At 41.4% G+C, this 72,089-nt stretch overlaps 1 protein-coding gene and 1 long non-coding RNA gene across 7 annotated transcripts; both read right to left on the reverse strand.

The window, feature by feature from the left end:
* Positions 1–7,797: 7,797 nt before the first annotated feature.
* On the reverse strand, positions 7,798–18,693 carry LOC310883861. 2 transcript variants are annotated; one of them, XR_014573899.1, is made up of 3 exons: positions 18,069–18,693; positions 8,431–8,571; positions 7,798–8,034 (listed from the first exon to the last, which is right to left on the reverse strand). It is a non-coding gene; the product is annotated as an uncharacterized lncRNA (long non-coding RNA). The 2 variants fall into 2 exon arrangements; XR_014573900.1 differs by having other exon boundaries at positions 17,880–18,693.
* Positions 18,694–20,327: 1,634 nt separating this feature from the next.
* Positions 20,328–38,953, reverse strand: LOC310883903 (uncharacterized protein). 5 transcript variants are annotated; one of them, XM_083804945.1, is made up of 6 exons: positions 38,522–38,953; positions 36,608–36,653; positions 32,794–33,003; positions 31,695–31,943; positions 28,193–28,233; positions 20,328–25,546 (listed from the first exon to the last, which is right to left on the reverse strand). In XM_083804945.1, exons 1-6 carry the CDS (start codon positions 38,606–38,608, stop codon positions 25,433–25,435), a joined length of 747 nt encoding a protein of 248 aa, XP_083661071.1. In that variant the 5' UTR covers positions 38,609–38,953; the 3' UTR covers positions 20,328–25,432. The 5 variants fall into 5 exon arrangements, 4 of the variants coding, with proteins under 4 accessions (XP_083661071.1, XP_083661070.1, XP_083661069.1 ...); XM_083804944.1 differs by having other exon boundaries at positions 31,708–31,943; positions 38,522–38,952; XR_014573924.1 differs by having other exon boundaries at positions 25,421–25,546; positions 27,362–28,233; positions 38,522–38,952.
* Positions 38,954–72,089: the final 33,136 nt, after the last annotated feature.

Raw genomic sequence — 72,089 nt, forward strand, 5'->3', positions numbered from 1 at the left:
TCTGCATCCCTGGGACCATGGCCATCGCTTTTCCCCAGAAGGGTTCAGGCTTTTTGCTTGCTAACTTTAAACCTCTTCCGTAAACTAATCACATAAACACACTTGAATCACATAATGCTCCTGTCAAGCATCAGTGTCCCATGTTGCTGTCAATTCTCTAAGGCGTATTTATGTTTAAGTGTGTGGTAGAGGAATAAGTCTTCCTTCTGATTATTGACAGACAACCCAAAGAAGAAACCTCCTTTGTACTCAGATTGCACTCAGCTCCTTAGAGTCACTACCTCTTAATTCAAAGCAAAGGCTTAAAACCAAAGCAATATCTGCTTTGACCTCATCACATTGTCCTACAGCTAAAGGGGCCCAGGTGTTTCCAAATCCCTCTCTTTGCCTCGCTTATCCTTAGAATGCTTAAACGAAAATTAAGCAAATTTTGGTTTCCAAAGAAATCCGGAGATTTTACTCCCTTCTAGTCCTGCTGAGGATTGTGTGGATTGCCTATCCCAAAAAGAGATCTCTGACTGATTTAGCAAAGCCCATGCAATCACTCTGGATCATATCTATGTGCCTAAAACGAGAATCTTGTCCACGTTCTTTAATTCTCTGTGTAGGATCATTACTATAGCCAAATTTCTGGTGGCCTATTAGCATTATATAAAACTATAAAAATTTCCTGTTCCAGCAAACAGCGGGTCTCACAGAAAATCTGACCCGGGTTGGTTCAGGGAAAGTCAGGGAAAAATCCCAGCGAGAGACATCTCTGAAACACCGACATGCCACCAAAGGTTTCTGCTGCCCACACAAAAAAAGCACCTCCTGGATGAAGAGTTATTTCGGGTACAGTACAGCACAAGTCAGCTGAGATCCTGAGGGATATATAACAGCAGCCTCATGGCTTCAGTGGAGCTGGGTTGATCGGCGTTGATAAGAACAGGGGCTGCAATTTTGCATTTCTTTCTCACCACTGATCGTGTATCTCCTTTTGGCTTCGCAGCATGCTGTTATTAATGCTGGCCTTATTGCCTGTGCCTGGCGGCAGTGATTAATCCAGGTCCAATTAGTGTTTGTTTCCACGCCATCTAAATCGTGTGCTACGGCTTCCTGAGTGGGAGACGAGCCCCAAGCGGCCGGCCACAAACTGCGTCTTCATCCTCCTCCTCCTCCTCCTCCTCCTCCTCCTCCTCCTCCTCCTCCTCGGCCGCTGGGGCTGCCAGGGAGGAACGAGGGGAGCTCCCTCCGAGCCAGGCAGGTGACTGGTTCTAACATGGGTTTTCGACACCGCACATTTCACTGTGGATTTGCTGTGTTTTTATTCTGCTTTCTGAAAGCTCTGAGTGAACATTATTAAAAAAAAAAAAAAAAAAAAAGGCAAAAAGAAAACAGTGAAAAGCAACAAGGAAGGTTTCTGTCCAAAAAAAAGTCCGAAACTGGCTCCAATTGGACCTCAGTACGGAAATGCTGGAACTTGTACCCTCCAGTGGCAAAATAAAACAGGCTACCATTATTAGAAATTTTCTACAGCTAAAGATGTAACATCATAGCTAAATTCAGTCAGAGACAGGTCGAGCAACAAAAACCAGGAGCCAAGGCAGTCTAGTCTGGTCTGAAACCTGATTCAGGCACCAGATTATGAATAGATTTAACTAGTTTGCCAAATGAAAATGTAGATTTTGGCAGTGTAGGGACTTTTTTATTTTTTTATTTTTTTGGTGTGCTATATGTGGAGTCCTATTGCACGCTGTGGGGATATGAGAAAAGAGCCTTTTTATATTATATAACTACTTGACGCGCATGTGTGTGTGTATATAATACAAAAAACACAATTAACCCCATAAATGCTAAAAACCTCAAGCACCTCTGCCTGGCGTCCCTTAGCGAGGAGCACGCTCGGTGCCGCAGATCGCGGGCAAACAGGTTGCACTTTTCCCTGTTATTCCTAACTCATCCAGGGCTGCTGCAGCTTTAGTTACATGACATGCAGTTTTTTCTTTGCCATGAGCTCCCCAAAGAAGCTCTATCTTCTTGCTTGACTTTTCAGGCTGACTTATGGAGATGGGGAGCAGTTCTTTGGGTATTTCAGAGCAGCCTGTAAAATATTTCTCCCAGTCCCTGCGCATGTCAGAAAAGAGGGTTTGACCAGGATAGAAACATCCCAGTTCAATCCCAACAGGCCACCAAGGAGCTTTCTGAACCTCCCAGGTCCTGTCCGAGCTTCCCAGAGGAACTCACTGGCCTGCAAGGAAGCTGGGGAGATGCAGCACCGCCTGCAAAGCTCGATCAGGTGTGGGTGCTCAGCCTGCGCTCTGTAGGGTGCCAGGGCACAGCAGGGCCTCCTCCTTCAAGAACCCTTGGACATTTAAAATCTTGAGTAATTAGGGTGAAAATAAATAAATAAATAATCTATTCTTCATGGAAATCCTATACAGTATCATCTAAAACACCCCTGCAAGAGATGGGTATTTCACAGTAAAAAAGGTTAAAAATACCCACAATGCTGCAGCGCACATGTGTACAGCAAGAAAAACAAACAGGCGATCTCTGGAGGTATATTTTGATGACAGATGCCAGTTCTCTGTGGTCAAATTTCGCTCTGATTCCGTTCAGGTATGTGATCTAGGAAGCAGTAAAAAAGGTAGAAGTTTAAAAAAGAAAATACAATCAAGGTGGGAGGAGGGGATTGTCAAAGGAGCAGATGCCTGCTTTCTGTGGCTGCTCCTTGACTGTGGGCTTTTTCGGAGTATTTCACTAACAAGGAAAGTACACATCAGTCTGTGCATGTGTGTACTTGCCAGATGTCACAGCTGAATCTTACCATCAATATCTCTATTACCCCATGAGCTCCAGAACTACTGTCACTAAGACAAAGGACACAAATCCTCATTTGTGCAGCTCAAGGTATCAGAGTCTCCTTGAATCACTGAGCACTTCAGTCAACATCTTGAACTGAAGTGTCTCTGCATTAATAAATTGCAGCGGAGATACGGTGAAACACAGAACAGGGCTCTGAGAGTTGTATAAACACATATACACAGGAGATAGCATAACTGTCAAGCTGAGCCTCTTAGAAGAACCCAAATGTTGTCGCTGCTTATATCTAGTGTATTGCACAGCTGGTTATTTCGTAAGATGTAATGCTAAGGATTTATTATGAAACTGCATTATACATTTGGAATAACTTGAATTAATCTCTCCAACCACTGCATGCATCCATAAATTCAATTACTAATTGTAATCTTTTATTTTATTAAATCATTCTGCACACACTAAATCACTGGAAATAGCACCGGCACGACAGTACACCAGATGTTTTACCCTTCTTTACTGCGGAAGTGTTGATTGACTAGGTCCTACAAGAATTACAATGTCTGCTGGTGTCTGCGCCAGCTCTGGGCCCAGATGAAATGCAGCTTTATCACCATGGTGCTGTGTCCTTATCGGAGCAGGTTTTGCCACCCAGGCAACTATTGCTGCATAACACTGCTTTTCACCTGGGGAAGTGCCAGATCGGGTCAGCACGAGGTTAGGTGTCATCATACCTGTGGTGCCATAGGCATACCCAAACCATTCCTGCTATTTTAAATTGTTTCGTTTGCAGTGAACCCAAATTACCCCCCTTGCTCCCCCACCCGAGGTCCACCCAGGACATAAAGTGTTACTACACGCTTGAAAGTACCGTGGTGATCCTCAGTGCTTATCAGCAGCTCTCGTAATTCAAGTGCTTGCCTGGCTGCTTGTTGGGAGGTTTGCCGTAGGGCCCCTCTCCATAAAGCTGTCCTCAGGGATGCAGATCTGGTAGAGGTCAGACTACATTTGAGGGAGATATTTCTCACCTCAACACCTATTTCTGGACTCTCGGTGTTTTCTCTGATATATTGTTTATTAAAAAAAAAAAGGCTGAAAGGACACTGTGGTTAGAAACCACCTTCCTCAGTGATGCCCACATCTGCCGAGGAGACACTCTGCAATGCAAACAGCAGAGACAGCTCTGCGGCAGCAGATTTCACACTGGGCTGAAGCATCACAGAGGAGAATCCACATGCTGTTTTTGATATTCATTAATCATCCAGCTAATTTGTTTTTACACAGGAGCGCTGACAGCAAACGAATGTTATTATAGCAACAGCGCACTGCATAATCCAGACTATTATGGTATTAGCATTGATGAAAACGGCTGCTCTGTGTTCGCTTATGCTCAACTCTGTATCCAACTGCAATTGTAAATATATCTATTTTTATTCACATCTGCTGAAAGAAATAGACCTACCATATGTGGCCAGGAGGATAAAAGGATTGCTGCTGTCTTTTTCTTCGTCCTCCCTCTGGTCCTTATCTCAGGAACATGAGTTGAAATCTGGCCCAGAATTTACTGGCTGTTCTGAGACTTTTTATGAGGCAATGCTTTCTCAGGCTGATATTGAGAATATATATATTTATATATATGTACACACATGCACACACGTATTATTGTGCCTCAGGTTATTTCTCCAGTAAATCTCTTGCATATTTGTATACAGTATGCATAGGCAGTATTCACACAAGAGAGAAAAAATAATCCAGTGGTTAAGGTTAACTTGGGATTTGAGAGACCTGTTTTTAATTCTTTCCCCTGCCACAGGCTTCCTTTTTAAAATATATATATACATATATATTTTTATATATATACACCATGGAAAAGGCACACAGGGCATTGTCTATGCTGTCCTTCAAATGGAGACCTGAAGCCACACTGGAGCCTAAATATAATGCAGTTTTTGGATGGGATTTTGCATTCAGCAAAGAGTTTCGGTGGGCTTTGACCAGACAGGGACAGACTGGGGACACATCCCTCAGGATAAGCCAAAACCCTTACAGCGCAGTCACACATAAGCTATATTTCATTTGTCTCCTACCCTTCGCCCACATACCACAGGGGCATCACAGGGTTAGACAATGCAAAGAAAAAAGGTGAACCCACGCAGTGTTCAACCCTGCCAGAGGACCCATAAGAAAAGCTAATTAATTTTGCTCCTCTCCCTCTGCTTACTCCTGGCTCCTCTCTAGACCCAACAGTCAGCTCACCTTTTGTGCCCAGCTGCTTTGCCATCACAGCAGATTTGGGGCAGAGAGCACAGAGTGTGTATACCTACAAAAAGCCTCGTTATGGAGACTTTCGTGTTCCTGTGGGCATCATCCCTGGGTTGGACAGCGGAGGAGGAACCCTTCCTGCAGGAGCTGTGCGGGTTGTCCAGGAGGGCCGTGTTAGCGCCCTGTCAGTGCAGTTGCTCATATGTTGCCACACTGAATAATGCATTTCCTTATATTTGACACCCCGCGATCTTAAAGCATTTAAAGCTTAACTATAGCTATAAGAGTTATTTTGAAACAGATGGGCACCTGGCCTTTCATGACATAGCAACTCCCTGCACTCCCTTATTTTGTGCAATACCCTCATAAAAATGAAGCGTGCCAATAAAGGGAGGAGAAGAGGGCTTTCAGGTGTTTAGTGGCTGCAAAAGTATTAATCCCGGTTTCAAATACGTGATTGTATTGTGTTATTACTGACAGTGCAGTATAAAAACAATCACAGTGATAACATACACATAAAAAAGGAAAGACGTTTGTTGCAATAGTTTCAGAAGTTGTGCACATGGCCTTTATTATACCAGGATTTTAACCATTTGGGTAGCTGCAGATTCGTAATGGAGTCCTGCTTTACATAGCTGCAGAAAGATTTACAAGAGTTCGTTTTAGCCCGTTATCAAACACAGGCTGAATATGCTACAAAATGGAGCAAAACCCCAAATCCATCTTCAGTCTGCTTTAAGGAAGACCTGAAGAGACGTAAGAGACCAAATCATAAATACATTGACACCCATTTCTACCTGGAAAACTTAATGGGCATGGAAAATGAATTGCTCCTTCTCGTATCTGTTTATCTTCCATTATTTGTGGTCTCTCACACAGTAGGAAAGTTGTGGTTCCCCTGATTTGCTCACTCATTCTGTTATTAGAGGAGATCTTGCCCTGCACCACAGGGACCCATTTTTCTGTCCTCACTCTTTAGCCAGTGCGGGGATCCCCGTTCATCAAAACAGTTTGTCAGAAAGTTAAAACATGTCTATACTTCTTCCTTCCCATTTTCTGTTGTTCAAATACTGACAGCCAAAAATGTGTTCATATGCTTTATGCATGAGGAAAGGTGACTATTGATGTTAGCAAATGTGTGGTCATTTTTTTTCTTGTCAAAAATCAGTCTCTGGAATCACTGATGCCTTGTGAAATTACAGTCTAATGTAACCAACTAGGGTATAATATAACCAATTTTTTTACTTTTTAAGAAAATTGTTCTCCTGGAGGTTGAAACACAAAACCAAGAAATATATGAAGTTATTTTTGTCCCTAGTCAGGGGAAATTAATGAAATGGCACCTCCCATTCTGTTGATATTGGACAAGACTGGCCAAGTCCTTCGTAATATTGGGGTTCCCGTTATGGGGAATACGGTAATCACAGGAGGGGTTAGGAATATTATACTGGTGGGAATGTCCATTTAAGCGCCAACGCAGCCGAGTACTTAAGCTCATGCTTAACTTTAAGCAAATAATCAGTTAGGGTCCATAGCTACAGAACTATGATGAAATATATGCTTACATGCTGGATTGAATGCTGTAATGAAAAATATGTACAGTGAAAGTCTGATTTGAAACATTAGAAACCATCAGTAAATATTGTCTGAAAAAACGTTTTATTCATAATGTGTATTCAGGAATACGTATCCATACTTAAAAAGCAATATTTTAGTGACTTTTCTATAATTGCCAGGATTATTTTTGAGAATCATGATATTTTCAACACAGTTTTTCAGTTTGCAGTATTTTCCCAGTTAAACAGAACTGGCTAAACCAAATAAATAGACTTCATTTTTCCCTTCCAGCTCCAGTCTGAAAATTTTGCTCAGTATTTTTGAACAATTTGTCTGTGCTTTCAGCTTGTGGAAACTAGAGGCATCGCTATATCAAACACTGTATTGCTGCCTCTCTGTGATGAATTCGTGACGGAAATGACACAGGGAGGCCAAACATACACAGTAAAATAAGGAACCCTGTAAGAAGCAAACATATTGTTCTTGGCTAAACAAGCCATTAGTCAGCATCCATTTGATAACAATCTTTGAAAATACAGAGTTTTCTTTGCACAGATAGGTTTGCTTAGTGCAGTTCTCCCTGGAGTTTGGCATTCTTCAATACTTTTAAACTGCTGGTTTTGCACTGCATCAAAAACTCTATGCCAAGCAATTTGTACATCAAATTATAATCGCTGGACATATTAATAAAATTATCTTGAAAAGTTAAACATATATGAAGTGGATTTTTTTTAACTACATATGTTTTTGGAAGCCGTAATTGATATTCAACCTGATTTGTGCTAAAAAAAAAAAAAAAAAGGATTTAATTTACTGCATAAGTGTGTAATTACATGCCTTGATATAACTGAAGACATTCTCTTCTCATATAAAGAAGAGCTATTATGTGAAGTTTAATTTGGCCCACAAAGATACAGTTTCCTCGGAGTAATTCCAGTATCTTTATTTTTTGTTGTTTGTTTTCTTTTAATCTGTGTTTATAGAAAGCATACCTAATGAAGAGCTAGTTAAACAGACGAGGACTAACTCCGGTTTCCACTGGCTTTCCCAGGGGATGGGTCCCACCCAGGACAGCCGCGTGGCTCCGGACAGACGCTGCTGGAGGATGCCGGAGGACGGGGATGGGACGAGATAGCTGGCACCAGCCCAGTGCTTGCAGAGCTGGCAGGGATCCCATGCAGGTGAAGGATGGGGTGTCACAGCCGTCCCCCTCTCTGTTTGCATCTCGCTCCATTTTCCCTCTCTCTTTGGATCCTTTCTGCAAAGAGAGCAGCGGTACCCACACAGCAATGCCGGAGCTGAGCCTCAGCTTGCTCCACAAGTCCCAAATCCGATTCTTGGGGTATAACGGGGTATGGAGAACCCTGAAAGCGTGGCAGGAGCAGGCCCAGTGACAGGGGGAAGCTGTACTCAAAACTAAAAGGGAAAGAAAAATAGTTATTACAGCGTCACGTAGCTCCTTCTCCTCTTCAGAGAAAGCCCTCCGTAAACATTTCCCTTCTAATCTCCCTGATAGCAAGTGTAGCGAATTGTCAGCAGAGGTATGAAACCCGAGACCGGGTCCACGAGCTCTGGGTTAGGAGCAGACCTTGGCGAAGGCCCTTTCCCTTTCACACCCGTCCCAGCGTGCGCTCCCCCTCTCCCCCGTGCCTTCCCTCCCACCCATTGTACGGCTTCCAAGATTTCTCATGGAAATACCCCATGGCTTGTTTTCCATTGCAGGTTAATACCGGATTTCAGGCTGTTATTTTCTTTTTCCTGACATGTCGCCCATCACATTATGATTATTAGAGTTTTCTTTTGAAGAGTTACCTGAGGTGAAGCCTAATTGGACTCGAGGCTGCTGAGGAAGGATGCCAGGGCTCGGGAGCGCTGCCAGCCGCTGATGTGGCTCACGCACAGACAGCAAGCACAGTGAAGGGCTCGATTTCATGCCGTGATTTAAGATACAGCCTGTAAGAGGACACCGATGATAAAGCCTCGGTGCCTGCTCGAGAGCTGGAAGCAGGAACGGTGCCACTTCAATGCACAGAGACTGAGCAGCGTTTAATATAATATTTAAGGGCAAAACAGCTATATATCAAATGACAGAATGCAACAAAGGAGAGGCTTAATGGCTGCGAACTTTAATCCCGTTAGAGTTTCCAGGCTCTCTTGCTGGTTCTGGGAAGCCAGCAGCGGCTAACAGATAGTGCAAAGCCTACCTGTTAGTGGTTTAAATAAAATTATCTTGAATACAGTGAAGGTCTTATTCTGCAAAATATTGCACACTGGATTCTGCCACCCAAACTTGCATAAAATCTGTCTCGGGGATTACGGTACTAATCTCACCTTTGTACCACTGCTCGCATAGACTTTAATGGGATGGCTACTGCAGGTGAATGCTGCTCAGTGAATACATCGGTGAGGAGAGCTTGGAAGCCGGGGTTGTCATTTTCTGTCAATGTATTTAACAATAACCGAGCTAGAAGTAGCGGCAGGACACTGAGCATCCCTGGTGAAACTCCGCTGGTTTAAGCCCGTAAATTTACGTATGTTTTCCCTTCATTTATATCAACTTTCATCTGATTCTAGCTAAGGCCTGGATGTGTTGATAGCAAATAAAATGTATGGTCCAGAGGTGTGTTTTTTTCCTGGTAGATTAGATTGACTTCAAATGCTGCTGGAGAAGCGACCTTAGTTTCTTGCTTTTTACCAATGTACCTATTACCTTTTCGAACTACTAAGATAGAAACACAAGGGAGGGAAGAGGACCCAAATGCTGTCACAGCTCCCCTTCTGGACCTCGAGCACGCTGCTACACAGGCACTGCCCGTGGTGTTAGCAGCGTGCGTTTTTTCTGTCTCAGCATTTTGGAGCACAAATGTCAGCTACACATCCAAGTCAGTCTGTTTTCATCATGTGCTTCAAATTGAATTGTTTTATCAGCAGCTGACTAAGATGATAGCTAGGCAAAGAGATATTGGGGAAAAAAAAAAAAAAAAAGAAAAAGAAAAAAAAAGCAGAAAAGAAACAGAAATAAAAGGTTGAAATGTTTGATTTTTTCTGTCTTGACTTCTTTTATTTTCCCTTTAAGCAAGCTCTATAGAACATTTTGATGTGGTCTGTGGGATTGTTCCCTCAGAGATGATTAAAAGCAAATCCCATCAGCCATTAGGCCCTTTCAATATGATCATGTTTTTCCATCTAATTTTATCAGCCCAAATGATGACTTAACTGGGAGCGAACGCCAGTTGACCAACTCTCCCAAAGCATTTTCCTAACCAAAGGTGGTAAAGGCTCCCTTAATGAATTCTGATTTTCCATTTATAAAAATGTCCAGCACGCACGTGCAAACACACACACACACAAGTGCATACATAGGAGGGAGAAACTAAAGCCTTTGTTTACTGTTTCTCTACAATCAGATGTTTTACAGATTAAGAGAAAAGGAGAAGGGGGGAAAGGAGCAGAGGAAAATCACGTGGGACAAAAGAAAAAAAAAAAGCCACATTTTCTATCTCTTCCTACTGTTTTTTGTTGTTGTTTTTTTGGTCTGGGGTTGTGTGTGTGTTGGTTTTTTTTTGTTTGTTTTTGTTTTTGTTTTTTTCAGTTTCCAGCCCCATGTTGTGACTTTGACAAATGATGATGCGCAGAGAAATTTATGCCAAGTCTTGGAGCGTTAGCACATTATCACGAGCAAAACAGAGCCCTTGGTTGACATCACTGGGGACCCATTGAAAAATTCTTTGAAAGTGATATATGGGCCAAGGCCCATCTCCGAGAGAGCTGCGGTGCTGTCCTGCTGCATGAAGTCTGGGGAAATGCCCAGAGAGAGCCAGGTGAAGACACTGAGCATTAGATGAGAAATGGTTAGTAAAAACCCATTCTGGAAAGGAAAGAGGAATCTCTGTGCTCTCAGGGGGCCAGTGTGTTGAATGATTTAATGGCTACCTTTAGGAAATGCCTTTTGCTTTATTGCTCTCTTTCTGCTTTTTTCTTTTTTCATTTTTTTTTTTTTAAGGAAAAGAAATACACTGTAGGTTCTTCCCCTCATTTTCACCTCACTATCCCAACTCAGTGCTCCTGCAAAGCCACTTCTTGAGACTTGTCATCTTTACAAAAAAAACTCCCAAAGTGTCTACAGATGGCCTTACAGATCACGACATTCTGAACCGACTACTTGTTGAAACAAACTGGGAAGGAAAAAAAAATGTATATGAATTTGCTACAAATGCAAAAGGATTTCTAAAGTTCACTGCAGACAGTTCCCACTCCTGTTAACTTCGTTCTCAAGTCATTCCAAACACAGCTCAAGAGCAGGGCTGCAGCTCCCAGGATTAAGCTGTGCAGACTTTCCAGAGAGGTGTCAGAAATTGCATGGAAAACTGGTGGGATTTTCAGAGCTCCTTGAGGCATTGGCCCAATTCTCTTTATCCTGCTTTGGTGCCAAAACTTCTTTAAAATGCTTCCCATTCCCCCACACAAGAAACTGTGTGAAACTTAATTTGCTGACAACACTCATTGTGCTTCTGGAACCAAAGGTTGGATTTCCAGTATTTCATTAGAATTATTTTATTTTATTTTATTTTATTTGGGGAATGAACATTAACATTTCAGTTCAAAGATCTTACTCCCTAATTTGGTTTGTGATTCACAAAATTTGGAAGTCGGTATTTTAGTTCTGGTTCATCTGTGACTGAGATCTCGAGACATTATTTCATTTTCCATATTTTTGTTATTTTGGGCCTGAGTTTTCTAGGAAGGATTAAGATTTCAGAACTTTTTTGCTTCAAACAACCAATGTAGCTACAGTTTATAATTTCAGAGGAATTTTAGACTGTTCTTTTAGGAACTTGTATATCTTTGCTAGAGCTACATAAAGCTTTAGAAGCCAAAATAGTCTCACAGATGATATTGAGAGACTTTGGGGGACAGTATGCCTGAGATTAACACACATAAAAATTTTTGATAGGGACTAGAAACTTTAGAAATTGTATATGCGGCCCCTAAAAATTGGATTGATTAAATTTGTCTCATTGAAAATTCCATTTTTTCCAGAGCTGTCTAAATATTGGTAATATATGTGCCATAGTTGAGGAATTCAGTCATTTATTTTGCATCCAAAGCGCTCTGAATGATCTGTGACTCTCAGAATACCACAATTCAGCTGGAAATCTTAAAACCAAAACAAAGCACTGGAATTAGCAGAAAAGTTTCAAAGTTTAAAGGGGTAAAGTTAATACAAGTAGGTCTTTTATCACTTGTAAATGTGCTGCACGTCCATGTTTTGAATAAAAGTGCTACTGAATGAAGACTCAGTCATTCTAGTTTCATATACAAACTACAAAAGTTAAACCCATACTGTAAACAATGAATAGTGAATGCAAAGATTTCAGTGCTATTATGGAAGTTTTTAAGGGCGCACACAGATAAAGAAAACATTTTTGAGTAAATGACTTGTATCTTTTCAGCACTGTTTCAAGTACAGTGTGTCAAGATGATTGATGATATAAGCCTGTAGCGGCTTCATGACAAATTAGTGATTTTGACATATGTTTGATGCTCTAAGCATTTTTCACTTGAAAGTAAGAAGACTTGCTTTTCAGGTGCTGCTTTTGCTCATAAGCTTGCAATTGAGTCTGGGAATTCAGTTATCTGGAGGACAGCAGCATTTCTGGAAATATCATCAGAGCACCCAACTATCAGTGTGCTCCCAGAACTACTGCCTTACTTTATCTAAAGCGATACAGTCAAAATGTAGGAGGAATGTCAATACAAAGATAAGGGATTTGGATGGTAAGTTCAGAAGGGATGAAGGGTGACACTGGCATGGTCCCACTTCTCCAGGAAAATCTCTTTCTTTCTGGAAACAGGGTCTTTTACTTATTTTCTTAATTTGTTTTTGTAATTTGTTTGGTCCTGCCAATTTACACCTTACTGTGTTTGGACATCAGAAACATTCTACGAGTGATCAGAATTGGATTATCATGTCAGGTCACTTGTCTTCCAAACAAAAAGAAACAGAAAATATGGATCCTTGGTTAAAAATCAAAATCATGTTGCAAACCTAATCTACAGGAAACACTGAGAGTCCTAATTTCACCAGCTGCCTTGCTCTGGGTGCAACCTCGGTATCACAGGAGCAGGCCAGAGCTCTGAGCAAGCCTTGCAAAGCCATGATCCCTTCTTTTCCTTTGCTTGGTATGGAGACCCCCTGTGCTGATGAGTTAGTGGCTCTGCGTAAATGCATGTGGCAGAATCAGATCCAGTATTTTATCACGGATCGGAAAAAAAAAAAGAGAGGAAAAAAGGGCATTTTCCACAAATAATGCTGCTCAGTGTTGCTGCCAGCTCTACACTGAGATATCAGACCGTGCTTGCGCTCTTTCCTCCTTGGACAAAAACAAACCAGTGTTTTGAGAGAGTACCGTTGTAATTGTGGGCAGTTATATGGAGGGGAAAAATAATGTGGTTTGTCATCAATCTCTCGGTGTGGCACACAAGAGCTGACTTGTTGAAATTTTGTAGGCTGTATTTACAGAGAAAACATAGACCTGGTGCTGTGCAGGGCCCTATCAGTCCCTAGGTCTGGAAGAATCATATCGGAGAAAAGGGGAAGGCTTGAATCATAACCTTTCAGGATAATCTAATCCATAAGGAAATGAAAATTACTCTGCTCCTTTGAGGAAGATCAAAACCCTAAGAATTTAATTATTAGGGACTTATTTGTGCATATATGCATAGTGATTCAATAGCAATCATTATTGGCCCTAACTGATGGTTGTGTTTAATGCAGCCACAGACAATGGGGAAAATTAAAGGTGGATGCTTCCACCCTTGAAAAATGCTACATTGGAGTAAATTGATGTGCTGTGTTGCTGTACATAGGCGATGTTAGCAAAAGGTCCAACAGAGCTCCAACCCAACGGACACCATTCAGACTATGTGCTGTCATTCAGACCAGGGCACATTTTGCTTCGGGGCTATCTTGCATATAGCTTTCATCGGCACAGTGTCCTTTATTTTCACGTGCCTGTCAAAAGTACCTGATAGGCCCAGTGGATTTTGTAATTCAATTATGGATTATTTAATTCAAGGATGAACTGAAAAAGTGGGGGGCCACACTGATAGAATTTGGAAGGGTATTTTTCTAGAAACTGATTTTACATTGCTTACATTTGTGAATGTTATAGGTGTCCTTTTTCCCTTCCCTCTGTTACCATTCTTTTTAGTATTATGTTTTAGAATAGTGTTTTTACATGGAAGAAAGCTAACCTGGCTCCAAAAGGTGAAAGACCTTATAGTGTAAAAGCTCTGAAAAAATCCTATAGCAAGACAGAATCCCTGCTATTTAGCTGTTCAAGATGGAACTATCACGTGTACCACAATGCTGACAAAGACCAAAAGCAGAAACACATGAGAAATGGGCTTCTTCTGAGTTCATTTTTGCCCTGTAAAAGCTAGGCAACTCCTCCATATCTGCAAGATCCATCTACAGTCAATGGGGAACAGAGCTGGACAGCTAAAGAGGAAGAGTCATGCTTTACAGCATTCTGTGCTATTGTCACCCTGAAACAAACCATGTCTTAGACTGAAAAGTTCATAGTCCTTCCCAGGCATGAGCTGTACCTACAACTCTGCAACAAAAATATCCCCAGCCTGGCCTTCCTTTGGACAAGTTCTATTTGCAACTCATACCGTTTTTTTTTTTTTTTCTTTTTTGTTTTGTTTTGTTTTGAACTTGCTATTCTGCAAAATTAGGAACACCATATGAAAGGTAAAACCCTCCCAATGTAGTAAAGGAGCTCTTTCTGCAATTTGACTATTTTCTGTCTTTCACTTACATAATTTTTTTTAGGAGATTTCAAAAGAAAACTGAGTCCACTTCTTATTAATATTGCCAAATGAGTCACCCACATACATAACTCTAACATATAAAAGAAGCATTTTCTTTTACTTCCATAAAAATATCCAGAGGGCAATGGCAGTGGGAGTAAATTGAGAAGACCAAAGTTAAACAAAACCAGTCTCATACATTTTCTGCAACTTCATTGTCTACTTTCTGTCTTACAGGGGAAAATGTGCAGGTTTGCACTGTACAAGTCCTAAAGTTGGAGAAATTATCATAAAAACCCAATGGCTATTTTAACTAGCTCACTACTTACGCATACATATATAGGTTTAATTTTCATATTCTATCTTGTTAAGACCATGTTAGGTAGTTGGTGGGTAATTGTTTGTAATATCACCCCAAAACGATTTGAAATTTGCCAACTTTCAGGTTTTGTTGCAAGTCCAAATCTAGGACAGATTTATGGAGTTTTATTACTGAAATTGATAGGTTCGTATATCTTGAGCTGACATGCCTGGAGTCCACAAAATTCCAGAGAATAATTGACTGACCAACCAGTCTAGTGTCTATAAATGTATAAGTTGAATACAGTTGCCCTTCAAGTCTGAACCCTCCTTCACTATGCTAATTCTTGGAGCAGCGTTTGTTAATTAAGTGGCAAAACTTTTAGAGACCCCCAAGAGTTTAGGATTTGGCCTGCAGAGTCTTGTGCAGAAAAGAAAGATGAAATTTCTTGCATGCTTTATTTGCCAGCTGTTGTAGTTTCCAGTTAATGTGAGCTGTTTACAAATCATGCTTTCCACTGTAGTTCTGACCTACACAAATGAGAAAAAAAATTTAACACTAACAACGCGGGTCACTGCAATGTTTCTGACACAGAAATGCTTTGATATCCATGATTCTTTCTTTCCGAATAGTCCTTTATTTGATTGCAAAAAAAGATTTAATTACATTTTCAAAATGAAATTGGAAGACTTTTTGTCTTTTTAAAGTTAACTGGAAGGAAACCTTTTGCTCAATGTGTTCCTCGGGTCAGCCAGCCAACTAGAAAGCCTGCTGCTTGCACAGTTCAATAATTTTTTTTGCCTGCTTTCATTAATGTACATAAAAATACCACTTTAATAACTCAGAAACTATGAAAACAGCTCCAAGCAGAAATTTTAAACAAAATCTGAGCAGCTTTAAGACAAGAGCAACTAAAAGTGAAGAGTTTAGGGAAGAATCAACCTTGCAATAGCTTGAAGGCATTCATTCAGGCATGCTGCTTCTTACACAGGCTGTGTACAGCAGCAGCTTTTGGATAACTGAATAACAATGATATTACTGTTTTAAAATTGCATTGTGTCTTCAGTCCCAAAGGAAAGCTTTTCAAAGTTTTTTTACATCTATAATATCTAGTGGAATAGAGCTGTTTCTTGGCCAGGTCAGGAGCCCAGATTCTGCGCATCAGCTGTCAGGTGCAGGGAGGTGGGAATGCTGACCCTGATCTGGGGTCAACCCCTGCTCTTCCTGAAAGACGTGTCCCAGAAGCATGGGCTGCAATGCCAGCTTCACACAACACCTTATGTGGCTTCTTTGGAGGAAACCTCTGATACTGAGCATTGGTTTGCTCTGTGCTGAGTTTTAGTTTGTTCTGCTCTAGCACCTGAAACATGCACACACACAGAAAACAGCTTAAAAGCAGTTTCTCTGGTCTCTTTAAGGTGAATATATTGGCCATCCGCATCCCTCAGATACTTGCTGAACCTGGCTCCTGAGCAGCATAAAGAACATTATTTGTCTGCTGCCTCTGCCCCAGCAGTGGTGGCACCTCAGTGTCCCACTGTTGAGTGAAAAAAGCTTCAATTCCTGTAACCACGAAGGCTTTGTTAGTTAGAAAAGTACCAGTGGTGCAGAGAATTAGGGAAATAATTTCAGGTGTATAAAAAGTGAGATAGGATTTCGATTTGGGGGATTATAAAGCTCACGATATTCTTCAGTTACAGTGAATGTGTGAGGTTTCAAGAAAGGCAGAACAAATAAAAGAGAGAAAAGAGAGAGGAAAACTGGTACAAGCAACAGCAAAAATACTTCTAAAACACACAGTATGACCCAGTAATCAATACAAATATTTCAATGGCATTGTAAAACATTAATTGTAAATACAGTTGTCTTTAAAAGGACTCTGAATAGCGGGAGATATCCGATATTAATTGATTTTGAGAAGCATTTGAATACAGACAGAGACAGTAATCAGCTTTTGCTTGCTTTCTTATCTAGATCAAAATAGATTTATGTAGGAATCCACAGACACAAGATAACTAATATACATGGTTTTGTCCCACAGACTACCAGAGGAAAATATATAGGTTTTAAAAACGAACCTCTGGGATTTTGTAATGAATTATTTCCTATTTTTAGCCTCACCGAAATTTCTTAACTCTTTAATCCAAAGCTCATTGGAATCAGTGGAAATCTTTTCATTTACAACATGGGATTTTGAATAAGTAGCGATGAAATAAATGTAGCTCTATAAAAATTAAACATAAATACGCCCAGAAATCATTTTAAATCTGTTCAGATTTTCAGGGAGAATAAGATCTTTTCTACAGGATTTTTACACTCTTTTCTGGATCTCAGTGACAGAAATGTAATTTCCCATTAGATGTCAGAAGCTGGCTTAATATGTCTGTATATAGGATCTCATTTGCTATTATTCTTTGTGAGACAGAATGTCCGTCTTTCTAAACAGAAGACAGTAATTCTGCAGGGATTAATCCTGAATTAGCTTCTCACTACAAAACTACCCTACGTGATCAAGTTTGCCTTTTCAAAGCGTGGAAAAATACATGACAACGAGCAGTTTTAAACCCATCCCCAGAAGTTCCTGACTCTCTTTTAAAAACGTTTTTCTGGGATTTTACAGCTCTTTGTTTCAAATGCAGGCTGCACAATGGTGCCACTGCAAAGCTTCCTCCTGTTAGGAAACTCAGCTATTTTTCACCTGTGTAGTCATTTGATTTAGCAGGTTTTCACTCATCTTCTGGCTTCCTCTCTCTATTCTTCACATATGTACATGTCTATCCATGCCTATATACGCATGTTCTCCTGCAATGCTGAGGGACATTGCAGTTTATTTTCAGCTTAGTGGAAAAGCAGCCCTTCTTCATTAGTGCCAGCAACGGTGTCTTTTGGGATAGATTTCAGTATCAATCCCCAAAAGACTTGTTCCTTCACTGAAGTAAATTATTGCATTATTATTTCTTCTTCTGTATTTGAGAAGGTGATGAGATCATTTATTGTTTTTAAGGGTTAATAGAGCCTGTCAGGGTCTTTTCCCCTCAGCTGGTTTCGCTGCTGCTACAGGATCAGTAACAGCTCCGAGCTACACGATGCTAAATCAGACCACACTTTCCTGAAGAAAAGAAAAGAAAAAAAGAAAACTTACCACCAAGCGAAGAAGCAGTTCAGTCTGGTTTAAAGGAAGGGGAGGGAGGGAGGCAGGGGGAACAGGGACTAACTTTGGAGAGAAAATAACAAACTTTAAGTCCTGAGGTCTTTCCTCTGTATTGAAAAGGCAGTTTGGAAAGGAAATTAGTAAAAACAAACAGAAGGTGCCAAGGTTTCTTTATCATACCTGGAGTAGGATATGCTAAATTCCACAAGCCCTCGCACTGGCGCCTGGTGCTGTGCTGGAAAAAATGGTACCCATGGCTCTATAAAATGATCTATTGGGACTTCAAAGTCGTGGCAGCCCCGTGTGGCACAGGATGTGCTCAATTAATTATGTGATTTTTAAATGACAGGGGTTGGGAAAAGTAAAAATAATAAAAAGGAGGAAAAAAGAGAAAATTATGAAGAAGAAAACGGTTTTTAAAGAAAATAATATAAAAAAAAATAAAATTGAGAAGTAAACTGAAAGGCCTTGTTGTCTGTCTGCCAAACAGCAGCAGCAGATAAGGTCCGTAGTTGCCGTGGAAACACAGGCCTGTAGGAGCCAGAATCCAATTTCAGAAACCACAAAATCAACATAAACGTGTGCAAAAATAAAAAGGTTTGTTTGGCAAGTAATAAGTAGAAGGCTACCAATGTATAAAACAGATGAACCGGGGTGACCTTAGCCAACTTTAAGCCATAATAATGACAATGTCCCATGTAGCTTTGGCACCTCCAAAATGAGCAGTAACGAGACGCAATCCATGCTGCCTACTCTTGTCTTCTAGTTGCCACCCTTTTTCTGCAGTACTCCAACCCCCCATCTCCCTCCCCAGTTGTCCCCTCTTCTTTAGGAAAAAAAAAAAAAAAAAAAAGGAAAAATATTCATTAAAGCCATGATGGTAATCTCATGCTAAACCTCAAAAGGCTAAGGGATTCAGGACTGAGGCTTTTAATTCAGTTTTCACCTACATATTGTCTACTACTACTTTCCAAAGCATTATATGTAAAAAAGTCATTTTTTTCTTTTCCTGCTTTCTGTCGTATGTGGCCAGAAATGACCAGACCTTACACCATTAAACCCTTAAACCATTTCCAAGTCTATGAAGACTTTGTAATCACAACCTTTGCAGTTTTCCTGGAAAAATGCTGTAGTACATGGGTGACTATCACTATTTCAAAGCAGGCATCACTGAAAAGACAGGGGGATACCCCTTCTTTTTGTATCAGCTCAAGGGATTTCTTTACTGCAGATGGCTTTGGGATACTTCAGGCAACTTTCAAACCAAACTATATAGGTCTGGGGTTAAGTTGGATGGCCAGTACTTTCCCTTGCTTATAATTTTTGCACAATGTTTAGCATCTTCTGCCATTCTGTGAGACACCCCAGAAAAATTCAAATGCCTGTTTCTTTCCTCCCTTCCCTGCCTCCAGGCCTGCCTGCACAGACAGTAGGAGAAAAGAGCATTCATTGGGATACATCAGACTCAGCTCCCTGGTTCAAGCCAGGTATCCCATCACGTCCCCCATCTGAAGATCCCTTCCTTACTGGGCTGCTGTGGGATGACCTGGGCGCTCTTAGGCACATCTCAAGCAGAAATACCACCCTGGACCTAAGGAACACTTCCCAGAGAAGTGTCGTGGAAATTGAGGAACATTCTGAGGAAAGTTCCTAATAAACTATTAGGTCAAAAAATTCCTTCTCTCACAGCCGGTGAGTAAACTGTGCAGGGGTTCATCCAGTGTGGTTTTGGTGCCTGCAAGTGGGATGTAGGCAGCAAGTCTTTCAGGGTCTTCCACAGTTAGAAACGCTCCCTGATTTCTGCTTTGCTCCTCTAAAGAATATTTCTTAACTTAATCCAGCCAAACAGCAGGAAGATCTCAAAAGTAATCTTAAATAATATCACCAGTGAGCTGGGAAAGCAGCAGGGGGAGACAAATAATTGTACTTATGGGGTAAAAACTCAATTTTATATTTTATTACAACCTGTCTGCTGGGAGCCCCTGACAGCAAGAAGGGACGCATTCACTTTATTACAAGGGTCCATTTCCAAAAGAAACAACAGAATGGATCATGCCTCCATTCAGTGCTGAATGCCTATTTCTGGTTTAGAAAATAACACTTTATCTTCTCTATCTGATGATTACTCACTGTGTTTCTTTTTCCTATATGTCAGGAACAAGGAGCTGTGTGTTAGCCCGATACTAGCGCTGTCCTGCTCGGAGCGCTGCAGTCTGGTGGGGAATGAGATGCAAAAGAGAGTCCCAAGCAGCAATCCCTCCAGCACGGCTCCTCAGCTTCAGGGGAAAGAGCTCTTGCTCAATTATTCCTCATAGTTATATATGAGGAATATATATATATATATATCATAATGATATAAGGGTTGCTTTTCCATTCCTAGGAAATATCCCCTATAAAAAACTCAACTGGTGCTGACTAGGACGCTTTTTGGCAGGGGGTTGGGTTTATTCACTAAGGACAGCAAAATTTAAAAGCCATTGACATTAATAGGGTCCTTATTCTTGTGTAGCTATGTCCTATAATTTCTTTCAGCGAAGGCCTCAGTTACATGTTAATCGTCCTTATTCAGGCTCAGTGCGACCGATTTCAGTGTTGGTCAGCTAGCTTCACTGGAGGTTTTGTCTTCATGAGCATGGAGCAAGGCATTCGTCTGTACAGTGAGCTGAAACCAATATTTATGGGCAGGAGAGTTTTTGCAAGGATTTGCCAGGTAAAAGCCTGGTACTCCTCTGCACTTTGTACAGCCCATTGCGTTTTCGCTTTGTGCTAATATTTTCTTGCTTCCAACAGTGGCATGTGGGCGAAACAGCCAACAGCTTCTTCAAACACCGTCATTCATCACTTTTTTTAAGAACACAGTTATACAACCACATGGACTTTAAATTACTTTAACAAGAAAAAGGCAGAAAATTGAGGTGGAAGGTGTAGGACTAATGTGTTTTCACAATTTACATGTCCCCAGTTCTTTTGCTGTCTTTGTGATTTCATCCAACAGGGTAGCAAGCTTATCCTTCTGCAGCTTTATTTTGGGAGCTTCGGTTCCTGCTGTACCCCCAAACTGACTGATTTTCTGCTACTTTGCAAACTTGTGGGCAGCAGGATTGAGAGCTTGTACATTATAGACATCCAGGGACTCTCTATTTCCCTCTCTAAGGTTGGCTTTATTATGAAAAAACCTCACTATGGAAGCAGAGAGGAGTCAGCAGGAAAGAGATGGGAGGAAAATCTAAGCAGGGAAAAATAAGAACATCCCTCATTGTTACAAGAGTAATTTGCACTTTCAGCTAAATTCACCGCAGCTTTTCAGCGAGTTTAAGAGAAAAGCGTTTCTGTGTCACTGAGCAAGCTTAATAAGAAGTCGTGCCAGCATGGGCTTTTCATGTCTCGCTGCACGAGGACTCGGTGTGCACAATGCGTGGTGACCCTCGGCGCAGCAGGCCCAGGGCCGGGCTTGCCAGGTTCCCCTCCTCGCTCTCCCAGACCTGCTCCGTCAGCTAAATCCAAGCCAAGGTGGCTCACTTGCCATCCAGAGGCCGGATCCGTCACCTCGCCTCTGATGTCCCTGGCCAGTGGAGCCGTGCCAGGTTCCCACACTCCCATCGCACATGGAGAGGGCTCCTTGGTGTCACCAGGGCACTGCGGGCTCCTCCAAGCGCTCGCAGCCTGAGCGGCTCCTCTTGGTTTTGCCTTTCACTGAGCAAGCCCGAGCAGTTTGCAGAACTGTGACAAAAGGAAGAGGTGCAGCCCCGGTGACACGGGCCAGGTTACGTGAGCGAGGGATGAGCTCGAAGCCGGCGTGAGGGGCTGGGAATAAAGAGGTCTGTGTTCCAGCCCCACGGCTGCCAGCAGCGCGCTGCGTGACAGGGAGGGAGTTATTTTGGCCCCGACTTTCCAAAGTGCCCACAAGCTTGGATGCATCGGTTTTTTTGCATGGTCAATTTGGCTTACTCGCATTATGAAGGGCCCAGTTCTCAGAAGCAATTACGGCCTGCAGCTGTAGCTCACTTCCCCACGGGCCGCGAGAGGCAGACGCTCGTTATCCGCAGGCAGACACCAGGAATTAGTGACAGCTCCTCTGCCCAGGTACACAGCGTGGGGAAAGATAATTGCTCCTTCTCTGCTGCACATCTGCACCGGGCCAAATATAATGAAGGCCTATATTTTAATGGGCAGTAATGTTTAATATTTGACATTAGGTAAATATACTTTCCTTGCCGCTAGAATAATTTCATACAGATTTAGGGTGGAGCTTTGAAAAGCTCCTGGGTAATGGAGTACAAATTCGACTGCGCTCAAGGCTCGTACTGTTTTGAAAGTCCCACCCTTAATCTCTGATCATCATCAACTCTTACCAGCCAGTAAATCTCGACCGCTGTCTTTTCAATAATGGTTATGCCCAAAAACCCAACACCTGAGGTCAATCCTGTGACGCTGCCGGGCGGTGTTTCTGAGGACAAGCGGTGATGTCACGCGCGGCCCCGCGGGCTCCGCCGCACGGCTCCGGCGGGGGGAGCCGAAAGGGAAAATTTCTATTTATGCGAAAGCCTTGGCAATTCAGAGCAATGGAAAACGACATAAAGAGAGAAAGTATATAGCTGAAATGTAAATAGCAGTTTTTATGAAATATGTCTCCAAGTGAGTCCATACCCGACAAAAGTTCTTGAAACATATCTGGATATATTGTAATGTCTTTTTTTTTTTAAGTACTTTACCAGTCTATCTATGGCAGTTCAGAGAATGTCAGCAGCAGCGCTGCGTTTAAAATGATAGATATTTTAGAAAGAAACTATAAATCTTTAGAGAGTTACAATCTACTTCCTTTTAAGAAATGTGGGTAATGGCAAATGGAAATTTACAATGCTGAAGGAACGTGTGGTGACGGCAGTCGGGCTTGATGCAGCAAACACGCCTCTGCTTTAGTTAAGGGGGTGGTTGTCCTCGTTGGCTTGAAGTCCAGCACAGGCATCAGTGGGGAATGACCCACGAACTGTGTTCGTGGAAAAGATACACTACTGATCTAGCTGCTCTCATCAAGGAAAACACCTTGGAAATATTACTCAACGTATAGGAATAGCAAAATGATAAGGGCTTTAGTAAACAGGGTAGACTGCAAAAACAAAAAAATAGAGAGAGACAATGGGGGAGTTTAGAACATCAAAATAACTTTTAGTACGGGATTGCTTGGACCACAGCAGCTTTAAAGGTTTGGATTTGGCGGAGATCTAAATGAACATAAAACAGCTCTGCCACCAATCAAGACACAGCTGGATGCACACAGGCGTGGACATTCCCCCTCTGCTGCTGATGCTCACTGAGGTTTGCTGTGTTTCCCCGTGCCTCTGATCGCTTCCGAGTGCTGGAGAAGGAAGGCAAGGCTACATCAGCCATGGCTTGACTCTGCCAGGCGTCTTTGGGAAGGCAGAGAGGGGAGGAAGGGATAATTCTCTAGAAGCTACAATGCTTATCCTGTACCAAAGCCTGGGTGAACCTGATGGGTATAGCAGAGGAAATTTTATCATGATGCTAAGCCAGCAGCTACACCTGGTTTGCATGAGGGAAGTGGCAAAACAAAGGTTTAACAATGCAGTGAAAGTGGCTTCTGAGCCTCACCTACTCTCACACAGTTCAGAAATAATACTTCAAGCATTTGGTAATGTGCTATCTGAAGACGGTTTCTGTTCCCAGACAGTGACCTTATGAAGCACATCAGCATTCTGTGAGACCTCTTCCATTATTTTTCTGTACAAGATAACAATATAATAAATTATCCTGAAATAGAATAACAGAGCCTCCTTAAATCACAACACTGAGAACCTGAATTGTTTTTGAAAAGAAAATTAAATAGCCCATTATATGATATATTCTCTTTTGTTACACATGTAGGGAAAAGATTTTTTCCATTAAAATTTATCTGGCCTCCAAGTACAAGAAAGAAAAATGCTTGCAAACACTACATTTTTTCGGACTGGCTGAGTTGGAATAAACTTCAGGTATCACCTTTTTATATTTGATACATATACTAATGCTGTGCAGTCTCATCTGAGGTATTTTTCAGGATCAAAATACCAAAAAGAGGTGCTTCGGCTTCCATTACAGGGAACTGGCTCAGCCCCATGATCTAAGTTCGGTCAATGGATGATTTGTGTGGGTGGGTACATTTTCTGCCCGGTATATCACAAAATCACACGGCTAAGCTTAAAACCTTCAGTGAAATAGGCTCTGTTTCTTGTGGGGCTGATTAAGCAAGACAAAATCAATTAACATCTGAGACCTCACAGGGTTCTGCAGGCAAATTGTTCCAATTACCAGCACCAGAGATCAAATTAGGAGGCAATTAAAAGGAGCAGCTGTGATTTCACTAAGTTACTCTTGTCACTGTCATATACATTCCACCTTAGGGTCATTAAAAATGCCTTTTGTCATTTTAATTTTTCTTTAACTGTGGCATTTTTATTTAAAAAATTAAAACCACCACTAATTGTATATGGAATAATTCCCTGAAATTGAGATAGGCAAGGGTATGTGTGCATGGAGATTTGTATCGCACGTGGCTCAGGTAAATGCCTTTGAAGGAGTCGCTGTTGATAATTATTCCAAGAGCTGATTTGCATGCACAGAAATTTTAGGAAGAAACAGACCTCTATGCACAACATCTGCTTCCTTCCAAAATATCTATGAGAAAGCTTTTTCTCTCTTCTCATTTTTCTTTTATCTATCCATCTTCTTGCCTGAAACAAACCAATGAAGTCCGGTTTTATTAGCTTATGTTCACAAAAATCACATACAAACCATACTGCGACCACAGTCATTAAGTTTATAGTCAAGGATCTCAGGTCACGATCCAAATATGAATTAATTATGTTTTGTTCTAGTTTCGCCTCACAGGCAGATTAAGTGGGAATTAAGATTTAAATTACTCAGCATCACATAGGAAATAGGAATCCTAACCTTTAATATTTCCTAAATAAATTCGACATCCTTAACTCCTTCCAATTGAATGAAAAATTCACGCTATGCAACCTTGGACCATCAAGCCCAACCTTCCTCATCCGACTTTCTTCCTTAAACACCATCTGCTGTCCCCAGCCATCCTGTCCCGGGCTCTGCTTTTTTCCATTAGCATTCCTAAATGTTTTGGAGATCCTCCATCTTCTGTACCTTCAGTCTCAGGGCACTGCCTAATCCCATCGTGTTTAATGCTCTGGGTGCTGGCCGGCTTCCTTGGCCTTGGAGCTGTTCAGTGGTGGAAGGCTTCATGCCAAGGAGGGAACATTTCGGGTCAGCGGGAGGCAGAAGCAGCCCCAAGCACGAGGAGGAACAAAGCCACTTTTCTTGGCTTTTACTCGGTGATGGACCCACCTCAGCTCCTCACCTGGCCCATGATTTTAGCCAGAGCAGTCACCGCTCACCACTGAATCCGAATCCCCTTGGAAGTCTGAAGGCAAACCACACGGGGAGCGGAGCTGACTACCAGTGGCTGGAGTGAGCGTTTTTTTGGCAAGCAAGGCACTTGCAGTCATACCGAATCACTGCACGAATCCATCTCATTTGGGAGAAAGGGAGAGGAGGAGCCGGTGCAGATGTGGCACTTGGCACCGCAAAGGGCGACCGGCGGGATGATGGCAGCGGCCCCTCGAAACATGCAAGGACGCGTGCTCCTGCGTGAAGGAAAGAGAAAAGTGAGAGAGGAGACCCCATGTTTGGGATGTGGGAAGGAGAGGCTGAGACAGGGCTGCAGCCGGGAGCAGGAGCAAGGAGAGGATGGGGAGATTTAGAGACACAAGAGACACATTTCAGGGCTTTGGGATGCCTGCTGCATTCGTTCCCGAGCATTTAAGAGGTTAATAGTCTCCTTGGTTAAACACCATGTGTTAGTCTGAGAGGTACCACCCAAGGGAAAAAAAAAAAAAAAAAGCAAATTAAAAAATAAGCCTCACACCCACTAGTCTGCAATCAAATCTGCTCCGTCATGCTGAGGGACTGGTGGAGGAGAAGGAAGAAAAGGAAAGCAGCTTGCTCCAGCCCTAATAATTCTGATGATTCATCGCTCCGAATTAACAGAGGTCTTTGGGGACAGCAGCAACGGGATTGCGCTGCTTCTTTAGGGATAATAAACACTCCTGGTAAACACGCCTTCCCCAGCCCCTAAATATTCACCTCACGCAAATAATGTGAGTCATAGATCCCACCCAACTGCAGGTCCGTGGCTGCTCCTCGCCCAGACGTTCCCTTAGCCCAGCCCTCCTACCACCCAGCATCGGTCCTCCCTGGGCAGAGGCTTCTGGAAGGCATACAGGGATTATTTTTATTTATTTGGATGCAGATGCCCGTACCACAAGCAGACATGCACACTCACACATATATCTGTGCAAGAAAGACTTTTTTTTTTTTTTAAGGGAGCCTGGAAAGGCATCTTGCCAAATAACCGACACTAAGCGGCGCGTTCCATTTTAGGTGTTGACAGTGTATAATAAATCCCGGCCCTACCTAACATTTACAGGAACATTATAAAATAAGTGAAACGGCGTGAGCTGGTTCCCAGGGCAACCAGACAAACACAATAAACAGGCCGCAGAGGCAAGAGTAAGTTACACCATCCTCTTGGGTCTCAAATATATCACTTTACATTAGCCTTCTGCTGTTGCTGCTCCTGAAAGCTCTTTGTTTTATTATTATTTAAGGAAAAAAAAAAAAAACTTTTTTTTTCTTTTGGTGCACATCAGTGTGAAATAGATGAGTTCCTTTGGTTGCTTGTCTTTATAGGTCTTTTACTGTACTTTAAAGCTTCTGTGAAAATAATAATGACTAATAAATCTTTATAAAGAACTACATCCCCCTCCTACAGAAGAATATTATTAATAAGGTGTTTAGCAACCCAGGGCCTTTGTTGGCCAACTAAAGACTAGTTTCAAGGGGGATTTTTCCTCAGCCTAGATAAAAGATTAACTGTAAAACATATGGGGTGGCCAAACCAGCTTTCTCTTGATTCAACAGCCTCCCTCCACCTTTTCATGTAGCTCAGCTACGGCTTTGGATCTGCCACTCATTTGAGAAAGCTATTCTAGACCCAGCCAGGTTATAGCAGCTGTACAAAATGATGGCATTTAGTTCTCCCCTTAACTGGCTGCTACTTTTCACCTACCTACTGGACTGTGCATATACGGCATCAATATTTTCAGGCCCATTCCCTGAATGCACGTTTTTTTCAATACTTCCCAAAAACAGGAAAAAGGAGCTCCATATGAGATGGGAGAAGGGAGGTGGGGTATTTAGAGAGGCACAAAACAAGGAGGTGGTAGGTTTGGGAATGTGAAGATGACCTTAGAAGTTCCTCTGCTTTTAAGACCACCCACAGGTGATTCATCCACTGATATACCATCGGTGCTGAATGAACCCATCTTTGCAATTTTTCTCCAGTTTTGCCCATCTATTACTGCAAACCATGCTCTGCTTAAAGCTCCCTGAGCACTTACGCTTACTGAGACACCTTTTTGTGGTTTCCGTAACTGTTTTGGCTTGTCCTGTTTCAGGATGGGCTGAAATGGGGAGGCTCCATCTCAGAGAAGTGTCCTGGCGATTCTACCTGGATAGGAACTGGGTGAGTCAAAGGGAGTATATGGAGCACGAGAAGCTGGAAATCATAAAAGCAGCAGCAGGAGTCATTCAGCCCATCTACCTCCCCTTCTCCTGAACTGCCCTTCTTGTGTGAGGACCAAGTAATACTGACCAAAGGAAAATTGCTTGGAAGTACGTGGGTGCCTGTTAATAACCCCGGAATTTTAAAGGTGCTTTGGCAATGCCTGGAACCCTTCCCTGTGTGTTATCCAGGGATTTCTGCACAGTAATGACATTTGGAAGTGCGGATACCAGACGGAGTTACAAGTGAAGGGTGGGGTAATCACATGCTCTTGGTTTCTTTGCCATATTTAGCTCTGTCCTTTCCAGACTGCCGCAGTTTACAGGCTCAGGTTTAGTGGCCGTGCCAAGAAACAAGCTGCTGGCCCGCGAACGCCGGGGTGGATGGCTGCTGAGTGAGAACACATCCACCCGCTCCAGGCTGCGAGCAGGGAGTCATGTGTAATAGCTCTGCGTAAAGGCAGGACGAGGAAAGTGGAGGTGGTGGTTTTTTTCTTTTTTTTCTTTTTTTTTTTTTTTTTTATGACCAAATCACCGCCCTATTGATGACTAATTAGAATGAGTGGGGTCCAGATGGCCAGCTTCTTTAATGAGGCCAATTAAGGATCCAAATGTTTTCCTACAGTGCCCTTTTTCCTAGAAAGACTAAGCAGCAATGGAGGTCCCACCTTCTGCTCCAGACACAGGTCAGCAACACGATCCTGGAGTGCTTAAAAAGAAAACACAAATGTGATAAGGAAAAAACAGTGCAGGTTTTCAGTATGGAGGCTTTCTGGCATGCTTCAGGCTCCAAGATTTATGCCAAAGTCCACCCCCAAACACCTTCTCAAAAATTCTGGAAACCTTTTCTTGGTGAGGTTGCCCAGATTCACTTTCTCTATTTATTTATTTTTATTTTTTTTTTCTGATGCAGACTTTGCACTCCTTAGTCATGGTCATGAGGAGAGAAGCCGTAACACTGTGATACAGAATTTCCGATTTCTAACCTGAACAGACAGCTCACGAGGTTTCCACCCTTGTTTTGCAGGTTTTCAATAGAGTGTCTAAGCAACTGGTTTGGGGTGTTTATTTGAACTGAAGGAGCTTCCTGAGGCTCTGCTGTCACCAGGGCTTCTTCCGTCTGGCCACCTGAGGTTTACAGGACACTCATCCCTGCATTGCAATAGTACCTGAGGACCTCTTGAGCTTTTAGTATATTTTTCTTCACAAGACTACCATGAAACACTTCCATTTTACAGATGCGAATCAGGGAGAAGTGCTATCTGTAGTGCACAGAATGAAAAAAATGAGGCAAAGAATCCAAATTTCCAAATTCCAGGATGGTATTTTGCTGCCAAATAAATCTTCTTGCTTCTACACTTCATGGACTTAAAGAAAGAAAATAGACTCCAATTCTATCATCAGCCAGATATTTGCAGCCTTTACTCTGATTAAGAAATATTTATTTACAAAGGCAACCACACTAATTTGATTCCAGTAGAGCTGCTCAGATGAAAAGCTCCCAAACCTGCAAACAGCTGTATTTCCTAGTGGCTTTAGGAATGTAAAATTTGTCTCAATTCTGAACAGGTCTCCAAACTCAAAAATGTATTACTGTATTTGATAAACAAGATATTTATCAAAAAATACATTAAATCCATTCTTTAATCCTTTTGTTCACAAAACATTTAATTCTTACAAAACAGATTTTTTTCTTTAGTAAACCAAAGGGATAAAGACAAGTTCTATTTTAATATTTACAATAGCTGGAGTAACTCCTCGGCAGGCCTGATCAGCAGCTTGGTCTCAGGGTAGCTGTGAGCCTGGCTTAGATGTTTTAGGGTCACAGCCTCCATCAGGTGAGTGAGTTCTCCCACGTGGGAAATGGCAGGAGAGGAATGCCGTGCATTCCAAAATGCCTAAAGGCTATTTGGAAACGTCCACGTCTGAGTGCACTGGACTGGATCAACCACAGACATTATGAGGTTTGTGGTGTGTCTGAGTGTAACAATAGCGGCAGAAGTCTATATGAGATTTCCCGGACGTGTAAGGCTAATATAGATTACATATGTTCCATTAAATACACTGCAAGCTCCAGGAAAGCTGCACTGGAGTTGTAGCACAGTTGGCTCCTCAGATGTGTGGGAACAACATTGGTGTTGCCAGGATGCATGACCAAGTGGTGTTAGGTATATTCCACTGTTATCAAAAGCTGTACGTAGGAAAGTTTACTCTCCGTGTGGTCGCCCACCCACCTCTGTCCCAGGAGGATGGGTCCCAGTCCTGGGGAGGACCATACCCTGACCACTGCTGTCCCGTGCAGAGGACAGGGAACCCAGTGTTTCATGTGATACAAGATCTCGGTCTCTTTTCCAACAAAAAGGGAAGAGATAACAGCCTTTAGAAAAGTTGGTGCTCCAAAAAGTTGGGAGTAGAGAGAACTTTTGAAGCCCCCGGCAGCTAAAATGCCAATGTGTTTGAGAGGTGATTGACCCAGGGCCTACTGGAAGCATTGCTGTAATTTTCAAGATTTTATCAGGTGAGTGGCAGGAAATGTCTGTGGCAATGAACCTTTTCCACAAATTCCTTAAAAAATTAAATGAATAGAAAGAAGTATATGTCTGGAGAAAAACCCTTGTGTTGAGCAGAGGTGGGGAGACCAAATGCTCTACCTGATGTGATTATAGAGGGACTTGTTTTCATTTAGATTAGAAAAAAATACAAATAAAATTACAAATTTCTTTGCTGAGTTTGATAAGTTCATGAAAAACATATGCCTAGCAAATGGACAGGCTGACGCTCCTAAAAATGTCTAAATAGTTTGGATTTCTGGCAGGAGAGAGGCTAATGGGTAGTTAGAGGGAGAGGCTGGGAGAGAGCAAAAAAACACTGCCCACGGGCCCTGTGGGTGCGGGAGCAGATGGAGGCCTGAAGGAAGCAGGAGGCCATTTAAGGCCAGAAAAGTCTCTTGGGAGTTTCTGACGTATTTTGGGGATAAGCAGAGGCAAACAGAACAGGGACTTAAAACACTAATATTGGGCAGAGCAGAGACAGCCTGAAAACCCAGAGGTCAGGCTCCCTTTGTAGTTATTTGTGGTGCTGGGTAGGGTTGCACTCGTGGTTTCTATTCTTTCCCTCACCCTTAAAAAATGTGATGAATTCAATAAGCTTTCTGACTGCCAAACAGGTCCGGCGTTGCAAAACCAGCCGACCATCCCCACTCGCACAGTCCCGGCTCCGAACCAGGCTTCGGTGCTGAGCATCCAGAGCGTGCTGGGGTTATCCAGCCCTCCTCAAAGGCTGCGTCACAGCACACGGTTAAGCGGGCTGGTCTTTATTTCAGAGCGACCGTCCCACATTTTGCAGGGTGTCCAAAGGGAAGGCTTCTTTCTGCCATTTGTTGAGGCTGCCGGTAGTGGTAGTCTGGGGGAGCTGGGTGGAAAGCTGACAGACTTTGTCTCCTGTTTATTTCATTTTTCCCTGAAATCTTATTCTGAGGCTTCTCTCCTCCATCTGCACCCGTATACCAGTGCCAATGCCTTTGCCCCAGAGCACAGTGCTCCTGCCAGCAATAGCGCACGGCACGGGGCAGAGCGCTGCCTTCACCCCCGCTCCGGCTGCCGTGACCCCAGCTGGGTGCTCTGCAGGATTTGACCCCATGTTTTTAGATTCCTCGTGGGTCACCCTAAATACCTTTCCACCACAGTCGCTCATTTATTATGTAGGGATGGAAATGTTACAAATTTCCGAAGCAAATTGCTCTTATTTTGGTCAGGTACTGAATATTTTTCCTTACATTAGTGCAGAAAGGCTGACTTAGTGCACTGAAGAGGCCACTTTCTGTCCACCTGTGTTAATGCTTCAGGTAGAAATAAAATCCCTTTTCCAGATGCATCTTTCTGCCCATAATTGAATAAAATGGACCTGAGGCACACAGCAACCCATAAGCCTTTTGCTGAGTGCTCTTTAACGACGCTCCCAAGCCAACTGACCACCCAGGCATCCCCTAAGCTATTGCTCTGTATGTGTGGCAGGTTATAAACATCTATTTGGCCCCTACTTAAGGAGCCCCTTCCAGATTCGAGCCAGCTAGCTGAGCCATTTCCCTCAAAATGCTCCTGGCAGCTTCATCATACTGCTCTGAGAGCTCCTTGGCCAGACCGATTTTTTGGATGTTCTCTCTCAGATTACCTTCTAGCCGTACCTGGTCCAGATACTCAGGGTTTGCAGTTTTGATCCTCTCCTCCAGCTGAGCCTGGCTCTGGAGCAGCGAGCGGATCATTTCCTGGAGTGTCGTTTTTCTCGCGAGGACACGCTTTGTGGAACGACTCAGCTCCCCCACCTGCTGCTGGGCCTGCTTCAGTTTGTCAGGCACTTTCTTGTCTTTTACAACGAGGAAAAAGCTATAGCCCTCCACGTGCACCTGCACAGTGCAGGCACCTGAAAAGACAAAACAAGGTCTATCCTGTGACTTGCATGTGGTTGGAGTCCAACAAAGAGATGTCTGAGCACTTTTGTTTCTGCAAAACTAAGCGCACGAAGCAATAAGCTCTCCCGTGACCGACTGAGAAAGGCATCCATAAAATAAGCTTGTTTCCAGTTTCCTTATCACTGTGGCTGCTCTGCGTGCACGCATTATGTAATAGAGGCATTTGCCAGTAGTAAGCCAACAGACTCCACATAACTTCCTTGAGCACACAGGGCCAAAATGAGCCCTGATACTGTGGCTTCCCTCTGGTGAAATCAATAGTCTTTCCACCTGGTTCAATTTGATCCATCTTTTCTGTTTGTTCAAGTAGTGAAAAGCACAGGGTATTGGGTGATTTTTTCTGAAAAGCGTAGTGCAAATCCATCCTAATCTTCTGTGAGACACCTCATTGTTCTGATCAGGGCCACCGACTTGTGGCTTTTCTGTCCCCTGTGTTTCGGGGCTGGTTCTGTGGTATGGCAAAGGCTGATGTCACATAGCTGGGCTGGCGTTAATGCCACACGAAGTAGCACTACAAAGCCAGATCTCATGATGTGTCGTCAGAATCAGTCAGCCCATTTGTAAACTTTACATTGTACCATAAAGTAGAAACAAGCTGTAAAAATGACCAGGATCTCCATGAAATGTAAAATCTATCTACACTCTGTCGTACAGCATGCAAAGGAGCAGTGATTCGGGCTCTGATCAGGCTCCAGACACAGGTGCTGTGACACAGCAGCCGCTATAAGAATGAAGCCAACTTGAATGGTTCTGATTATTTTAAAGTTGGCCTCACTTAATCCTTACCCTTGGTCTGCTTACCATGTTCCCGCTGAATCGTGTCTATGCAGGCTGTAAGAGTAGCAGTGGGAGCACAGCCAGAAACCTCCTTCAGCTTTTGGGCAGCCCTCATCATGGCAGAGTGATCGTTGTGCTGCTTGTTGAAAGTTTTAGCGATATCTGAGAAGCGGGTGTCAACGGCACATACGTTCACCAGCTTCAACGTGAGGGTCCCCTCCTTACTGAAGACCCCTGAGGAAATTAAAAACCCAAAGGCATTTAAAAGACAGCAGTAGAATAAATCAACCAGGGACTAGGGGAAGGGGTGAAGGAGCATGAAAACTTGTTTGAAATGAGCATGGGAAGTTGACTTGCGAGCCGTGATCAGCTACAGACCCTTCATTTGCCTGTGGGAGTTCTTCAGTTACCACTGGCTGCCCTCATCAGTCATTCCAAAACTGGATTTCTTGGCAGACTGAGAAAGTAACAGGAGGTAGGTGACCATTCACCTTTATGAAGATGAAGAAGGTAAAGCCAACTTGGAACATGGGGTTTTTTGAAAACTCTTACCCTGAGCGAAACCCCCAAGTCTTGCACTGAACAGAGCAGGGAAGTGAAGCCAGATCCCCTGAGTGCCCGGCACACTACCTGTGTAGCTAGCTGGGAATTTTCCATGAAATACATTGTTTGGGATTTTTATGCTCCCCTGTTCCCCTAGTCACAAATGCTGCTTTGCTGAAATCAAACCTTTACAAGAGGAAAGAGAGATTCCCAGAAATTTCTTAGCAAAGTTATTTGGGACAGGAGAGTGGGGGATCACTGAAATGGTTGAAACAGCCTGTATTAAGTGGGATACAAATTTCAGTGACTTTTTGTTTTTAATGTAAATTGACTATTGAATCATTCATTTCATTCCCTGCAAGTTTCTGGAAATGCCATACAGTCGAAGAACTCCCCATAGTGAGCAGAAACACATAATCTGTTATCAGGTCGGAGACCAGATCACGCTGAAAAGCTTTCCAACACAGCAAGTGTGATATCGCTATGCCAGACGCTTCAGGGGGAAGGCAAAGAAACCCTTGGTACGGAGCTGTGGATCATGTGGCCTCCACAAGGCTCCCTTTTGCCAGGAAAACAAAAGACAGTGGCTCTTATGGGGCTAAAAATCATCCCAGCATCCCATTGAAATTGGATAAAATATGCTGATTTACAGTAGCACAGGATCTAGTTCAGTAATTTTTCATACCTATAGTAGACTAAAGTTTTTCTCTACTATGTAAATCCTTCCGTGTTATACGAAGTGAATATATAGGCCAAAAGTTTCAAAGCCTCTTAGAGCATGCTCCGTTCGCAATAATCGTAATTACAATTTGACATTCAAATCCCTTAGGTAGCTTTAGAAATTGCAAAGCGGTTGCACCACTGGAGCCCTAATTAAAAGCTCGGTTATCCAACTGGAAATCAGAGCAGTGGTTCCATGACAGCGCTCCTAGAACATAGTTTGTTTTACAAACCTGCAGAAATCTAATTGCATCTCCTGTGCAATGGAATACATGATCCATTCGCTAGCAGTATTTCCAGCAAATGTCAGAGAGGTTTGTTTTTTTATAGAGGGAAAACTTCAAGTCTCGGTTTTAAACAATAAAATCTGTTTTAGTAAGTTTCCCTGTTGCCAAATTAATGCTGAGTGTGCTTTGTTTTGCTTCTCTCTTTTGCTCTTCTGTGTCTAAGTTTCCTATTAGCAAAAAAAAAGGGGGGGAAGCAGGGAGGGAACTTTATTTTTTTCCCAATAAAGTGATGGATCCTAATGATAAGTAGAAATGAATTTGTTCTCTGTGGTGCCACAGAAGATCATGATGGTCCTTCACATTTGCAACAGTATAAAAATAAAGAAAAAGGAGAAATTGCCTTCTATCAAATTCCATTTAGTTCCATAAAATTTATTTAAAGTAGAGTCAATGAAAAAACAAATACTTCATTGGACTACCCTGAAATGTATTGTGTACAAATAATTTAAGGAAAAGTTCAGAGTGAAGTCAGAACTTGTTATTGATCCCATAGCTTACTCTCTTCAGTACAAGTTCTTGGCCTCCTTCCCACTAAAAAGCTAGGACTCGTCTTTGACAGAAACACGAGTCTTTAAGAAAATTAAAATATTCAAATGTTGAGTTTTCTGGAGAAAATTAGACTTCTATTTGAAAAAAAATATATATATATATCCTGGAAAACATTAAAATTTTTGTCTTTACTTAGAGGTAAACTATTCCATTAGAAGCCTAAACAGTTGCTTTCAGAAAGACCATCTCAGTGTTTCTTGGAAGGGTATTTCAGCTCTCGCAGTTTTAGTCTGTAAGTGGCTTCCCTGGGCTCTCGTCCCCTCCTGCGATGCCCCATTTCCCACCCATGAGACAGGAGGTTGGGGCTCATCGCGAGGGATGCAGTGAGACAAGGTGTGTTGGCCCACACAGGGAAACTGCTGGCACCCAATTCGCAGCTCCCACAAACTGCGAAAATACTAGCTTTTAAGTGTTTTTTTTTTTTTTTTGAGGAATTCAAATTTTGTCAGGTTTCTTTCAGCCAGCTGAATAAGATTCCTTTTATTTCCCCTCCTGTGACCCCACCAACACTTTAGTTATTCGAAGCTTTGGGAACTCTGTACACGAGTGAATGGCACAGAGCTGGATTCGTGTTGGAGAATTTATGACTAAGTTAGCATCACAAATGGAAACTGTCCTTGCACACTCCTCTAAATGAAACTTTGCATTCACACGCAGTATTGTAAAGTCAGCACATCCAACTCATTGGGCTGGAAAAAATGTCCTATTTTGTCATATGCTTTTTGCTCACACAATGTTATTTTGATCTTCACTGGAGTTTCTGTCATATAAATAACCCATTGCACATTCTTTTTCTTTCTTTCTTTCTTTTTCTTTCTTTCTTTCTTTCTTTCTTTCTTTCTTTCTTTCTTTCTTTCTTTCTTTCTTTCTTTCTTTCTTTCTTTCTTTCTTTCTTTCTTTCTTTCTTTCTTTCTTTCTTTTTCTTTCTCTCTTTCTCTCTTTCTCTCTCTCTTTCTCTTTCTCTCTCTCTTTCTCTCTTTCTTTTCTTTTTCTTTCTTTTCTTTCTTTCTTTCATTCATTCTTTCTTTTTCTTTCTCTTTCTCTCTTTCTCTCTTTCTCTCTCTCTTTTCTTTTTCTTTCTTTCTTTCATTCATTCATTCTTTCTTTCTTTCTTTCTTTTTCTTTCTTTCTTTCTCTCTTTCTCTCTTTCTTTCTCTCTCTTTTCTTTTCTTTCTTTCTTTCTTTCTTTCTTTCTTTCTTTCTTTCTTTCTTTCTTTCTTTCTTTCTTTCTTTCTTTCTTTCTTTCTTTCTTTCTTTTTTTTCTTTAATCTGTATTTCTTGTAAACAAGCTATTTGGGGGGATCCCTGCATTTTCCTCCATTTCTACTGAATTTTAGTATTTTTCACTTCCTGTCCTAAATTGTCCCATAGTGACCACCCATTACAGCCCTGCAGTGACTTTCAGAAAGGCTTGGCAGTTTGCAAAGCAGTTAGGTTTCTTCTGGATGAAAAGCACTGTTTAAATGTGAGGTCATTACCATTTAACATACTCTTTTATAACTGCATGTTTACAGTCGCTGGCAGGGGGTCTGTGCCATTATTTTTTGTTTCTACTGATGGCAGAAAGTGGGGTGCTGACAATTTGTGTACACGTGTTTCTTGTGTGCCTGTGTACAATTTCAGCACTGGAGCATTTTTGGATGAGTACCAGAATTTACTAATTATCACTTTAACCACTATCCACAAAGAAGGGGGCGAGGGGGTGAAACTTCCAAAGAAAATAGTTAAAATCTTATTACCAATGTTTCGACAGGGCTGTCTTGTATTTACAGGAAGAGGTTCCCGCTGTGAAGGAGAAAGAAAGCTATGATGTCGTTTTCAACGGAGGAGGAATTGGCTCACTTCACACAACAGTTTCTGTGACATTTTCCCAGAAGACGATACATTCTCCAGAGGCAAACACCGCGCTCCAAGGGTGAGGGGCTCTCGAGCAGACCAAGGAAGCAGGAGGGTTCGGCTGGGTCGGACGCGTCCCCAGGGACCGGGGTTACCTCCCGCTGCCATGAGGCTGGGCCCCACCACCTCCCACCTCGCTTTCAGTCATAACTCAGCAGACGGACCTCGCGTTCTGCAAATGCACGAACCACGTGGCCCAAAGAAGGGAAAACTTTACATCCAAATCCCCATTAAAAATCAGGTCTGGAAAGTTCTGAGCAGGGCAAAATGCTGGTTTCTCTCACCTCTCCCAGCAGTCTGTATAAGTTTCCCTACATCTTTTGCATCTCCACCGGCAGAAACCTTGTCAGCTCCCCGTCCATCTGCTTCTGAGCCAACATCCAAATGCTTTCCTCATGCTTGGCTACCCTGGAGAACAGGCAATGCCTGAACCCTGAGCAGCAATCAAAGGTAATCTATCAGGTGGTGCTTGATGCTCTGCTGGCACCAACCTCTCTTACCGATCTTTGGTTAAGCAGAGAAGGCTTTTTCTGGTTTTAGCCTCCGTTACATTCCCTGATATTACCACCAGAAGCTGTTACCTGCCTATCGTCACTACATTGCACACTTCATAATTCCCTGTACCAAATCCTACCTCCAGCTTCCCAGCCTGTCCTGGGATGAAATGCTGGAAAAAGCATTTGCCAGTCAGTTCAGGAAGTCTTTAAAAGGCAAAAAAAAAGAAAGGTTAAAGAAATTAACTCTCATTCTATCCTCCCAATGCCTCCATTTCTTTTTTTCTTTTCATTTTTTTTCTTTTTTTCTTTTGTTCTTTTTTTTTCCTTTTTTTTTTTCCTTTTTTCTTTTTCCTTTTTCCTTTCTCCCCCCCCCCCTTTTTTTTTTTTTTTTTAATTACAAGCTGAGGATACTAAGTCCTACCTATTTGGCATTGAGTCCAGTTCAGCTCAGGTACTGAACAGTAATTCTGAGAACTACAGAGCAAATCTTGCAGGAAAAAAAAAAAAAAAAATCACTTGAGAACTAAGACTTCAGGCCTTTACACACACAATTCAAAATATTAATAAAGCCTTTCATTGTGATTTTGAAATCTATAATAGCAACTACATTCAGATTGAAAAGCTGGGTTGTGACAGCGAAATAACAGGCAAGCATGATGGCAACTTAAAAATAGCAGTAATAGCTCTACCTCTTGATTGGAAAATCAGCGGACAATCAGCAAAATTTGTCTTAGGAATATTTTATGTGTTAATACATCAGGCGAGTATGTCACTGTTAAAATTATTTAGGACGGAACATGCTCTCCCTTGAAAAATTAAGGCAAAATCTGCTTTTTTAAGTATGGAAAAAGAGTACCAAAGCAAACTTGTTAATCAAGGCACTGTCACTGCCTCCTTAATCCTCATGCGGACCCACAGAGCAGGATTAGGCCACCCTGTGTAAGAGCAGTGGCCAGCTGGCCCTGCCTGGCGCATTACAAAATCTTTGTAGGTCCGCAGAAAGCCGGGGGTGGTGGATCTGGAGGGGGCTGCAGGTGGGACCCAACAGCAGGGGGGAGCAGGGCTGGAGGTGCCGCTGGGTTGGCACGGGGGGCTCGGTGCTGCCCCTCCGTTCCATCTGCCGAGGGGCACTCGGCTCAGCCTGGCCCCCGCCGAGGGCGATCGCCTCCCTCCGTCCCGACCGGCCGCTCCTTCTCCCAGCTCTGCTGCTCAGGCACGAGCAGCCGGAGATCTTGTCATGCCCCGAAGCTGCTTTCTTACCTCTTCTGGAGTCGACGAGAGACAGCAACAGCAAAGAATGGGCATGTTTATCTTAAAAAAAATAAATCCCAGAAAAAAACAGGGCATAAAGGTAAAGCGCCTTACTGGGACCTTCTAAAAGCACCACAGGGAAACAGCAGCAGCCCAGTTGCAAAACCACTGGAGCCCAAATCGTCAGGACTTCATGTCACAGCATGTCTGGGGACTTCCCAGTGCAAAGTGCTCTCCTGGTCAAATATTCACTGACATTTCTTTTTTAGTCTACAGTTTTCCTCTTGGCAATGTGATGGCGTCTGACGGGTTGGATTCTCTCCCTTTGCAAACACACCCGGGGTTATCAAACAAACGCCTTGCACTTGACTTCCTCGAGGCCTTTCCGGGATGGGGCAAGGCCGAGGACAGCCCAGGTTGCTGCAGACACCATGAGGAATGAGGCCGGCCCTGGGGACAGCTGGTGACCAAAAGCACTTCTGTGCACGTTGAGCAATGTCATCCTGAAAACACGGGGCTGCACCTGCAACAGGGTGGCTTTCGTGGCAGCAACCGTGACAGATTAGGACTGGTTGTTGGTATGTTGAGCGATGCTCACCTTTGATTGTCATGATTGCTTCCCCACTTTGTGTTGCGACTTCTCTCGAGTGACACGTCAGACAGGAGGATGATCCTGATCACAAGGATCGTTTCCTACCTGGCGCTGCATCTCAGCGCATCTCCTCTCTGAGCTCCGTGAGCTCAGACAATTTTTAGAAGCATTTCTGGTTCCACCCTGCACATACTGATTGGCCAATTTGTTATATATTCTCTTAAACTCGACAAAATTCAGCCTTCCCTCTACAGACTAGGACAAATTTTACTCTAACGGAGCAATGCAGGGAGCTGTAGCACACCCGGCGGGCTCCATCAGCACAGCCAGGCAGCGATCTGTTACCAGCAGCACGGGAACTCGGGTCCTTCCTAGGATAAAATGAGAACTGGAGAGATGGGCATCTCCCCCAAAGAGCCTTCTCTGAGTTTTCAAGGGCTCCTGTAATACAGTCAGACAATCATTTTCTGGCCAATAAAAGGCAGAGACACAGATTCACAGAAACTTTTTGTATCTCGTAAAGAAATAAAATACAATTGCTAGCTTAGAAATTCAGCTTTCCCATGTACTTGGCTGAATGGAAATTGAGACTCCAAATTGTTTATTGTTAACCACAATGTGCTGGGCTGGTTTTGCGTTTTTCCTCCAGATCCCCTTCCCACTCCGCTATGACATCTTTTCTCTTTTTCATACCAGTCTTTCAACCACGAATCCCAAGTCATCGTCAGATTGGTGTTTCAGTCTCAGGTCTCCTGCCCATTCTCTTACTCATATAAAATGGTGCAATTAATTTATTGCAGTCTCGCCACAGTTGTTTTATTCATCATAACTGTAAAGCTCCTGTGAAGTACGCCCAAGAGAGGTAATATCATTTTAACAAAACTGTCCTGATGAAAGAAAGCTGAGAACCCAGGGAGAAACAGTAAGCTTATATAGCTAGAGTATGTTTCTGAGATAATATTTCTTCCACTAAAACATTATTTCATATTATAATGAGTAAACGGCCTGGTCAGTGAAGAATCCACACAGTAAACAGATGTGGAAAAAGTCAGAGAGAAAAAACACCGTTGGCAGACACCAGAATTAAGCTAAGCAAGCTACGGCTTATCACTGAGGGATCCCCTTTTACCTTGTGAATGAGTTTGGGATTAAAAAGTAACTGTCTTGAAAGTGTGGGCATAACCCAACACAGAAATGATCAGGACTATTCCATAGGTGCTAAAATGCAGCTGTGATGGATGTTAAGAGCGTGCCGCTATCTAAAGAGGTAGTGTTAGAGCTCAAGGATTGCCCATGGATCGTCTCATGGGAGGAGGATGGTCCTTCCACAGGAAAAGGAAGATCTGGGTCCTGGAGCTCTGAGAGCCAAGACTCATTTTGTAATGTCTTTTGATCAGCTAAAGTAACTTGATGTGTGCTGGCTACTCATGGTGATATTTAAGGATATAAAGGATAAAAAAAGTCAGGCCAAGCTTACAAACCAGCAACCTGAGCAGGCTGCCACGAGGTTAGCTACTCCTTTTTGTCAATCCAAGCTACATTTTGGTTCGGTTAGATCAAGCTGAGGTTGCTGGTAGAAGTTTTGACATGTGTAATGGGTTTTTACGGATTGTAAGATTTGAATTTTACTGTCTAAAATGGTAGGGACATGTGAGTCTGAGTCTTGGTCTTCAACCTGTCTCCCCCAGTGATTTCTTATTGCCAAGCTGAAGTTCTGAAGTGAGTTCTACATTTTCAAATTTTTATTCTAAAATTTTTCAGTCAGTACTTGAAATCCTCTGAAGTTACTTTACCCTGGGCGATTGACAAATACCTGACATTCTGCTCCCAGCCTATCTCTACAGCCCAGCAGATTTCGTTGTAGCTCATTTTAATGGCTGTATAGAACACTAAAAGGGTCTGCATATATATTAAAAAAAAAATAACAACAACAGGCTGAGATACAAAACTGGACTGTCTCACTATGACATAGTGCCATGAGGTTCCCAGACTGCTCTTAAGAAAATATAGCTCATACGCGTGGTGCCCCTGCCCAGCTATGTTTCATCTGCCAGGGGATGTTGAAATTGTGCCTTCCTGGCGCTGCCTTTATTTACCACAGTGGCATTGACTTCATGCGCTGGGGCCCTTTCCATTTGGGTTGCCTCAGCCAAGGTCATCATTGCGTAAAGCATGAGCCCGCAAATAGCAATTTCTTGCTATTTCTGAGGAGAATTACTAGTTCTGTTTGCATCAAGGACTGTGAGGAATCCCTGCTACACTTGGGACGTGGCAGAGCTGACTTAGTCAGAGTTTCTTGGATTAAGCAGTAAGAAAAAAAAAAAAGAAGAGAGAGAGTTAGAAAGATGAGTCACTGCTGAGTGAAAATGTACTCTGTAGCTTCTCGTGGAAAGCAAGCTTTCTTAAAAATCATATGATGTGCATCTATATATATTTTCTTCTATATACTGATAGAGACATGTGAGAATATATGCATATAAATAAACAATCAAAGAAAGATTCAAGTACACATACACCCAGAAATGGATGCCTACAAACGTGTAACACCAAATTCTGGAAGGAGGTGAGTGTATATGCCTAGGCCATAAAACAAATCTACTGAAGGAATTGTACAACATACCATCACACGCCTTTTTTGTGACTACACAGAAAAAAAAAAAAAACTTTAGGAAAATAAATAATCATGAAGAAATGATCCTCTGTGTAAGAACTGAGACACCTCCAATAGAGGATTTTAAGGTATTTCAGTGCCCAACTCTTGAGGAAATCACAAACCAGATGTTCTGCTCTTCCTCTGTCCCATGTGCAGAGCAATGCAGAAGCTCAGACATTTCATACATGTGGACTTCTGACATTATAGTAACGTGTCTTCTCTTCAAGGTTTTACTTTGAGCTTCCCTTTTCCAGGTACTAAGGTAATGAAATATTATGGGGAAAAAAGTAAATGTCAAATGGATGAAAAATACAGATTCAAGATTTAATGACTAGTAGAAATATTTCTTTATTCTGCAAAATTGCTTTGTATGAACTCTTATCAGCTGATAAGACTGCATTTACACTTTAGTGTAACTTTCACAATTTTGACACTGTTGAAATTACCTAGAAAAGCAACATCAAGCACAAGTCTATAGGCTCGATGTAGCATTTGTCATTTTTCACTTTCCCAATAGCTGATTCATCATCTCTGATGATTTCTTAGGCATATCCACCAATGAAAGCAAGACATTTCAGCCAATCCTTTAAGTGCTCATGGAAGAAGTCCAAACATTGGAAAATATCTCACTTCTCCAGGTACTCTCTGAACTGTGCTTTCCCTGTACTGGGGATTTGTCCCAGGTACAGGGTGTACACAAGAGCATTGGCTGCTGAAGAGCTGAGCTTTGTTCCTGGGCTGACGTATGTACTGCAATGTCCCTCCAGATTTCTTACCTGGAAAATACCCTCCTGTTCCACACTGCATTAGGGAGCAGCGTGGCCATTGATCAAGATATGTAAATAATAACACATCCTGTAACTAATTACAATCTGTGTCTTGCATCTATAACAGAAATAAACATTGATGTTGTTTTTCCTAATGGAGCTAGATCTGTTCAACTATTAATTCTAACCGAAGAGGTCAGCTATCACTTGTTTCTTATGGTAGGTCTTATTAGGTCTAAACTAATGACTTTGACTTAGAAGGTACAAGGTGAAATGTAAGAGGCAAGAAAATAATTACAGAAAGAGTCCCATACCTCCAGCACAGTTTGGTTTCTCATGCTTTGCTACGTCTAATTAAGGTTTTACAAGATGCTGCAAGCCCCATTCTCTCCCCACCTCCCCGAGAAGCCCATCCTGCATGGCCACCACGTTACGAAGAGGCACCCCCGTATAAAACACAGCTGCAAACTCTACAGACAATTTACAGGTCTCCGAGATCGCATTTACGCAGAGGTCCTGCAGCAGGGAGGTTCTGAATGTCGGACCCGGTTGGTGGAATGTCATTAATCAGAGGATAATGGACAGGAAGGTGGGTGGCTGCTGATAGTTTTGGCTCATTTAAGACGGTTTTGGAAGGCTGCCAGATTGTGTGGAGAATTTCTGAAATGTTTTAAACAATACCGTCTTTACAATGTTATAAAATACTGGGGTGGCTTGAGTGGGTTTCAAACTGGCTCCTGGCCAGCAAAACCTCAGGATTCCAGGCGGCTGTGACCTGGACTCCAGCGGGTGTCTGGGGTGTCCCAGGCCACCCCTTTCCTTTTTCCCTTCCCTCATGTTTGTGCACTGCCATAAAGGAGACAATGTCCAGGGTGCTTGAGCTTCTGCTGGGCCTCAAAGCTCTTCTCTCAACAGCTTTGCTACTGCAGCTATTGCTCTTCTGTAACTCGTGGAGATCCCCTTCCCTTCATGCAAAGGTGCGTGTTGTGTCCTACTGAAAAGAACCAGTGCATTTATGAACAGGTAGGGCCGAATCTGCCATGGTATTTCCAGCTGGAGTCCAAAGTCTGTCTTGCCACGAAGGGAAATGGTGTGTTGTGGAGAATAAACAGATGCTTGCAAGGACAGAAAGAATGTGCAGTAAAGAGTCTGCATTTGTCTTAGATAAATTAATAAAATAAAATAAAACAAAATAAAATAAAATAAAATAAAATAAAATAAAATAAAATAAATAAAATAAAATGAAATAAAATAAAATAAAATAAAATAAAATAAAAATAAAATAAAAATTATAAAAAGTAAAATAAAAATTATAAAAAGTAAAATAAAATAAAATAAACATTCATGGGCTTTGTTTGTTTCTTATTTGCTTCCCAGGGCCCTGCACTCATCAGCTCCTCAGAAGCTGCTTTGCTCAGGGGGCCCAAGCCATGCTGACCGCGTTCAGAGGCCGCAGTGGCACAACGCTGGGCAGCACCGCCTTGCCTCCAGCCCTCCTGTTGCAGGCAGACATGCCATGCAAGTCCCATGTGCAACCACACCAGTTCCCATCTTGTACAGCTCTTTATTTCAGTGCCTGCTGAGCCACGGGTGTAATTCCTGTGCGCTGGTGTCAGCTACCGTACCACGTGTGTCATAAGCAAGCCTGCAATGAGCATCATCTGGTTTGTACATAATTAGTGTGCCTGTTGCTCTTGGGTACTACTTGATCATACAAAGAAGTGAACTAATTGTATTCATATGAACAAATGCTGTAAGTCACAGACCAGGCTCTTTATTCTTATCCACGGGAGGTAGTCACACTTTCATTAAAATTAGGGAAACTTTTCTGTGCTCTCTTGAGAGCTATAACACTGAAGTCTTTCAGCTTTTTAAGAGTAAAACTTTCCCATACTGGTAGAAGTGATATTATTTCATTTTATTAAATTAATATTTTTTGTTTTAATCTTATGTTAGTAAAATATCATCCTGATTTTTTTCTATTATTTTTGTTACAGAAAATGATTCCAACATTCTACATCCAAATGAGACACAGTTCAGAAGGCTTTATTTATAGGAAAGTAAAGCCTAAACCTGAAGCTATCTTTTCCTCCCTTCTGTGTTTCCATAAATAAGATTTCTCCCAATAGAAAAAGTAGTAGAAGTAACTTGTCATAATATCATTCATCAAACGCAGTCTGATAATCCCAGACATTTGAAGCCATGTTTGAAAGTAAAACACACTAAATGGAAACAGAACGCTCTAAGAATTAACTGGTTTGCATTTCTTTTCCTTCCTATGTTTAAAAAAAAAAAAAAAGAGAGAGAAGAAGAAAAAAAAGACTGTAAGGCTCTTGATATGATGCCTTCTTTATGTTTTAAATCTAGACAAAATAGCTACAGAAGCAGAGCACTGTCATTCCATCCTTACCTACGTGACACCCTACGTAACCAAATTCCACATCTGGAGAAGGAGCTCCATTTTCCTGAGGACAGAGCCAGGTCCCCTGAGCAAGCCCGCCTTCTTGCCAAGGCCCTCCTTCTTTCTGCACGTGACTGTGCAGCAGATTATTTGTTGCTTGAGCGCATGGCGTATGTCAGGGACATACTTCCCCTTTTCAGCAGATTTTAGTTGATCCGTGAAATAAAGCCTACTGCGACCACAGAAACTAAAAGCCGTCAGCAGTCACAATGGCGAGAACTAGCATAAAATAAAAAATAAACAAACAAATAAATAAATAAATAAAATAAAATAAATAGGCGTAAAGCAAATTAGGCAAGATGGTATTCTAAATGTTATTGTCCAATTCCTTGTGTGGAGTCAGATGTATGCTTTCATAACACGAGGATTCAGCCTTCCAAGATGGTTTTCTGTGTCGTTGGCACTCTTTTGTACAGTATTTGGATTTCTTTCCATAGCACAATGTTTCGCTACACAGCCACTATCACAAGAGCTCAGGCATACCACATGCTGATGTAAGAACAGAGTTCATCCTACTTCAAGCAGTGCGTCTTGGTTTTGAGAATTTCTAGGGCTCAACAACAGTACTTACAACAGCTTGCTCTTACTCTCTGTGCCGCTTTTGGAAGGTTATTTTTCACACTTGCTTTTACTACACAAACCTGAGGATCAAAGCACCATTATTTGAGGCCTCTCTTTCACAAAAGGCAATCACTCAAAGTTAAGGGTTGAAAATCTTCTGGAGGTCTCAAGAAACAGAAGGAGGGAAGGAGAAAAGAAGGGGGCTTGTAAGTGTGTGTCTCTGGTGAATAGCTCAGTATAGCTCTACTCCTGATGCTCAGCCAAATAGCTTAAACAACAGACATTAACGTTAAACCTGCACTTATATTCAGCTTCAAGATTGCCAAGGCAGTTTTCCTGATACACCTACTGTGTATCTCAGCCCTCAAAGCCTCATGCTCACTTCCTTAGCTTTGCAATGACTGCAGCACGTCTCTGAAGTTATAAAGTCTTTTTGTTAATAAAAATTATACTGTGATTATATAGTAGCTTAAAAAGCAGTAACGTTAGAAGTCTTTTCAATATTCCCATAATACTAAAATAAAATATATGTTATTTTGAATTCCCAGAAATATAATCTTTTCTTGGAAGTAAACTCATGGTATATAATCGCATGCTCCTCCCTGCCGGTGAAAGCACTCCCACCTCTGATTCATTTTTATGTTGTGAGTGGCTTTTAATGACAGAACAGGGGAATATATTGTGGTTTCACACATACACAGATTTTACGGTCACTTATTCCTAACAAGGAGATAGAGAGACATAGCAGAGAACTCTTTCTTTCTTCCAAGGTACTTCACCTCCGAGTACAGTACGTGGTTTGCTGCATTGTAACGTCACATCTTGGAGCCAGTTCTAGTTCGAGAAGGAGGAAGATAAAACAAATAATCCCGGGGGCTCGCTGATGGGAAATTGCTTTAGGAGAATTCATTTCAGCTCTAATACCTGAGATTTGGGGTAACTGAACACTCGGCGTAGTGCCTTACCTCAGTAGTTCATCGAATTACCTCCCTCATTTCTCCAGTGCCGATCTTTGAAGTGAGCCTAAGTGCCGTGATGTTACCTCGTTGCAGTACGCATGAGCGTAGGATCAACAAGCTGCTTTGGTAGAGCAAACTGCGTCCTCCCATGACTGGGAGAGGGGAGCACCCTGCTGTGCTTCCCATCTGTGGTGGTGTGCTGGGCAAAACCTTCTGCCCTGGGTGGGCATCACCCGTACGCAGTGCAACACAGCGGCTCTCGGTGTGCTTCAGCCAGGGGATGAGCAACCCAGAAAAAAGGGATAAAATGCCAAATTTGTCAATGCCAAGCTATTATAAGTACAGAGCAGATAATCAGTGAGTAGACAAGGAACTTGGATTTTCCAAATATTATTTCCCTTACCAAATCTTTTCAATGACGCTGCATAATTTGGGTAATGATGCTTTCACCTAGTTTATAAAGGAGTTGAAGTAAATTCAGCACTGGGTAAATGCAGCTTTTGTCTCCACAGAGAGACGGTTCCACAGTGCTGGTGTAGACTTGGACATTCTCTCTATGCATTTTATTTTGATTTTGATTTTTGTTTGACACAGAGGCCTTCAACCTTTCGGCGTTAATGAAGCAATACAGCACTTATATTTATGCTTTTCTCCGGACAGTAGGCTTAAAGTAAATGACTAGAATTAGGTATATATTCAGATGCTTTATGTGTGAAAGCTCAATGTCTAAACTGGAGCCGTACTACATGCCTCTCTTTGTACAGCCAAAAAGATTGGTCCAAATTGGTCTAAATATATTTTGGAGTTTCTTCTTTCTCTACCTTCCATGACATTATTATTTTACAAGAATTTGCCTTTTTTAAAAAGGCAATGAAAAACGTATTTTTGAAGTAAACACTACCTAATTTGGCACTGCTTTTGATTGGCATTTCAGATTTCCTTTTTTTTTTCTTTTTTTTTTCTTTTTTTTTTTTTTTCTTTCCAGGATATTAGTAGCTCCTTTACAAGCTGCAAAAATAAACAAGAAAAAGTAAATGCAAGCCTTTGTTTGGGATTTTTTTCCTTTTTTTCTTTGGGTTTCCATCTGAATGTATTTGGCCGTCTGGGGTGAATCAAGGCTGATCGTGGTGCAAAACTATTCTCCAACAGATAGCCAAGCTGCTTAAACAAATGGTTCGTGTTAGCTAGAGAAAGACACTGAATCTAAACCATGTGCTTCTGGGTCTTGTGGTTTCAAATTGAACCACAAACACTCAGGCAAGCTGTCAGTCTCTATTCACAATTTCAACCAACCTTGCAGAAAAAAGGGGGGAGTCTTTGCCCACCAATCATGTTTTTAACCCTTCTGTGATTAGTGGGGTGGTTTTAATGCTTTGTGTTAGGGAGGAGGGCTGTTACTTAGAAGAAATGGTAAGCAGACTGATGGCCTGGAAAAGGAATAAAGACAAACATCTGATGCAATGCGGATAAAAATAAAGATGTTTAGAATCATACAAGGTAGAGCTCAAAGAAATCTCAGGAACACATCCAGTTTGAAAAAGGCAAGATCATATAATCCTAGGCCATCCCTGGCAGGTGTCTAACTCATTCCATGGAAGCCACAAAAGAGCATCTTTGAACAGTTTTTTTACAGGAGAACAAATTTATAAAATGCTAAATTTTACCATTCTCAGTAAGTAGCTGTGAAAGTGTTATTGTAGCAGAAAGTCACCTGTTAGAGTGAGCCTAGGACATTCAGAATCAGAGGAATGAGCTGCTACCACTTGAGCTAAATAGCTATTGAGGACTGACCAGTATGAGGTTTCGAAGCACATGTCCCGATTGCCCACAGTTACAATTTGTTGGTTTAGGTCACACAGCAGTGAGCTTAAATGGTGCCATAGCCTTTACTCTTTCTGTTCCCATTGCTTTGTCCAAAAAAATAAAATAATAAAATAATAAAAAAAATAAATAATCAGAGTACTAACATAACACAGTACGCATAATCCCAGCCCTTGAGACAGAAGCAGAGAAAGCCAAGAGATACACCTAAGAGAAGATGCCTGTGTATGTTGGAGGACGTTATGCACAGCAGCTACTTGCAGGTTCGTTCTGGTATTTTTCCAGCATGTAGGTGACTTGCGTGCAAGGAAAGAACTGCTTGTTCAGGAACTGAAGCTGCTGGGGGAAACACATGGGGACAAGCTGCATTTATGTTCCAGGAATCACGCTGAGTAAAACCTTGCTTCAGAGAGTTCAGCCACACCTGGTTGCAAGCCCAAAATGGAAATGTGCAAGGGTTGAATATTCTGTGAGGACAGGTTCTATAACAGCATTGTTGGGGAAAAAAAATGAAAAAAAAAATTTTAAAAAAGCCCCACTGTAAGGCCTTTCGTAAATCTATATCTCCCTACTCAGCACACTTGAAATACCATAGGAATATTTGTCTCAAAGCCCTGTATCATATTTGGGACTGCTTAGTGGACTAAAGGCTAAAGAAGGGAGAAAAGGTAAGGATTAGAATTCATAATTTGTAATCTCATTAATGGATTACATGTTAAAATGAGTTGCAAGTGCCTACCTTCTTGCTCTTTGTTTCGCTACCTACACAATGAGATATTGTGGTTGAGATCTTCTCAGGAAGCCTAAATTGCTATGAAAGAGCTCATACACAAAATCCTTTCCTTTCCGTTAGTAAACTTTGCAACAGGGAAAACAAAGTTCATTTTAAAAATTAATTACTTCTTTTGCAGTTAAGTCCTGGTCTTTATTGGTAGTTGCAACTGTTAAAACCAAATGTGCAAACTATCATATGTGCAAAAATTATGCAGTCACATCAAATGACAAAAATGTTTGACAGGCTGTGAATCAATGCATTGCCATTGAATAAAAGCTTTTAAAGAACTAAAGAAATACTTCTAAATATAACCAAAAACTCTTTTATAATCTAGCTTTTGAGTCCATTTTGCCTGTATATGTAAATGATATATAGCTATAATCATTTATGCCCTGTTGCTAAATTACATTAATTGTCTGATCAAGTAGCAAGACTGATACAACATGACCTGCTCAGCTAACGTGAATCCAACAAGCAAAGCAATATTCACAAATATTGGAAGATTAAATAGTTTTGCGTTTCCTTACCTCAGAGTTAGATCTCAACAGATCAGAGAAAACTAATTCCAAAGAAGAATATGTTCATAAAAAAATTAACTTTCAAATTGGAGTGCATATAGCATAGTTCTCTTTCATTAATTTCTTTAGCTCTGTCTGTGAGTACTTTGATGTTTCCGCTGATATTCATGTACAGAGAGCAATGCCATGTAATTAGACATGCACCTGAACAGAGAAGTGCAGGGAAAAAGTAGCACATATCACTTGGGAGAATACCATAGCAGGACTGGAAAATGCAGAGACAAACATCATCAGCTTCCCACAGCACACGCCTGTGTTTTCCAGCAGACAGAGAATGGGGGAATTTGATGTGTTTGCTGTGTGCAGTAGCAAAACATAGAGCCAAGTTTTTGGTTGGTGTTAGCTGATTATAAATCAGTTTGGCCATTACAAATGGGTTTGGCCAACCCATTTGGCCAAAATAAATACTGTATTTTCACCATTTCTTTAATTATTTTTGAGGGGAGAAAAGAACTAAAAACCCTTTAAAGAAACTTGACTTTTTGCAAATTTGCAGGAATTTTCATCTAGGATGAAAAAGTCATTTTTTTTTATTTGGAAGGATGTTCCAGTACACATTTTATTCAATTTCACTGCAGTGGAACAGGACTGATCTCAGCAGCTGAGAATTTACCCTAGTATTGAATAGAAGAAATAAGGTCAGTGTAAACTGATAGTTTTAAGTATTTAAGAAGAACATGGTGAAGATATGAGTGTAGCTCCTCTATTGCAAGAAACTAAAGCAATTGAGCCTGCCGAGGGTGAGCAGATTTGGGAATCCTAGGCAGAAAAGTTATGTTTGGAAAAAAATAAGACTGCTGGCTTGTCAGCCAACCTGCTTGCTGGACAAAAAATTGTTGCCCACATTGAAGAGGTTACTCCTATTAGTACTTTTTCACTAGGAGACAGCTTTAATGATAATCTTAAGGAATTATTTCTCATTGAGCTGCACAGTCACAAGCCACCATGTGCTTGGGGCAAGAAGCGTACTTCACCCAGCACCCTCCTTGTGCAGCCCTTTAGGATTATAAATGAGAAGAGTGGTTCACAAGGATAGAGTGAGGCCAAATTCCATCATTTCTGATACCAACTCAAGGTTTTTCTCAAACAATGCTGAAAGATCTGCTACTTCTTAGTACAGCTGGAAGAGAGGAGAGTGACAGATGCTGCCTTTTGGGACAGTAGAGGAACCAAGTGCAAGGGAACATTGCTCACCTTCTCACAGCCCATGGCACACCTCCCTTATGGATATTTAGTGACTTCCCACCATTAATCGATTCAGAGGGGTGTCTGATCAGGGCTTCAACCCATTTGGTTTAGGTCATGTTGCTCCCTTCATTTATATTCCTTCCACTTCTAATTCAGAGAACATTGGTGAATCCAAACTCAACTTTGTGCAACCAAATATAACTCTGGATTAACACTGCAGAAGTCAATAGGTGCCTCAGACTGACAGCGCTAAAAATGAGTGCTATAACTCTTTAAAAAACAACCTTTTCCAACATTGCATGAAGGTTACACGATCCCCTACTTAATATGCACATGAACTGGGATGCCACAAACTTCCCTGGGGTTTCCTGAGGGCTGAAGTAAAACTTAATTATACCAACTGGTTAGACAGACTGCTAAAACTTTTGTTTCCTATACACTTTTTATTCCCTCTTCCCCATCTTTTCCCATTTGCCAAAACCTCCTGAAGAGAAAATAGAGATTATTTTACTTTTTACCTTAAAGGGCTCCTTGTGTGCATTTGCCTTATTAAATAACTGCCAGAATATCTAATATTCCATGGACAGCACTGATGAAAATGAAGCATAACATTGGCCAAATGAGCAAGTTTCAGGTATAGCATTGTCCCTCGTTTGGTCTCCAACCAACGAAAATTCTGTACCATGCATCTGGTGGTTATAGATGAGTCTTTGCATTTAAAAGGGCCTTAGAAAAGATAGGCTTTTCTCTCTCTCTCTTTTTTTTTTTTTTTTTTGTCGCTATTACTTTGAACAAAATCATAATGATTCATTTATGCATCACTGAGTTTTTTGTCAGCCAAATTTCAGTCATCTTTCAACTGTCCCTGCATAGGGCTGAGTCTTCTTTCTCTCCTCGATGCTATTTCTGCCAGTCATGCAAACCAGCACATGTTGGTTACAGCAAAGTTAAATTCAACAACAGATATTATTACAGATCACAACAGCCTCTAACCTCTATCATTTCCAAAATGGTAGAGGTAGAGGGAAATGCAGGTATTATTATCTACAATGCTTAGTAAAACTAAGGAGGAAATATGAAGCTTCAGTGTCTTCAAAGCAGCCAGTCAAACATCCAAAATGCCTGTGTGCATCTGGCTGAAATGAACTCTCCAGACCGATGCATCATTAATGATTTAAAGGGGAAAAGGCCTTTGCTGGATTTCCACAGATGGTTAATTTTCCCTTTTCTGGCAGATCCACAAGGTGTTTAATGGTAGATGGAAGGAAACGGTGCTACCTTTCTACACACACTTTTCTGTAGTTAGACCACTAATGCGAGGACCACCATATTCTTAAGTTTTACCTATAAGAAATTAAACACCAGCCATTAATATGTTACCTACTGACGGCAGCTCAATTCCTTTCCTGTAGGTTTGCCAGTTGTTAACTAGGAGGTTCCATTCTCTAACTTCAGACAGGGATTTCGTCCTCCATGGTAAAACATCGCCTACCTGAGGCACCAGGATCTTGTTCAGCATTTCAGTCCAGAAACAGCAAACTCAATCTAGCTGTGGCAAGCAGGGGGAAAACTGGAATGCCAAGGGCAGACTGGGAATCCAAACCACGATCTGCTGGAAATAAGGCCGGTTCCTGGAGAAGCCAAGAATTTCCACCCTGTTTGTTTGAAAAGATTTCACTTGTCTGTGCATATGGACAGGCTTGAATACGCGGCTCCAGTACTCTTAACGGCCCCACTGCAAATCACGTTAAACTTCAGACCGCATATGGACCATGAGTTTAAAATAGTTTTTCTCCAAGTCCATCACTGCTAGTGCAGTGAGCTGGACTGCCTTCAAGGCTTTATGAAATAATTTCTGGTAATTAGGTTTGTAATTCTGTTCAGAGATGTGGATACTAAAAAGCTTGTAGAATCCAGAACAATGATACTGTTATACTAGACAAGAAATCATCTCCACACCTTTTCAACAGCCTATTGGAATCCAAAATGTTTGCATTTACTGTCATTTGTCTTTGCCTCACTCTGCATTTACTATTATACAACCAGAAACCTTGTATCTCAGGCAAGTTACCCATGTCTCCTTTTTTCCATTTCAGCTTCTCTTCTGTTTCAAAATGAATCTCCACCATTTTGCAGAATTTAGCACATTTGCAGCCATCTAATAGACAGTAAAATTAAGACAGGTCTCTAGGTTTGCAGAGCAGTAGTGGAATGAATTAGCCATTCTGATGAAAATAACCCATTAAAAGAAAATTGGGCACACGACTGGGAATAATCCATCCATTCTCATTTGTCAACGTGGCATGCTAATACTCTTATCAGCACACTACGTGGGGCTGGAGAATCATACTTAAATCAATATACCAGCGTAACAGTGGGTGCTCAATGAAGTAAATGGGATTGAGGATTTGATCCAGACATTTCAGAGAACTGTCCAAGGCTAGGTTAATCAAGAATATACTTTGAGATACTTAGCTGAAATTTTGTGTTCATTTGAAAAGCTTTAATTATATAAAACAACAGCAATTAGTAATTTTATTTATTTAATGATTCATATAATGATTGTGAATTTTATTCCACTAAAAATAACTGATATTTCTGTCAGATTAGAAACAGAGTTAAATAGGATATCTTAAGTTCAAAGAAATGAACAAAGATAGGAAAATATGTTTTACAAAATTTTGATCTAACATGAAATTTATGCATTAGAAAAATTTATTTAGAGAACCAAACTGTTTCATGAAGATTGGAGAAGTGAATGTGATGCAGTTTACTGCATGCTGAGTAATTTCCCAAGCGTAAAAAAAATAGAGAGAGAGAGAGAAAGAGTTTGTTTAATTTAAAAATAATATATTTTGTTATCCTTGATTGCTGGATAGAAATTTGGCCATTGGGCTGGTACAGAACCACACTGCCTAGCTGAAGACAACAAAGAGGTGTTTTTAAAAATGGATGTATGATATATTTCTAGAATATGGCTTCCTGGTGGTGAGTGTGGAATAATCTTTTGCATTTTAGCAGGCTGTAGCAAAAGCAAATAGAAATGCCAAATAGTAGAAAATACATCAGTGCGATCAACAAATCTGCTTTTAATATACTTTGCCTCAAGAGCAATGTATTGCCTATGTATTTCATAATGTTATACAGTCCCTTCCCTCAGGTAAATTTTTAATGGACAGCATGAAACTGAAAGCCATCCCGGGGACCGAAAAACATCTTGCTATTACTCTGATCTCAGTTTCAAGTGGACAGAATTCACATTACACCCTCGTAGCTAAAAACAACAGCCCAGGAGCTCCGCTGGGCTGTTCAGCAGAAGGGCAGGGGCTGGAGAGGGCCCAGCAGGGCTGGAAGGGGCCTGAGGTGAGGCACGGGCACGGGCGGCCTTGCGAGGGGCCTGTGCCGCACTGGGGGCCTGTCGGGCCTGGTTTGGGCCTGGTCTCCACAGCAGCTCATCTGGCACTTAGCATTTTGAAAAACAAACAGAAAACAAAGCAGAAAATAAAATGAAAAGTATTCTGAGATGGGAGCTATTTTAGGAAAAAAAAAAAAAAAAAGGTTAGGTAAAAATTTTCAGAGCCAGGTGTAGCAATGCCATTGTTCATTGTCAGGTGGAAGCCTGCCTCTTTCCTCCTGGACTAAATCTGCCCAGCAATCGTTACAAAGACCTACTGATGGGTCTCACCCAAAATTCAAAGTATCAACTCCTCTGAGCATTCACAGGGCGAAGAGAAGTTAGGATCCGAAACCACATTCAATTTTAATCTTCCACAAAGTCCCTTTCCTATAGGACTTCCAATGATCCAGGCAGCACAAGTACAATATAAAAGTCTATTTCCAGCTCTACTTAGAACAAATTATCTTCCTTCTCTTCATAGCCTCTTGTCTCTTGGCTAATGTCGTATTTTGATTATAAATTATTTTGGGCTGACATCTTCTCTATATGTATACATACATATATAGAAATATATAAGCACTTTTTTTTTTTATGTGCACTGCCAGCAACCCTTCAGTTTTGATTAAGCTTGTACATGCAACTCTATTCTACCAAAAATTAAATGCTAAATATAAATAATCTCAGTTTTCTCCAGGTTCAAAATGGAGATGACAAAAATGGTAAATAACAGAATACATTTACAGCTTTGGTCATTAGTTTTCTGCATAATGTGCTGGGGATCTCAGAATTTAAAATATTGGTACCTCTGGTATAGTATTTCTTCACAGATGGCAGTGAGAAAATTAACCCCTTTAATCTGAGTGAGAAATGAAAATCTGAAACAAGAATGATTCTAGCTGGACTTTAGGAGTCAAAAATGAAAATGACTATGCAGTATGTATGAAAAACTGACATTTATATACTCTAACCAGAGATTTTTTTTTCCACTATGGAACTGTTTAAGTTTACTTTTTTTTTTTTTTAACTGCAGCCATGGGAAGCATTTTAGGACATTTTGTACACCTGCTAGCTCCATTTCATTTGTTTAAACACATTTTATAACTGCAGTTTATATATTTTTCCAAGAAAATAAAAATGCTAAAAATATAATGTGGTGTTTGGGAGAATGTAGGTGGGGGATTGAAAGGAACAAGAGGGCCTCATCTTGGCATATGTTCCACTTTATGCCAACTGCAGCACATTCATCATTAACATGCTGGATGGGGATTACCTCCATACACTCATTCTCACTCACACACACGTTTCCCCTTTGCACCAAAGAGCAAAATCATATACGGGACACAATAGACCTATTGGGCATGGGTGCTGCTTTACTGCTAATTACAGTGTTTGCTTCGCCAAGGTGTTACTGCTATTAGCCTTGAAGCAATTTTCTGCTCCATTGGTAGGATATGCCTCAGCCCTTTTGGTGCAGTCATTGTTTTGGAACATAGCCAGCCAGAAAGGATTTCTGTACAGTAAATGTTGCAGTATTCACCCCATGGAAAAGTCTTTACAGGGAGACCCAACCAGCGCTTGGAGAAGATCTTGAAATTATATTTTAACAAAGAGCCTGTGATCTTGTCCTTTAAATGTTTTTAATTTCACTAGCCTTACTGCCACTGTCTTTACCAGCTTGTGTTTGAAGCACTGGTTCATTGTTCAGCTACTATACATTATATGTTGTTACTCATGAAAAACAAACTAGAAAAGCAGTACTTTAATCACGGACCTTCTCATCTTGAGAAACAAGAAATTTGGAAAGATATTTTTCAGAAATCATGTCAACTGCTAGCGGCTAATGTGATGTGTTTATCCAAAGCCTTTTATCTGATTACAGAAATACAGAAGAGCAAAGAAGCTTTGGGTGCTTTACCGAGTCCCCTGTTGTCACAAGGAGCACATTATCTTTCATGAATTTAATTTCAACAGTGCAATACTTATGATTTGGTTCTAGACTTCTTGCCTCCATTTTACAAAGGGAAGAACACTGAGCATCATCACCAAAGTGTCTTACTAAAGGTCTTGCAAAGTGCTGTTATAGGTCATGGGAGAGATGAACCCTGTGCCCAAATCCAGGTCTACTGGTCTCAGTAGCACCCAGGCTAGACTGGCACTAAATAACGAACCTATTTGTGATCTAAGCTCTAGCAAAGGGAACAGCTGGATTCACCTGAAGCTTCATGGACCATTGTGAACCTACCTATCTTTCAATATGGAAAAGGTTCTTGACCACTGTATCTGTGACTTCAAACAATTACATCATCTCACCACAGAACATGTTCCCTGGCACAAAGATCTTTTTCCTTCTGAGGGAGTTGGTGTTCTTCGGCTCGAGCTCTGGACTAAACTAGCGAGCATGATTCAGATCTGCCAAATGACACATTAGCATAATGCATAAAGAGAGGGAGTCTCTATTCCCAACTAACACTGATTTAGCTTGGCATTATGCATTCCCTCCCTTAGGCTCCCTTCCCCCAGTACAAGAAATTCATGACCTTTGATTTTCTTTTCAGTTTTCATCCTCCAGAATACATGAGTTCTTCTCATACTGACCTTCCTCTTTTCTATGAATGATCGGAGAGGTCTCTCACCTCCTAACCTAGTTACATCTCAGTCTTCTGATGCCACTAAGATGAGAGATAATAATAAAAAAAGTAGAAAGGAACCCAAACCAAACAAGAACATGCTTTGCCTTCTATATTTGAAGAGGAAAAAGAATAGCCTCAAGACAAGAAGACTCCCTTACGGCCAAGAAGACTGACAAATTCTTGTGGTTTTCTCCAAAAGTCAAACCAAAATCCAACCGCCAGCCAAGCTCAGTTCTGGCAATCTTGAATTGCCTGGAAATGAGCGCAATCGTATCCTAATAGCTATTTGGATAATTGTCCGTATGAGTGATCTGCCAACCAATGTTGGAAACAAGTCTTTATTACAAATATAGCATGAAGTCTAATCTGGAATACATTAAAATGTTATTTCTGTAGCTGCCTTTTCCCGAACCTTAAATAATGGCTAAACCATTTATCAGCTTTTGAGGAGAAAGGTTGTGTATACTGTACTTTTAGAGCAAAGATAAAAAAAAAAAAAAGTCTTCAATAAAAAATATTCTTCATATATACTCTGTAATTTTTGGTCTCCCATACATTGCTAAAAAATACTACAAACCTTCTTTAGATTTGTGACAGGGGCATGGTATGGTTTGAACATAATATAATAACAAAACTGTCTTTCTAGGCACCTGCTACAGACCTCTCCAGATATCACTAGAAGCTATGAGTGGCCAAAGCAGCCAGACTCACTCAAGTTTTGTGGAATACATATAAATACTGCACAGCACTTAATATGATATGCCTGAAGAACCCATCCTGCACCATAGCATGAGTACTCACCAAGGTGACAGGCACTTTATTAGGAGAATCACCACTGCTTTGCTATATGCGTGACTTCACGAGACCAGATACATCTATTTTCGACTTCTACACAGTTCAGGAATCTATCTTAACCTTAGGTTTCATTTGATTCCCACATGAGTTCTCCATCTTTGTAACCACCTTCTGATGATGATCTCTCAGATGGGGCTGAGTCACTCCCTTGAAACTTCTGAAGCTCTGAAGTTCCCAAAGCACTGCTGAGATAGTCGAGGTAGCCACAGTTTTGGTGATTAAAGGTAGCTGGGATGATTCCCACATCGCCACAGCCAAGTTAGAAGAGGTGACTCTAAGCTTTGCAAGCCTAATGTTATGTCACGGTTCATGCTGAATTCAGAACATTCACTGGCACCATATATTGGAGAAAATATCAAAATATGGTTTTTATGCGTAAGTCTGAATGGCATCTCAGGCATCAGAATCCCTTATAACACCATAACAACTCTAAACTTTATTAGTTGGTGAGTTCTCCTGTACCTCAAGAAGAGTATTTTGTGTTTGATGGATGCGCTGGGACGGCCATATTTCAGTCCCTCCATTTCTCTGCCTTCGTTTTTTTCTTCTTGTTATATCTATTAAAGTGATTTACGACTTTTTCATTGTTCTGCCTGGAGCTCAGCCAACTCTTGAGATCAAAATCCAAAAAATTCTCCTCAACAAAACGTTAGGGTGACCTGAATGAAACAAGACCTGTGGAAAAGATTTGAATTGTGGGAAAGGAAATAACCCCATCTCCGTGGAAACACAGTCACGTTTTCCAGTTACTCCTGAACAAATGAAGTTTGTGTTCTTTAATTCCGAGACTTCAATTTCAAGCACACCTAGCCTTAAAGTACCTGAGAATACTGTTAAAAACATCAAGGTTCCTCTGAGCAGCATTACAGTTTCACAGTAATTTTTGTGCTTTTTTCTTTCTCTTTCTCTTTCTTCTTTTCCTTTTCTTTTTCCTTTTCCTTTTTTTCTTTTTCTTTTTTTTCCTTTTTTCTTTTCCTTTTCCTTTTTCCCATTCTTTTTCTTTTTCATTTTCATTTTCTTTCCTTTTTCTTTTTTTTTTCTTTTTTCCTTTCTTTTTATTTTTTTTTCCTTTTTCTGTTTTCCTTTTCCTTTTTTTCTTTTTCCTTTTCCTCTTTTCTTTTTCTTTTCCTTTTTTCTTTTTCCTTTTCTTTTTTTATATTTTTTTCTTTTCCCTTTTCTTTTTCCTTTCCTTTTTTCCTTTTCCTTTTCCTTCTTTTTTTTCTTTCTTTTTTTTCTTTCTTTTTCTTTTTCTTTTCTTTCTTTTTCTTTTTCTTTTTCTTTTTCTTTTTCTTTTTCTTTTTCTTTTTCTTTTTCTTTTTCTTTTTCTTTTTCTTTTCTTTTTCTTTTTCTTTTTCTTTTTCTTTTTCTTTTTCTTTTTCTTTTTCTTTTTCTTTCTTTTTCTTTTTCTTTTTCTTTTTCTTTTTCTTTTTCTTTTTCTTTCTTTTTCTTTTTCTTTTTTTCTTTTTTTTTCTTTTTTTTTCTTTTTCTTTTTTTCCTTTTTCTTTTTCTTTTTCTTTTTTTCTTTTTCTTTTTTCTTTTTCTCTTTCTCTTTCTCTTTCTTTTTCCTTTTGGAAATCAGCACCTGAGCTCTTCAGAAAATGTCAGCAAAGCACACACAATCCACCAGGTGCTTTTAAGAATTAGCTGCAGTGGCTAAGTTTGTGCTCTAGAGTTGCAAGCCCTCCTAATTCCTTAAGAATGCCTATAGTAGTCAGCAACACTTAACAAGCCCCACGTGTGTGACATTATTAAAAAAAAATACTTAAAGCTTTCAGTTTGAATTTACATAATATGAGCATCCAGCCAAGTATTTCACTCCATTTCTCCTTCACAAGCTGTTGCTGTCTCTCCTTGGCAGTCCTGGCGCAGGAAGACACCATGCTGTTCAGTTTTTGCATGTACAGCTGAAACAAGCTCAGCATCTGCACCAGGCTGTTGTAGGCTCGCGACTGTTTTCGGGCCGTGCACTGTTCCAACGGCGCGGGGAGGCAGGATGCCCCGTGACCCCCTCCTTGCCCACGCAGGCATGGTTGTCGACATTTTGAGGCGCCGTGGCATTTCTCACTGCGTGTCACTAGCTAAGCTGCAGGCTGGGATCAGGGTGAACTTGCCAGTTGCATTTGGTAGTCATTCCTGACTGTCAGTGGCCCATGGAAATAAATATTAGCAAATCCCAGAACATCTGTGGTGGCAGTTAGTTATTTCAGCGTCTCCTCTTGGAACCCGGTTTAGTTCTCACTGGGTTCAGGTTGAAAACAATTGTTATTAGCTGTATTTATTCATTCTAATTGCTTATGGCTTTAAAGACGTGTAAAGGAGAGCATTGTTTGGTCAATTTACACAAACTAAGAGATCTCATTTTAGTGTTTTCAGTCTCCCACGTAAGAGTCCCCTTCACACAACAAGTTCACATGCCCTGCTTCTCAGTAAGCACCTTTCTTTCCCAAAGCAGTCAACGTTTCTGAAGACTCCTTTACAAGAAAAACTGAGTGTCAGAACCTCTGAGTGGAGGTAGCTCTTTATCATTTCCCTACCGAGGTGAATTGGCACCTGCAAATCCAGCGATATGCAGGGGAATTCCTACAGATGCCAAATTATAAACTGGGGAAAGATGTTTCACAAAGAAGCCTAAAATCCCTTTTTGCTGACCACAGGCAGGAGGGTTTTGTATCCCTTTTCCAGGCCCCAGCACGTTTTGCTCCCAAGTCTGTTCATTTTAATGTTTCTGTAAAAGATTGATGCTTGTAAAAAAATAGGGGGTTCCTAGGAGTAGCTGCTGGAGTAAGGATTGGCAGAAGTAGATTCTGTGTATGATTTTATTTTAAGCAGCTTTGCTTGCATGCCTAGATTTTCAGTTGCTGTGCATTCTGTATTTGAACCTCACATTCATCCCCCTTAAAAAAAAAAAAAAAAAAACAACCACGCACGGATTTACCAGGGTAATTCTCACTGCTGACCTGCAACAACCTTTGTTACTTGGGATCCTTTCCTGAGCAGAGAAAGGTCATTACCCACATGTAGCCATATAGATTTTATGTGACATTTAACCAGGACAAAAATGAATTAATTTTAACATCTAAATAAAGCTGTGAACCTTCGTCCTTAAAGTTGCTTGTAGCATCAGTGATCGCCCACCTCCAAGCTTCTCTTTGATGCATGGCAAAGGGAGCTTTATATTCAGTGCCAAATTATGAACTTGTTTTATTCTGTGCCCTCGGCTTTTAGCCATTCCCAAATTAATGAAAATAAAGAACATAATCCTTAAATTTTGGAAAAGATAATGGTTCTTTTCTGCCACAGAGTTATCTTCTGAGCTCAGGTAAAATATTTTTAGCTTTCTTATGAGCTAGCATCAAGCTGTAAGTCACAAAGCAAAGAAATGTTCCACTTTCCTGATGGAGGCTGTGAGCTCCCTACCCTGTAGCATATATCCCCACAGCTGGATTTGCCAAGAAGCACGTATGGCAACCTGTAATGCAAAACCTCTGATACTCACAATAGGATGGCGTGGTTAAAAACCCTACTGTGGGCCATACTCTGGCCTGTGCACAACACTTTTCAAAATTAAGGTCTGCCTGGATATTAGAAGAAAAGAGAGTGCATAAACAATTCCATTTTACTCACAAGTGTTTCACGGCTGCTTAGCATGTGCCTTCCCTGTAGGTTAGTGGACACCGGGGTCGCTTAGCACTAAGTCAGCCAAGTTATTTGGGGGCCACCGTACAGAGGTGCTGAGCATCAGACATCTAGCCTTGAAATCTTGGCCTGGGTCCTACGGACATTTTTCACTGTCACGGGCCAATCGCACGTGTTTGTTTTGCATTGCAATGAATGGCGGGGCTGACACTTTCATTCTTGCAACACTTTTTTGGCAGTTTGTGCAAAAGCTTTAAAATGGATTCAACAGAGATGGATTGTCCCCGACGGCACAAGCGAACAGGTAGAAGGTGTTTGGTCTTCTTTCACTGTTACACCAGACTCGCAAAGACCCAATAGCTGCGTGGATCAATACCCCCTGTGTTTTCAATCCATGCTTATTAAAGGTGGTGCATGGAAAAAAAATAAGAAACTTTCTCTATTTATATCTGGAACTTAATGAAGTGAAATTATCACAGCCGACAGGCGCTAGTGCTGTAATTCAGAGACATGGCTTGGCTTAGAGGGATCTGCAGGCTGTTTTTATTCCAAATAATAAAAAAAAGAGTGAAACCTAATCCCCTAATCAGTTCCAATTTACATATTCACAGGTCTTACTTCCAGCCTGCTGGAAGAAAAAAAAAAAAAAAAGATAGTGTTGGAGTCACGAAGCAATTATTTGATTAAGTAATTATTAATCCCAGAGTGCTCTGATTAATTCTGAGCTGGTTAAACAAACGTATTGGAGCTGGGCTAGTCGCCTTCACGCCATTGTAACGTGTAGGGGCAGAACTCGTGTAGATGTATTTTTACCTGCTCTACACTGAGGAGTTTTGTTCACTGAAGGTCTCCCTTTCACTTCCCAAGGGGTTAATACTCTGCTAAATGAAGTGTTACAAATTTGAGTTTTATCTGTGGCTAACTGCAATACCAAATGCTGATCTTTATTTTCAGACTGGAAACTCCATCCTGGATGTGTGTGCAATTCATTTTAAAATGTTTAAATTAAAATTTAAAAAAAAAAAAGGGGGGGGGGGGGGAGGGTGGAACCTCTCCATGCATTTTTTAACAACTGTTAACTGCCTGCCATGAATCTATCATGGAGATAAAGTTGGATGTGAGAGTGCTCCAAAGCAGAATATATCCACTGACTTCAAGAGAGCTGAAATAAGCACTTCAAATTGTTATAATTCTTCTAAAAGACAGAAGCAACACTGGGAGGAAACAAGCCTGGAACTTCATTTTGCTAGTTGTATTGGAGTTTATGTATTTTTTTCTAACATGCTGAAATCTCTTGTAGCTGGTCACTGTATTTCTTTAGACACACACACAAAAAAGATGCCCCTCCTCAAATTCACTGTGCTGTTCACCTCAGCTTAAAGTCTGCCTTCCAAACGTGGCCTTTCTCAGTCTCTCCATTTTCCTTCCATTACCTGTTACCCAGAGAAACAGAAGGATGATGTATAATAACCCCCTGGTAAATAAATATGAAGTATACTGCAGCAAGAGGAAAAGGTGAGAAGCAGATTAAGGCACACCTTACCAAAGATAGCTTGTAAACTCTTTTCGCTATGGCTGAACTCAATTTATGTCACCCAGATATCTTACAATAAAAAGCGGAGTTAGTCAAATGTCTTAGATCTTCTAAAAAAGCTGATAAAAGCACTGACTATGGACAGACGAAAGCAATTAAAAATCAACACGCTGGTTTTGTGTGTCAGATCAAAAGATTATGACAGTGTATTTGTTATTTATTGTCCATTATTCTGTTGCTTAACTGTATCTTCTCATCTGGTGCCGGGTCCAGATTCATCTGGTAAACCACATTACACAAGTGATGAATATTTGAAATCAAGAGTTTTGAAGCAGTTTGGAGATTGAGACTGGCTTTGGGATGGTTTGTTAATGAAATACAATATTCATAACAAACACTTCTTCCTGTGGGCATGCTTAATGACCCAAGTCTTTCCATCAGCACAGTCCAGCAATAATTCCTAGTAACAAATCTCAAACGTGATTAAAAAGAGTTTTCAAATTCCTTTTACAATTTTTAAATCAGAAAAATGTAAACTAACTTCACTGAAGATGGTTTTGATTTTTTTTTATTGTCTGTGGAATATAATACGGAGCTCAAAACTCACATTAGTTTGAATATTCATTCTCCCTTTTGAGGAAATCACGTAGCCTGAATATTGAGCAGTGTGAGTAAATGCTTGGTCCATGGCTAGGACTTCCTTACCAAGTTCAGAAACACTGACCGAAGCCCATTTCCTTCGATACAGGCTACCGTATTTCAGATGAGCACATGGAGGGATGGAAAAATGTCAAACGCCCAATCTGCAGGGAAATTCAGCATGGATGAAAGAGATGAGGCTGAGACCAATGACCCAGGGCTGCAACTGAAATCGTTTGTCATGAGCAATAATGAGCAGAGTAATTATGGTCAACGAGACGATGCAGTGAGTGAGCAATGCGCCTAGATCCAGCTCTTCCCTGTCTCTTATGGGGGATGTGGGGTTGAAACAGCTCAACTTTTGAGGGAAGAAAATATTCAGCAAAGTTTTTTTTATTTGAGAAAGATGAAAGCTTTTGTTTTGATTGAAATGGAAAGTTTTAACTTCTCTGTTCTTTGCCTCAGTCATCTGTGTAGTCTTTTAGCATCTTATAGCACAGCATTAACTAAGGCAACCAACATCTGCTTCCCGAGCCAAAATAATTACTTCAGGTTTATTAATCAAGAAGTAGCCTGAAGTACATCAGCAAAGACAATAAACACACAAAATCAATCCTTTTCCTGGAAAAAAGGTTGATTTTGACTTTTCTTCGGAAAATATTTCCTTCAAAACCTTTTGAGCAGCTCTCTGCATGACTGCTGCCTCCCACTAGAGACTTGACGAGAACACAGGGAGCCACGCTGCTGAAGGGAATCCTCAGGATCAGGAAGATTGCCGAGGATGTAATGTAGGGCAGACTGCAGCCATCACTGTGATGTGCTACAAAATCTGTCTGCAGCACTGCGGAGAACATGAGGAGGGCTGCAAGAATGTAACCAACAACCTCACTCTCTTTCAAAACCTTCCAAGTTTAAAGGAAACTACTGCTCAATGCAGAGATCTCAAAAAATAAATAATATAAATAAGTACTTATTTTTTTCTTTTTTTTTTCTTTTTTTCTTTTTTTTCTTTTTTTTTTTTTTTCTTTTTGGTTCTGTGATCATGCAATCTTTCTACTTCTTTAACTTGCACTCACGCTCATGGAGCACCATCAAATCCAGTGAAGAAATCTCCCTGGCCTCTAGGCTGACATTTCATCCCGAAAATGAAAGGGAAAAGAGTGGACAGTTCAAGTGCTTCTGAAAGCAGCCCTAGAGTCCCGCCTGCCTGCTCCAGGCTGAGTCTGGCTGAGCTCCAGAGCTGAGGCATCCCACGTCTTCATGTGATCCCAGTCACACACGTCCCACGCTGGCTGGGACCCATCATTTTCTCCAAATGCAAAACTTCTTTTCTTTAGGGTTTGAAAAGATATGTTTCAAGTTATGGTCTGGCAACAGCTCCCGCAATTTATTTCAGATGGACCTCTCTGTTTGATGAGCTGAGGTGGCCAAATAACACAGATATTGATTTGTAAATATTTTGCTGAAGAAGAACACGGAGCACTGGTTATTTTGTTAACCACTAGATCAGATAATTGACTGTTCAGAAACATCTGAAAGCCCCTTGAGTTCTTATGAAAACTCAAGAGTTGAGATAAGCATTGAAAAATGCAGCTGCAATAGCCACTATCCACTTACATGAATATAAGAATCGAAAACTTTTGTAAAACATGGACATATGCTACCCTAAAATCTCATATAACAACACTATGGCATCTGAAACATGCACAAAGGGCTTGGAAGAGACAATGTGAACCATATTGGCTTGACCACAGGTACTCCACAGACAGTAGCAGTGTGCCATCTCAGCTGGCAGGATCACGGCAGCGAGGCACTGAGAAATCAGATGGAAAAAAAAATAATAATAAAAAAATCTTTATTTGTCTTGTGCTCGGTAATGACCAGAACTGGGAGGTTTCTTTCAGCCCAGTCCCAAAGCAATGTGTGTGCTTCTTTAACCTTTTTAGTCTAAAATCACCTCATACCTAATGGACTAAAAAAGAACAACTAATAATCTGAGAGGGCGGAATAGAAAATCTGTCTGCCTGAGTCAGACTATTGGACCATCAAGCCCAGTATCCTGTCTCTGAAATGCTGTCAGTATCTGACACTTCAGGCTTAGTTGGGATAATAAAACATTTTCCTCAACCTTATGTAACATCTCGGCCTGGCAAGGAGAAGATTTAAACATTGATTGCTTTCCACTCCCCTCTGTCCCATGAATGTGAATCTGACTCTTTTCCAAAATGAACAACTCTGATGAGCTGGAATTGGTTTCTGGGCAGGATGGGAAAAGCTTCTCTCTCGTTACTCATTCCTGGATAGATCTGCTAAACCTTTGCCTCCTAAAAGGGGGACTTGAATTACGATTCATAAAACTTCATCCGCAAAATTCTGGGTGCCCAACGATACCTTTTCATGGAAGGTGGAAATGCATGTCGTAAGACTTCATGTCTAGTCACTTTATTTTTCCCCCATCATGTCTACTTCCTTTATTTTTTTATTTGTTTAAGCTCTCCATTAGTTTATTAGCTTGACAGCAGCCCAGTTAATTAGACCGTCTTCCCTCCCCCAGCATAAGTGGTGTATTAGGCTCCCCAAATGCACACAAAATTTAGTGCTGCTGCTGGGGCACTTCTCAAAACAAATAAAAGATTTGCAAACCAGCCACCAAGCATCCAACGTAATTAAACTGCATTTGTTACTTTTTCGGCACTCGCACACAATCGAGGCCTTGTACGAAGCAAGCACTCCCCAATCAGGCTGTTTTTCTTTCGGAGGGAAGAGTGCCAGAAGTCTTACCACCCCAAGTAACATAAGATCTCAACAAGCAGCAAATGGACAGTTGCAGCCAGAGTGAATGGACTGTGGGGAGATCTATATGAATGCAAATATCTATAGAGAGAGCTATAGGTATATGCAAACATGCACACACAGGGAAGTATAGTTCCTGGGGAGGGGGAGCAGTGGAAAGCCTCCTAGAAATTACTGCTCCACGCACAGGTATGTAAATGACTCTGGAGTCTTGCTGTCCACCACCTCAATCAATTACAAGGTTATTCAAGATAAAACAAACACCATTTCAATTAACTGCGTATACAGCAGTGGTTAGAGGCACAGGCAGGGAAGAGGAAGTGGGAGGAATTTCTGGAAAATGGAACTTTTTTTCTTCTTCTTCTACTGATATGCACAAATAGAAGCTGTCTTGAGGTGCTGTGCATACACGTCTTGAAACATGTGCTGAGTTTGTACTGGCTCAGATTAACTCTTTGTGAGAGCCAGTGGGACCAAAAATCTGGACAGATGCTTGAGGATCGCTGATTCTGCTGGAGACAGGTCCTAGCTAAAATGTCCCTCAGCAATTCGACAGCGCAGCTCTGTGCAAGTACAGCTTTCTTATCTGTACGCATGGGAATGTTTGAAGGCTTGCAGTACCAAGACAAAACTGCTTGACAGAATCTGAAAACAACTTGCAAATTCAGCAGTGGACCCTTCCAACCCAAATCATTCTCTGATTCAATGATTCTATGTTCTACATGACCAGAGGCACCCAGTCTCCAAGGACATTGCCGTTTGAAAACAGGGCACCTAACATCTGGCAAACCATTTGATCAAATCATTGAACTATTTATCTGTGAATGCGCCACGATTATATTTTGATTGTTATTTGTCAATCGAAATTATGGGTTAACATTTTCTGCTCAAAAGATCTGTCTTGCAGACTGTTCACCTGCAATCAATACAATATTCAAAAAGAGATTTACATGATTTTAACCTCTTTGGCTGATACAGTAAAACAGCTATAATCAACTCAGTTATTCGTATTTATTAATTTGTATTTATTAATTGAATAAGTATCATAAATAAATAAAGATCATAAGTAATTAATTTATTGCAGTTACACATTGACACAATAACTGACTGTGAGTCTACTCCTTGCCCAGTGCAATTATAAGGTAAAATAAGGTTGCTTGAAACACTCACATTTGTTCTATTCATCCTCATTTGAAGGGTATTGAAAGCCCATTGCACATCCATGCCTCCCTTCACGAAACATTCTATTTATATAGAAACTTTTTAATATTTGTATAGAAATGGCTCTTTTCTCACTTATTATGGTCCCACATAATGGGCAGTAATATTTGGGGAGCAAACTCCAAACTTAAGCTATATCAAATTTCTGTTTGCAGGCTACAAGAATAAAAAATATTGAATTTGGGGAGGAACTGAATCAAATCCAGAGCTGATAACTGGCACTCTTTCTGTAAAGATTCAAACCTCAACCCCAAGAAATTTAATGATGTAGTTGCAGGGTAGACATATTTTAGGAAGAAAAGGTCCACATCCTGGCCTTTATTTCAATTCCTTGTTAACTCCTCCTGATCCTTCCTCCCTTTGAAAGAAGTGTCTCCTCTTCTCCAATACACTCACTGCCAAGAGTCACCCTAAACAGCTGGTCAGGGATCCCAGCTGGAGCACAGACAGATTTGGGGTTTATTTGTGCACTTCCCAGGACTGTTAACAGACTAATATAATGAGAAATGAACCAAGGTTAAAGAATTCAGTACCCCGTGTATTTTCACAAAAAACACTGACTGCTTCAGGGGACCTGCCAAGAGGAGAGTTTAATATCACAAGAAAAGGAAGAATTTTCATAACGATACTTGGCAGTTCCTGCATGACCCCCTAAATGAAGCTGCTGGTCTTTTCTCTCCTCTCTCCTGCTCTCTTTCTTCCCTCAGCGCAATGGCAGGACAAGATATTTCCATTTTGAACAGGCAACTGAGAACCACGAGGCCTACTAAGCCTGGTTCAAATACTGCTGGGCAGCCTTGGGCACGCCTCCTAGGGCGTGTGGTGGGGGGGCCTCACACTGCCCAAGTTTAAGCACCTTGGGGAAAGCAGCTTCTCAGGCTGTGTAGTTTCTCTTTAGTCAAAAAGAAGAAAGTGGATCCCAAGTCTTCCCATTAGGCTATGTGAACCACTCTCCTTGGTTTGCAGGCCTGGACAGTGGACCAAAGCAGTGACTTCCTTTGTAAACAGATTTGAGGCTTTTTGATGAAAACTACAGACACGGGAAGAATTACCTGAGTCATTAAGATCCCTTCAGACCCAACAAACCAGTTATTAATATTCGATCCAGAAGCATACAGCACATAATACATGTTTTGTTTTCTATCACATGGCAGAAACATCCTCCATCTTGTAGCAAATATAAGACATCAACTACAAAAGGCCTACACCCTCCAAGACCTCTTTGTCGGGTCCTGCACTTTGCCCACAACAACCCCAAGCAGCGCTACAGGCTTGGGGCAGAGTGGCTCAAAAGCTGTGCAGAGGAAAAGGATCTGGGGGTGTTGGTCCATGTTCGGGAGGTTTATGTTGGAAATGAGGAGAGAAAAGAGCAGTAAGGCATTGGGACGGGTTGACCAGGGAGGTGGTGGAGTCACCGTCCCTGAGGGTTTTTACGGAAAGGTTGGAAGTGGTGCTTAGGGACATGGTTTAGTGGGTGATATTGGTAGTAGGGTGATGGTTGGACCAGATGATCTTGGAGGTCTTTTCCAACCTCAATAATTCTATGATTCTAAGATAACAATCACTCTGGTGATCACTTAGACTTACTGCTCAGACCCAGCAGAAAAAGTCTATTCTTCTAAGCAGGCTTCTGTTAGAGAAGTGTTTCACATAACCACAGACAGAAGTGAATAGGAAAGATATTTGTGAGATTGGAAATCCTGAACATTATTTTTGGCTGCAGAATTTAAGGGATGTGCCCTGGAACAACAGAACAGCCAAAATACTTCCTGAGAAGGAGAAATGTGTTGATATGACCATCATATTTCTGATATTTTATGTTAAAGTAACCAATGGTCAAGCTGGGTGAAATACCAGCCAGGTTGGCTTCATTTTAATTTAGCCATTAATGCTTTAGAAGAAGCTAAGCTTGGCTGGATCTTATCATTAATGGGTAACAATTAACACAAAGTTTCAGTAAATTCAGGCAGAAACCTGGATATGAATTTAATTATATTATGCTCTATTTGAAATAGAAATATCTGGAGTGCAATCTCTTGACCTCCACATGAAAAGATGAACCAACAAAACAGAAGCTGTCACTGTAACGTTGTCCCTTGTATTCCCTTTCATTTTATTTAGTTGCAACAGAAAAAGTTAAGTTTCAGCCATTTTGACTTAAGGCATCTCCACATTTGCTGCTTGCTTAAGCCCCTCTGAATACCAGTGGGTTAGCTTAGGTCAAAATGGCCAAGAAGGTCAGGAGTCAAACTCTTAATTTCTGATCTATGTTGGATAGGAAATCTCCCAGGAACACTCTCTGGAATAAATATTGAGAACTGATGAAAAATCTTTCTTTCCTCTTTCTTTTTAAGATATCATTTTCAACTTCCACTTTAGTTTCTGATTAAAAATAACTGATTCCGTTATACCTAATTACTTGTTCTGGTTTGCCCAATTCTGATTATATTCAGAAATGCAATCTGTAGACTGTGTTAGGTATTCTCCAAGTTCTGTGTGCATATGGCATTTGGGAAAGACTGGAGACCGTTACAGTGGTTGTTGTTCCCATCTATCCATATCCACTTCATAGCATGATAAAAGAGCAAGTAAAACAGAAATGAATGTTTTGAAAAGGATTACTAATGTTTCATGTAACATAGATGAAATGTTCTTTATCTATTATGTTTTAACGAGCAGTCAGAACTAGTTCTCAATAACAAACAACAGGCTACAGCAGAAATGAGGCCTACCCCCTACCAATGGTCTCATCTCAAAGGGTTTTATCATTTTTATTCAGGCGAAACTCACTGAGTGGAGTCAAAGCTTTGTCTGACCCAAAACAAGCTAAAAACTGACTGGCATCCCCAATGTCGCCATTAGGTGGAACAAATCTCTTGTATGAGAAGAGGTGAACATCAGGAAAAAAATCCTTCTGGTGACATGGAAGAGAAGTAGTCAAATCCTGCTCACTGGAGATGACGTGCAAATTAAAACGATCCCATCGAGATTTCTGGGGCTTAATAGCCGTCCTCAGGGAGTCACTCAAATCCTGCAGCAATAAAACCAAGCACACTTAGTTCATTTTCACTGAGACTCCCAGTATAAAGTAAGCAGAAAAGTACTCTGGAATAAGGATTACAGAATGTAATTCTTCCCTTGGAGATGACGGTAGGGCTCTCATTTGCAAGTGATAAATGTCACTCCTTTTGCATCTGCAAACTTTTTAAAACATTTTGAGGGACTAAGCCAGAGAGTGTAATGAGGCTACACTGCCCGTGGTGACTTGGAGGAATGGGGCAAGGAGACAGAAGAGCAATCAGTTTTATTGAGTGTGTCATGGGGGAGTTGTCCTTTCTTTTTCCTTTTTTTTTTTTTTTAAAAAACAAAATGAGGTGCCCCAGGGGAAAGTCAGCAGTTAGACGCGGCCCCACCTGAGTGTGTCTTGGGAGGAAGCCTACTGCCTCATATTTTTTAAAAGGAAAAAAAAATAAAAAATTATAATAATAATGCTGAGCCAAAAATATCAAGCAGTTCATAGCTGTTAAAAAGCCAGGGAAAGCTGAGTCGCACCCGTTCAGTGTTGTTCTTCCAAACAAGCTGACCACCCTCCCTTCGTAACATCTTATTTATTAAAGCAAAAGCTGCCCCATTGGAATTAAAATTATGTTATAGCTATATGCTTGTATGTCTGCACACACAGACATATACTTGTTTATGAGTGTGCTTCTCAACAGCATTCAGCCAGAAGTCCCCTTAGATTTTTTGGTGTGTGAACTGCTGAATTTGATAAAGAAAGAGAAATTTAAGGGGTCTGGAGGGCAACAGGCTTTAGATGGCGCCGGGCTCTCCCGGGCTCTCCTCAGCCTGCAGGGCGGCACTTGCAGCCCCAGGCCGCAGCACGTTCTGCCGTCACCCTAGCAACAAGGTGCCTTGCTCCCATTGGCCCGTGCTCCGTGAAGTCCCGCCCGGGAGGGTGAGATCTCACGCGCTGTCCAATGAGCGTCAGCGGTTTCCCTTCCCTCACGGAGACACGGCGCCCCGGGGCGGGAAGAGGAGGGGCTCAGGGCAGGGCGGGAAATGCTCCTGAGGGAGAAGCCGCGGAGAGGCGCCTCAGGAGGGAGGGCGGCCATGAGGAGAGCGGCCGTGAGGAGAGCGGCCATGAGGAGAGCTGGCTCTGTGACTTTGTGTGGCTAATGCAGCTGCCACTGCCTGCGTTCTTAGCTGTGAGCCCTCTACATTTGTGGCCACTCTTAAGGAGCTGTGCTGTTAGTAACTTAATACTTGGCCAGTCTCTCAAAACAACCTGTGCTTTCTCACATGGAACAAAACCCTATGGTGCCTTTAGATATCTGACCAAATGCGCCTGGGTCAGCAGAGGCAGCACCTTGGGTATTTTCCTATGGCTATTAATTTATTTTCATGTGTGTTCATTCCCATTATCAAGAACCCTGCATTTACCTGTAGGACAATCTAGATAGCTAATGAAGTAGTAAGAACTCTTTGGATTTTTACAAGAATCTAAACAAAAAGAACAT

The sequence above is a fragment of the Anser anser genome (assembly GCF_964211835.1).
Source record: "Anser anser genome assembly, chromosome: 19".
Taxonomy (NCBI): Eukaryota; Metazoa; Chordata; class Aves; order Anseriformes; family Anatidae; genus Anser; species Anser anser.

Coding starts and splice junctions, on each gene's coding strand:
- LOC310883903 (XM_083804943.1), bottom strand. CDS start 38,608: ATGCCCTGTTTTTTTCTGGGATTTATTTTTTTTAAGATAAACATGCCC. Junction 33,004..36,607: donor ACAGCCCTGTCGAAACATTG/GTAATAAGATTT, acceptor TAATTTCCTCAG/GGGTCTTCAGTAAGGAGGGG. Junction 25,547..31,694: donor GGACCAGGTACGGCTAGAAG/GTAATCTGAGAG, acceptor TCCTTCACGCAG/GAGCACGCGTCCTTGCATGT.